Raw genomic sequence first — 67,500 nt, 5'->3', positions numbered from 1 at the left:
TGAAATATGTTGAAAAAGTCAAAACTTTACATGGGGTGTACTTACTTTTTCACGTGACTGTATGTATGTATGTATATATATATATACTATATATATAACAGACAATTTCCAAGTGTGATCTAAAAGTTTTAACCAGAAATGAGGCACATGCTGGAATGTTCTAGTGGCACAAAGCACAATGAATGATAAATCTGCATGAAGAAAAATACAATTAGTGTGCCAAGCACAACCAACCTGTACATCGGGTTGTTGATTTCCCTGCTCATGATGACTGCCTCAAAGAGAGGCCCCTCACGAACCACAAACTCTATCATCCGGTGGATGAGGCAGAGCAAAGGCCTGTATCATTGGTGGACGAGCGGGTGGAAAGGGGCGTGATGACAATTTTAATACCAATCGCGATTTTTATCAAGAAACGTGTTTGCAAATCTGTCTAAAACTATTCAAATTATAAAGTTTCTATTTTCATGCCTTTCTGAACCTTGTAGAAGTGGTTTTAGAAAACTGCGCTCAGATGCAAGGAAAGCACGGTTTATCTTTAACAATCCGAAATCAGCATGTCATTATAAATAACTAAAGTTTAACAAACTTCCGTTACTCCTTTCTAAGCATGATAAACCCATCTTCCTGATCATGATAACGAATGCAGGCCCAATTTGATCAGATAGATTCCAGTGCGAGGGTGGAGGTATATTCCCTTAAAACTAGGACAGCTTGGGCTGAGAAGTCGTGCTTTCAAACCAAAAATGCAATTTTGTACTGGAGAATGAGGCATTACTTACTAGAGCATGGTGAACCACCCTCAAGGACTAACAATGACCTCTAAGAAAAAGCAAGATGTAGAACTTGCAGACTAATGAAAGACCAAGACACTGATGTATTATTGGGCCCCAAAAATGTAGCTGACAGCCAAAAATCATTTTATTGCCTGGCACTGACTCACTGACTGGGTGCCAGATAAATAGTCCAGAGGGGGGTGCAGAGTGTCAGGTTAAAACAAAGGCCCGGCCAAGCCCAATTCAAACCGCGTTACATGGTAGTTGAGGGTGCGAGTGCATCGTGGTGTTCAGGGATAGATCTTCGTTCGGTGTGGCTTGGCAGTCTTTTGCCGTCTCTCTCTTTCGCAGCAGATCCTCGCTGCTCCTCTGACGATTCCCTCCAAAGGATCTCCATCACAGCTAGCCCCCAAATCGAACAGACTCTGTCTTTTCCCTCTCATAACATAGATCTCCAATATATTTGGAACTTAAATTTTTTAAACTCAGATGAACCCCACAATTTGAATCCCGTTGCCCTCAATGGGCTGGAAACAGAGAAACAAAATTAATTTGATAAATGTAGTGCAGATTTTGATGTTGTGCAAGTTTAATAACAGCGTTAGAAATTGTAGGAACATTTGTGAAGATGATGAATAAAAGCTACTGCACTTTATTTTCAGGCGTTGAAGTTAAATTAACGGTTTAAAAAAATGAACTGTACCAAACAGAGGACGCACCACACAACAAAGCAAAATGCTTTATCCACTAGGGCCCTATAGTCACGAAGGCGATGTCATATTGTCAAAGCGTGTGCACCAAGTAAAAGTTTCCTCTACAACCAAAGCAAATTCCGAGAGAATGTGCTCGACACCGGTGATTCAAGTGAAGTCAAATCGTTTCACATTCAAAAATTTTGCTTGGGCTACAGGTATAAATAATTGGACATTAACGTTACCTCAACCAGTTTTGAGACCGAAATTAGTGAGAGTAGGGGAGGGGGGATATTGAAAAGGCATGTCTCTAAATTTTGTTTTTAAAATAGTAAAAAAGGAGCAAACAAAAACTTTTGTACAAATAAAAGTACCAATAACAGAATATTTATGAGAAATAATGCTGCGACCTAACAAATTGCACCTCAAAAGCAAAGCAAGCTTGGGTTGAGCACTGTTAATCCAATCTGGGGTCCTGGGTTAAACATGCCGCGCACGCCGCACAGTACTGTGTAAAAGTCTTGGGCCACCATGAAAATAATTTGTATTGTCACATTGGCATATTTTGATATATAAAAGGTGCTATAATCATCATGTTTTATGAAAGAAACAAAAATGAATTGTATTTTATAATATTAATGCATAGAATTTCAATATTAGGATGCATAAAGCAGCAGATATCTGAACCAGATCTGAATTCAGATCTGAACCAGATAAAGCAGCAGAGATCTGAACATAAGGTTGTCTTGTACGATTTCCTGCAATTTCTGCAGAAGTTCCATTGGGAGGTTGTTCCATTCCATGCAATATTTCCCACAAGTCACCCTTTAGATTTTGGGTGTTTTTCATTTTTCTTCTGGTCTAAATAATCTGACAGCTTCTATTATGTTGGTTGAGGTCTGGACTTTGAGAGGGGGCTATTCTTATCGTTGTAGAATTCTTGACTGGTTTTCTTGCTAAAGATGTCCTAATGACAAGAAAGGGAAGAAAAAAAGAAAAAAAGGGAAAGAAAAAAACGAGGGAAGAAAAAAAAAAAACTGGCGCCAATTTATCTTCGTTTGTGATTGAAAGAATGGTGGATTGGTTTCTGCTTATACTTGTTAGCAATAATTGTTGCTTCAATTGTCACCAAATCACCAATGCCAGCCAGCAGTGGCAATACACCCCAAACCTGAACAGAGCCTCCAACATGCTTCGCAGTTGGCTGTGGAGTGTAGACACATCCTCATGCTTCTTACCAACCCTCCTTCTGACATAGCACCTTGCCTATGTTCAAAAAATTACAAACTTTCACTCGTCACTCCAAATTACCTTTCCCCACTCATTAGCCACCCAACTCCAGATGTTCTTGGGCATATTTCAGTCTCTTGGCTTTGTTACCTTTATGCAGAAAGGGCTTTTTTTGACAGCAACTCACCCATGGAGACTACTTTAAACAAAAAAAAGAGACCTTCTCACAGTGGATGAGTCCACTTGAACTCACAGATGTGTGTGCCAGTTGTTGTGCAAGTTCAGCACTTGGCCTTCCAATCTGTCTTCTATCCTTTACTTCTCTGGTCTCATTATGCTTCTGTATCGTTGCTTGAATGCCACAACTGGAAATACCTGTTTTAAGGGATATTTGTCTGTGTGAATTATCTTCTGTTATAAAACTATTATTTAGAGTCTCATATAATTTTATATATAAGGCATGGTGTGTGTGGGTTTACATTACCTGCTGGATAGAAATTACAAATAAGTTAAAAAAAAGAAAAGTGGTGGCCTAAGACTTTTGGATTGTTTGGACAAGAAGAAAAACAAAAAACAATCAAAATGTAAAGATTAATTATATGGGAAACATTGCAGAATGCATGGAACAACCCCCCAATGGAATTTGTTCTGAAATTGCAGGAAATTATTCCAAAAGAGAGATCTGCTGTTTTGCCTGAAAAAGATTATCACACCAGATATTGAAATATCATCCATTATTATAAAATACAATTAATTTTTTTTCTTTAATAAAACCTGATCATTTTTACACCTTTTATTAATGAACATATGGTAATTTGACAATAACAATATTTTTTATGTGACCCAAGACTTGTGCATGGTATAGTCAGTCCTGTGTATCATTAGCGTTTGTCAATTGGCCACTGATGTCCTTGCCAACAATGCAAAAATACACCGATTCCTGTCAATGTGTTCTTCATACACATGTTTTCGGTACGACAACTCCACAATGACGCTTAGATCACTTCCAAAAAATAACAATAATAATAGCCAAAAAAAAAAAGTGAGAACGACAACAAATAAAGTTGTGAAAAACAAAAATCAAGGGTCCAACAATTTTCTCCGTTTCCAAAACTCATTGAAGGAAAAAAAAAAATTAACATGTAACATAGGACAACAGATCAAGTGATTTGCAAAAGGAAAGGAGAAGTGGGCAGGGGAATGTGGTACCTTTCAGTTGGGATAACCACTTTGACTACGGCTTCCGACAGAGTCTGTTCGTAACGTAGATTTGGATAACGAAAGATAGACAATGTAAGTGGGTGGAATGCGACCACGAGTCAACAAGATCATAATTATCATAAGCACAATTCGGATATCAAAGCATTTGATATTAACATGCAGTTTACATTTAGCATTGTTAAAGATAAACACAGCTTTAAGCGTCTGATACGTTAGGTGAACAACCTTAGGATTCTCACAGATCAAGCCATTTCAATGAGGCATAGATCTCATAGATCATGTCTCTTCAAGCTAAGCAATGTTAAAGATAAACATGAGGAACAAACAAAATGCAAAATTTGGAAATGTTTCATTTAATCAACAGCAAAAGGTGCCAATCTTTTAATAAATACATACAGGTGCATTCTAACAAAAATCAACCTGATTCACGATTCACTTTGCAGTTCGTGACTCCAAACCTCAAAGAAGCACAGTTTAGCCACTTGTTCCGAATATGTCAGGAAATTACTAAAAGGTTCAGAGGAGCATTTTTCTCCTGTTCGATAGAGGGTTTATGCGGGCTGACAGGATGGCCTAGAGGTATGCACACTCACCTCTCACCCCTAAGCTGTCTAGCTTGAGTTCAAATCCCGAACCAGCTATAAACTGTCATCCCAGTCTTTCACAGGCAGGGTGATTCATCGATGTGTGCTCTGTCCCTCGGTTGGACGTGAAACTGGGCGTTCCGTCTGCCGGCATTAGTTGGTGAACGTTAAAGATCCCACAGTGTGCTTCGCAGTAGAGTTGGTGAGCTAGCGCTGGTACCATGGTCAAATTACAAATTCCTATCCTAACCTACAGAGGGCACCGATTCAGCGGCATAACCGCACCCTCATTCAATGATGCTACCCCACAGCCTTGTGCTGTATACGAAAGAAGAAGAGGGTTACATGCATTAAAACTAGGCCAAAGTTGCAAAGGGTAGCCCCTCAAAGGCATCGACGATCTTGATCAATCAATAAAAGAGTCAATTTCCAAATTCCCCACCATTACTTTACCTAGTCACGTTGCACGAGTTCCAAGTTGTGGTCTCATAAATTACAAAATTATAATTTGCCATCTGTGCCCGAGATTAACGAGAATGGAAATACGAGGCAACCAGCCGTGGAACTTCAGCAATCAAGCGCTATTCCATCGATTTGCTAAATGCAGTAAAAATACAAAATTAAAATTTTCGGTAATAAATTGAAGAAATAGTGCTAAAGTGTTTTGCTGAGTTGTATTGCTTTGTCCCACAATAAGAGACTTGTTGGTTGGAAGCCATTTGATGTTTGGAGTTTGAAGGGCAGGGCATCGTGGAAAGTTAAGACATCGTATGAAAACAGAATATAATAATCAGAGATAAAGTAAAAATGAAGAGTAAAGCAAAAGACATAACAAATGGTTTGATTTGGGGAACTATGGGGATCACACCTTGGATAGCAAATTATGATTGAAATTTATTATTATTATTAATAATAATAATAATAATGACACAGACATCGCGAAAGTCACCTTGTGAAATTCATCCTCATTTATTGGAGGTGGGGGCAAAGGAGCTTGGGGGTTTCTGAGACGATTGCGGGGTTGTGCATTGAAAGGCAGGCCAGATGGAGGGGGTGGCATTGTGAGCTCCAGCATGACTGGAGGGATGTACACTGGGTGTGGGGGGAGTGGGATGGCCTTGCCCCAGCCCAGCCGCATCTCAAATCCCATTATCTCTTTACCTGCACAGACAGTAAAAGCAGAAAAATCTAACCGTGCTGGAGAGACAAGTTCATAGTTACAGCGGTTCAACCATACACCATCCTGGACAGCGTCAGATCAATCTCATCAGCGTGTATATTATGGCAACAAATAAATAAATTATAACAGTGGCAATTGATGCACAAAGAGGGTAACAGGATGTAACTGGAACGGCACTCGGTAGAGCAAATACCTCCGCCAGGCTGAACAGTTTACATTTTTATCCCTCCGATAGGTCAGATCTGAATCAGAACCCAAATCAAAATCGAGTTGGCTTGTTCACCCAACTCATCCACCAAGTTTTGTCAGAAGTTGTCCACCACTTTTTGAAATATGATGCAACATATCGTTTTTGGTCCAACCGTGACGTTTGGTCACATTTGGTAGGTGAAGAATCACTTTTAAAAATTTTTTTCAAAATCTCATATCCAGATCTGGATTCTGACCTTCACCAAAATCAAATTGATTCATCCTCAACACACACCCAACCTGTCCACCAAGTTTTGTCTGATTCTTTCCACCACTTTTTGAGATATCGTGCTCTATATTATTTTGCCCCATTTCTCAATGGTGATGAATCACTTTAAAATTCTCAGATCTAGATCCGGATCTTCATCAAAATTTAATCTTTTAATCCGTGTCACATACCCAACCTCCACCAAATTTCGGCCGAATCCATCCACAACTTTTTTGAGATATCCTGTTCATAAACAAACAGCCAAACAAGGTGTGTAAACATAACCTTCATCCACCTTTGGTGGCAGAGGTAATTAATAGGGAAGTGCTAGGCAACAGTGAGTAGGAGCAAGTGATTTATGAAAACGTATGAGCGCACAAATCTGACCGTTGAGGAACTTCAGAGCGCGTTCAGCATCCTTTCGGTTCATAAAAGCAACAAAACCACAGTGCCTGTCACGCACTTTCTCTTCATCCTTCCGGGGCCACATTATCTTTACACTGGCCAGTGGGCCAAACTTTCCGAACTCCTGACACAGCATCTCTTCATTCATCTACAATCGGAGACAATAGGAGGGGAAGAGGGATGGGTGGGGAGGAGGGGAGGGGATACAGAAGAGGAGATGCATTCATGACAAGGTTACTTGGAAACATGAAAATAGGTTTGTCTCATACAACCATATCCTCATCCATAACTCAATTGAATGCAAGTTTCTTTTCTGCAAAGGTATTTAAAGATATACACTACCGGTCAGAAGTTTTAGAACACCTCAATTTTATCAGTTTTTATTGAAACTAGGACGTGCCCGTACGTGGGTGCCCGTTCCTTGCCAAAAAAAAAAAAAAAAATGTCTTCGCCCATGCATGCATGGGCGTGCCCATGGGCGTGCCCGTAAGTGCGTGATGTGACCGTACAATGAATGTATCGTCCCGACGGCGCAGCTCGGATGGCGCTGCAGTTAATCGGGCCTGTATCGGCAGAGTTATTATAAACGTGTACTACAATCGATCGTACCTTACAGCGTCTGCTCGCCACGTTCAGCATCAGTACGTCGTCACTATGACTATCCGTAAGCCCGGAAGTGACGTCCTCATTTGACTGTCCGGAAGGTCGCATATCGCAGTTACGATGAATCGCAAATTAGTTTTAATTAGTTTTAAAACATAGTTTAACGCCAACATAGCGCCAACATAGTTTGCCAACGTGAAATAAATGAATACGCTCTCAAATGTGCCGTCGGAGGCAGAGTCTGTTCGCCACGTTCGGCACACGTGATAGCTCGCTGCTCTCTGATTGGTTGAATCGTTTTTTGGACATAGCTCGGTAACTACTTCTCCGATTAATATGAAACCTTGAAAAGGCACATCCTCAGGTCCCCAGCAATATACCTGGCAAGTTTCAAGTATATCGGACCCGTGGTTGTCGAGAAACAGCGGTCACAGACAAACACACACACACACACACACACACACACACACACACACACACACACACACACACACAGACACACACACACACAGAGATTACTGGAATTATAGATAGATTTACGCAGTTTAATGTCCAGTGAATAACTTGAAATGGCACAAATGTAAGCAGTAAACTGCTCGAGGTTAACAAAAAAGTTGAGGTTAGCAAAAACGGGAAAATAATGTAAATTGCACAGTTATATTGTAAAAAAAGGCCTTCTTCAGGGAACAAGTAATGGGTTAACAAGTTACAACTGCGCTGCAGCAATGTAAGTAAATTAAGCCTTGAAAGTTCATGCAAACAATTCCTACAGGTGTCCCAACCTCTGCTGATTAGTTGATTACACACCCCCTGTCTGTATAAAAGCAGTATTGGAACAGACTGTTATTACACCCTCTGAAGCATTATTTGGACAATATTGCACTGCAGGAAGTAGTATATTGGAAACTGGAGGAAACTCTTACAGGAAGAGGTCTGGCAGACCCAAAGCCACAACAGAATCAGAAGACAAGTTTCTGAGAATCAACAGCTTGCGTGATAGGCGGCTCACAGGACAGCTTCAAGCACAGCTTAACACTGGTCGAAGTAAGCAAGTCTCAGTTTCAACTGTGAAGAGAAGACTTCGAGCTGCAGGTTTGACAGGTCGAGTGGCAGTAAGAAAGCCATTGCTAAGATGGCAAAATAAGAAAAAGAGGCTTGCCTGGGCCATGAAGCACTATCAGTGGACGATTGAAGACTGGAAGAAGGTCTTATGGACCGATTAATCAAAATTTGAAATCTTTGGTTCATCGCGCAGGGTTTATGTATGCCGCCGAGTAGGCGAAAGGATGGTTCCTCAGTGTGTGACACCAACTGTCAAACATGGAGGAGGAAGCGTGATGGTCTGGGGCTCTTTTGCTGGATCCAGAGTCGACGACTTGCACAGAGTGACTGGCACCCTGAACCAAAAGGGATACCACAACATTTTGCAGCGCGATGCAATACCCTCTGGTATACGCCATCAGGGGTTCATCCTCCAGCAAGATAATGACCCTAAACACACCTCCACTTCCAGGCTATGTCAAAACTACCTTCGAGGAAAAGAACAAGATGGTAGGCTTCAAATCATGGAATGGCCAGCACAGTCTCCAGACTTAAACCCCATCAAGCCGGTTTGGGATGAAATGGACAGAAGGGTGAAAGCAAAGCAACCTACAAGTGCAACACATTTGTGGCAACTGCTGCAACAGTGTTGGGAAGAACTTCCCAAACAATATTTGATTTACATTGTAGAAAGAATGCCACGAGTGTGTTCGGCGGTTATGTCTGCAAAAGGTGGCTACTTTGCCGAGTCAAAAATTAAAGTTACATTTTGTTGAACAAAATGATTCTATGATTTCTTTTTTATCTGCAATTGTTTATTTGTTCTATGCTTAATTTCAGATTACAGAGACCATTTAACTGCGTAAATTTCAATAAAAACTGGAAAAATTGAGGTGTTCTAAAACTTTTGACCGGTAGTGTATATCAGCGGTACTCTGCCGTACTCCCAGCCAATGATTCAACCCAGCAAGATTGTGCTGTACACGATAGAGAGAGAAACCGTCTAAACTTGTCACCTTGCAATTTCACCTCTTTGGACCATTCAAGGAACATCTGGGTAGTAGTCCAGGACCTGACTAACATATGTATGCAAATAATTTAGGAGAGGATAACTCAACTGTTATAGGCTAATATCACCCCCAGGAACAACCTGGGATGTGTGCCAAAATCTCTATCCGGGGCGAAAAGCCCGAAAATGACCACGCCCTTTTTCATAGGAAGTGCTATTTCCGACATAGCTCTATCTTCTATATCGTTGGAGCTACAGATTTTCTGAGGTGCTTAAAATGTTCAGAATAGCCATGTTTAGGAGGTCATATATTTCCAAATGGGTTTTCTACGAGAAAATGACTAAAAAGCCCGAAAATCTTCGGTGGATAGTCAATCGCTTCTCCAAAAGAGCGACACATGAGAGTGACTATGTCCCAGGATTTACAGCCGTGAGAAGTGCAACCGTCAAATGCAACTTTCATCCTACCACAACAATTCTTACCCCCATCCTTCCCTATCCAGCTACAACATACGATGCAATCCTCACCACGACGATTAACTTTCAGGATGCACTGAAACAGAAGAGTGATACCTACGGTGGGTTGTGGGCCGACGAAGGTGTGTACCGTATTGCCAAAGAAATCCAGCTCATGAAACCAGAACAGTTTAACAACATATTCCTTGGTCTAGGTGGGTTTCATATGGAGAAGATTGTATTGGCCTGTCTTGGTACATACCTGGAGCCCTCTGGAATTTTTGCTGTTCTAGTTGAGACAGAGTGCTATGGTACTGATGTCATCAAGACCGTGATCTCCGGTTCCCACTATTCCAGGGCCCGCACTGCCCATTCAATGATACACGAGGTCCTCACATCTATGATGTTAGAAGCATTCCTCTCCAAATACCCTGAGAGACGAACGGAACTAGAGGCACTGCAGGTCAACTGTCAGTCTAAAGAGCTCACGGGCGAAGAATTGAACACCACAAAGGAGTGCGCTGACACCATCCAAGCAGCCTTTCAAGTCTACCTTAAGGAAAGGGCATCGCTGTCTCAGTCATTTGATTACTGGAACACATGATCTCATGCTGGAGTAGCTCCTCAACAGTGAACCCCCGGTGACGCCCATACTCAATAAACATGAGAGCTTTGATTGTCTCATCTTTGATGTCTGCTTTGGGAGCCAAATTTAAGGTGGTCTTAGGGGATGTAAACTTGATTTTGCTAATAGTTGAGTGTATCGATATCGACCTATTTCTGAGTTGACTATCCACCGAAAATTTTCGGGCTTTTTAGTCATTTTCTCGTAGAAAACCCATTTGGAAATATATGACCTCCTAAACATGGCTATTCTGAACATTTTAAGCACCTCAGAAAATCTGTAGCTCCAACGGTATAGAAGATAGAGCTATGTCGGAAATAGCACTTCCTATGAAAAAGGGCGTGGTCATTTTTAAAAGGGCGTGGTCATTTTCGGGCTTTTCGCCCCGGATAGAGATTTTGGCACACATCCCAGGTTGTTCCTGGGGTGATATTAGCCTATAACAGTTGAGTTATCCTCTCCTAAATTATTTGCATACATATGTTAGTCAGGTCCTAGACTATAGCATCTAATTTATGTGTGGGCGAGATGTGAAAGCACATGTGTACGAAAAGCGTGTGTACCCGTCTCAAAGATTTCTAATCAGACGGGGTCAAGGCACACCATTGATTGGATAAATGTGTATTTGTGCTGGGCGATCATCACGAAGGGACGATAATCGTGCTTTACATTCACTATCATGATAATGATGGAAATTAATTATCACGATAGCTACTGCACATGCGCAGTAGGGGAAACGCACCTTGAATCCAGATATTGACAGTGTATTGGCTGCTTTGAGCAGTTAATGTGTTAGGTTTCTCTCAAAAGATTTACCCGTGTTAAATGCAGCTCCATAAAATAAAGCAGGTGATATAATATGGAATGTATATTCTTCAAGATATAATTTAAATTGTATATCGTTAAACAATAAACATCAAAACAACTAACTACTCAAGGTGCCAAAACTGCTGCGGGTGTCGAGAATAGAAATCGCCGATCCGTTTGAGTTTGCTTTGTGCATGAAGTTTAGCACTCAAGACAACGTCATGTCAAAGATCGAGAATATGTGTACTCTGTGTGTGGAGTTTTGCATTGAGGACAAGGACAAGCAGGTAATCTCGTTCTTCTCTACTCTCACCATTCTCATTGGACCCAATGAGTGGGAAACATGGTGACGTGCGTTTCCTTCATTTATTTGTAATACATTTTTGGCACACCATGGAATTGCTTGGCATTTATTATTCGCCAAGTTCAACATCAAAGTTGTTGTTCTTTAACGGCCACTATTATCCCATCTTGTGGGGTCGGCTGAGGGAAGCTTGACCAAAGTCATTCACGAACCGGCTGGCCAGGCCTGATATTCCCTTAGTTAGGGCAGGAATTTGGCGATGGTGCCGGTGATACTCACCTACTCTTTGTGAAGGACACCATGGGATCTTTAACGTCCACCAACCCATACTGGCAGACGGGACTCGGTTTAAAATCCATCCAAGGGACGGCACACACATTGATGAATCACCTGCCTGTGAAACACCAAACTGTTTATAGTTGGGTCAGGATTCAAACCCAGGCTAGACAGCTTAGAGGCGAGTGTGTGTACCTCGAGGGCATTATGTCAGCCCGCGAAGTTCAACATCAAAGGCGTAATTTTAAATGCCCGAAGAGTGAAAATAGTCATATTTGACTTTCTTCACAAATGGTGTGTTCTATTAGGGAGCCGCTTGCTCGGTGTGTTCCGTTAGTGAGCCGCTTGCTTGGTGTGTTCCATTAGCGAGCCGCTTGCTATCACTTGCCAAGCCAGGCGTTCTGTATCAACCACTTTACAAACTGCTCGTCCACTCACTCAGCAAAGGAGCAAAGTGATTTCGTCCAGGTAAAAAGAGGTTTGACTTTAAACAAATTGCCACAGAATTATGAAATAAAGAGTACGAACACACGTAACTCTATGGCTATTCAATTTTTTTATGTGGATTGTTGTTGTATGCTAAATGGTTCTCAAGGCACTAATTACATTATTAGCCCCCATTAGACTTGGTCTGCAACTGGGGTTATGAATTTGGTCTCAAGCGTCTGCAACCATATCTCGGAGATGTATGGACCGATGTTGTTCATACTTGGCACAAAGACAACACATGAGTAAACATATACAGAAAATTTTATTTCGCCATCAGACCAAAGATGGCCATGGCCATGATGGCCAAAGATGGCCATGATGACTGTCAGCCTTTAACTCCGTGCAGCAAGATTACTAAAACAACAGGGGCAATGACATTTTATGTCTTTTTCTTCTTGTTTGTATTATCGTATTATCACGATAATCATGATAATGAGGTCCATTATTGTGATATAGGTTTTTCCATTATCGCCCAGGCCTAATGTGTATACATAGCAAGGAATGCATTGAGAAATAGGTGCAGCTTCACTGTGCAAAATTAAAAATAAAATGTCTATCAACCTCACACTACCCTCATATTTCCACCATGCATGGATTTTGTGGGGAAAAAAAAACAAAGCAGTGCAAATTCCCAGATCACTTCCAACATCATGGAAGGAGTCTGGTCCAAGCAAGACTGAGAGGATGGATACAATGGCGGTAATTTCTGCCTTGAAAATAGCGACAATAACAGGTATCTCACAACACTGTCCCGAGAAAGATGGTGATGGTGACACCGAGATGGATAAGAGTGCCGGAAGCACAAGTTAGTTTGGTGGAATGGATGTACAAGGGAACAAAGGGAAGAGCTTTGGTTGGTCCTGGGATGTCGGAGGAGCTCAGTGTGAACATCGGTTTGAGGGAGGGAAGCACTCTCAGCCCACTACTATTTATCATGGTGATGGAGCTGGTAAGCAGAAAGGTAAACATGAGGGGAAATATGGGGAGGATGTTGTATGCGGACGATCAGGTCGTTGTGGTGGAGAGTGGGCGGGAGATACAGGAAATACTGAGGGAGTGGAAGGATGCATTTGGGAAACAGTGGGCTGAAGATAAGTATGGAGATGACGTGGGTCAGGCAGCAGAGAAAATAAATGAATATCAGGTTGGAGGGGAAGGAGATCAGACAAAGAAATAGGTTTGAGTATCTGTGGGGGAACAGTGACTGGGGATGGTATGTCAGAAGCAGAGGTACAGAGGAGGATTCAGGTGGGTGTGAATACGTGAAGGAGGGTGGAGGGAGTAATGGCAGACAGAAAGATACCAAGGAAATTGAAAGGGAAGGTTCGTATGTAACGCCGGCCTACCTTTACGGTATGAAAACCATGGCACTGACAAAGACAACAACAGAGGCTGCAGGTTTGCGAGAACAACTGGGTCAGGAGGATTGCGCGAGTGAAGAGGGTGGATAGAACGAGGATGGATGAATTGAGGGAGGAGATTGGTGTGCAGATGAGATTGACGGGGAGATTGGTGAAATACCAGCTGAGATGGGCTGGACACGATGCGGATGGGGAAAGAGAATAGCAAAGAGAGGATAGGTTGAAGGAGCAAAGTAGGAGGAAAAGAGGTAGATGGCGGTTGAGATGGAAGGATTGTGTGAGGAGGGCATCAGTAAGGTGGGCGTGATTGGAGAGTGGAGAGAGTTGGCTGTGGACAGAGGGAGGTGGAGGAGTTGTATGGTCAAGGAAGGACAGAAGCTTGGTACCATTGGACCTCACCCATTATGAAGGGAGAGTGGAGGAGAAGAAGAAGATGTTAATCAGAAATTTCTGGCATGCATGCTCATGATCACTCACCATTTTTGCTTGGTCTATATAGTTGCTGTATTCAGACCAAATGATTGATCCGAATAGAGCAACTATCATTCCCCTACAAATTTCCCATACTTAGGTGTTGAAGATTTCAAGGAGACGACTTACCTTTGGGTTGATGTTTCCAAGATACAGATTGGTTGTAGATGGGTCACCAGTGTCATAAGAACCAGTGGTGTAGTCTTCCAAACCTAAAACATACCATCAGAACAGGACAGGAAAACATGGAAATCGTTCAAATTCAAACTTGAAGTAGAACGCCAAGATGCATTACGATAAGTAAAGTAAAAAATACCAATAAAATGCACATATCAAGCATCTGGGGGGGGGGGGGTTGAAAAAATATGGAGTGCAGTGGTGCAGGTGAACTTTAGAGGCCATCTGCATCATGCACAGGTGGGTTTTCAGAAGTATTCAGACTACTGCAAGTTAAATGTCCTTCTTTTCAAGCTCACTGGCAAAGTCACATATTTTGCAATGGCACCCTCAAGTTTACTTTTACCCATGGGAGAGACAAGCTAAGGTTAATTCCGAAACTCACGAGATCGGCGATTGAGCTGCTGTTCCAACTCGGTTGAAAGTGGTTCAAAGCGGCTGGGACGGTATGACCCGTCTTGTAACATCTTTTTTAACCGATGCCTGCCTTCACGCTCCTCCTGGATCCTACAGGACCAAACCAAACAATTTAGAACAGCAGCATGACATTAACGCAACTGAAAAGCACCAAATATAATCTGTTAGATGAGATTACATTGACATTTTGAAAATGTCACCGGCAAGGGTCCGAATGACAACTTGTGCTACCACTTACAATTTCAATTCTTCTTTAAACAACTCCAAGTTGCTCTTCTTCTTTTCTTTTTCGCCCTTCCGGAGCGGCTGAAAGGAGAGAGTTTGTGGAAACAAATTGAGATCCACCCCAGAGGGGTGATGCTGGGACTCGACCTGTGTGCTGAAGAATTACAAAAATGATTATATAGAGGAATAAACGAATAACACAACATACAGGTTTCTTGATTTCTGGAACCGGAGAGGTGGCTTGCTCTGGACGGGCCACTTTGTTCTCAGTGACCCGACAGCTTGGTCTATATAGCCGGCCATGCCTAGACTCATCCTTATCATCTGGACAGCATAAAAGCACAAGCATGCACATAGACATCAATACTTGCCAAGCTAAATGTATATTGGGCCGGAAGGTGAGTAGGGTAGGTGAGGGTGAAAGTCAACACAAATATTTTAAACTGTACACTCACCTTTACCAGGATTGACAACACCACCACGGACAAAAGTCTTCAGTCCAGCAGCACCTCCACCTTCAAAAGAGGCGAGGAACTCCTCATACACCTCTGCAGCCTTTACCTCATCATCCTACAAGAATCAGGATGTGATCATGCGAAAAAACAAAAATGACTGGACAATCTAGTTCAACCCTCACAGCACCACAATTCCAACACCAGCATACAATAGTTCTGGTAATATTCTGACTGGGATGACGTGTGCGGATTATTGAAAGCAGAATCGCGGTCAAGGAAATATCTGCCCATTCGCTCAAAACATGGATTTTTACCTCCGGCACCGAAGGAGGTTATGTTTTCACCCCTGTCTGTCTGTCTGTCTGTTTACAAGATATCTCAAAAGGTTGTGGACGGATTTGGACAAACTTTGGCGGAGAGGTAGCGTGTGTGACAAGGACGAAATGATTCGATTTTGGTGAAGATCCGGATTCAGATCCGGCTACTAGAATTTTTTAAAGTGATTCTTCACCACTGAGAGATAGGGCCAAAAACGATACATAGCAGGATATCTCAAAAAGTTGCGGACGGATTTGGACGAACCTTGGTGGACCGGTTGTGTGTGTGACAAGGAAGAATAGATTCAATTATGTTGAAGATTTGAATCTGGATCTGGATCAGAGAACTTTAAAAATGATTCTTCACCATTGAGAGATAGGGCTAAAACCAATACATAGCACGAAATCTCAAAAAGTTATGGACGGATTTGGACGAAACTTGGTGGAGAGGTTGAGTGTGTGACAAGGACGAAATGATTAGATTTTGGTGAAGATCTGAATATGGATTCGGATACGAGAATTATTTAATATTTAAGTGATTCTTCACCATTGAGAGATCGGGCGAAAAGCGATTATATAACAAGATATTTAAAAAAGTTATGGAGGAGTTGGTGAGGTGACAAGAACAAGCCGATTCGATTTTGGTTCAGGTCCGAATCCAAATCCGGCCCATCACTGGGATACAAAACATAAACTGTTCAGCCTGGTGGAGGTATGCACTTTACCGAGTGCCGTTCGAGTTACTTCTTTTTTATGTGTCGTGTGAATGTGTGACAATCAGTCCAATAGGGTCTCGTGGAAACGCAAATCAAGGGAAGGATGAGTTGGAGATGCAGATGCAACAAAGTCACGAAAGAGCAAATGACCATTTTCTGAAAGAAAAGAAAAGAAAAGAAATTTTTTTTTGTACAAATGGAGAATGCATACCCCACCCCTCTATTATTCTGCTCCTCGATGAGCCTGAACATCTGCACACAATTAAAAACCCACTCAATACGAGAAACGTATAAGTTGAGTTTTGAATCAGGAAATCAAATCAGAGTGCAAAGACAGAGTGAAACAGATTTGTGTAATGTGGGAATTTTGATGAACGCAAGTAAAAATTCCATACCAAGCCCTTAGTACAAATAAATTAATTTGCATACAGGTGTGCATCATCAGACTCAGCACCTCCGTCCAATTCGGGACAATGCCAAAGCATCACTCTGGGAACACCGAGGTTGACAGGACACACTACACTAAGTGTCCAGGACGTGTTAGGGAAAACGATGCAAAATATTCAGACAGCAGAGGACAAGATAATTACCCAAAATGCTACATCGACACCCACGCTGATCTCACAATTACCTTTTGCTTCTGCGATTTCTTCAGGGCATTCATGGTGCTCACAAAAAACTCTTTCGCCACCGACACGAAGTCTACACCACACGACAGGTCAGCACTCAATCATCCTTTTGATTCATAGTACAACTTTGCCCATATCCACGACGAGTACAGCATGCCAGTCTTTTTGGTTATCGTGGCACAGGTGGAAGCCGTAGCTCCATTAAAAAAGGTCAATTAAGTAATGTCTTTAATCAAGGTCGACAGGTAACTTAGCCAGTCCCATTGTGATTCCTACTTTGTAAAAGACCCATGCTACCTGGTTCATTTGACATGAATTCAGTGGAAGAACAGAAAATACAAATGTTTAGCGCTTCGAAGGAGCAGGCCCAGCACAGGTGGCCAGGCACAGGTAAAGTCATATTCATACAGACTATTTACATCAACATGAGTGGAGAGATAAGATCTGTTTTCATACCTTGAGAGGCTATCGATGAAATACATATTGGTGAAACACAAACTCGAATGTTAGGAGCAATGCACATTTGATGCATTCTACTAATGGCAAGTCAGGGTAACTTCCCTCAGTTTTCTGTACAAACATTTTCTCTCAAGTAGTCCCCCCCTCCCTTTCACATTTCTTCCCCTCCAATAGTACTTACAGTTACACACTTCCCCCTCCCTTTCATATCTTTCCACTCTCCCTCCTCTCCAAAATATCCCTTCCACTATTCCCTCCCCCTCATCATACCATATCCTTTCCGCCCTTACACCCCCAGGACCAAATATTGTGATATTCATGGGTTCATATGCTCCATATAGATAGCTCTCCTGCTAAAGAAATGGCAATAATCCCAAAAAGAAAAACAAATGCACATAAAATAAATCGAAAGGAAAAATCCTTCACATATAAATATACCTGTCCGGAGACGAGCGCGGAAGTAAAACCCATTATAAAGGACATGAATCTCAGAGTGAACGCGTGTTATGTATGTATGTGTATCATATGTGTGTGTATGTGTGTGTATGTGTGTGTATGTGTGTGTATGTATATATATATATATATATATATATATATATATATATATATATATATATATATATATATATATATATATATATATTACCAAACATGCTCATGAGAATACCGTTTTGACAGGTAGACCAATCTGGCACAAGCGACCAGAAAACACGCTACTGTCTATGCAACGACAAAACAAGACTTGCACAAAAGCACAAAAGGCGATGTGAATTTTGCATTACCTCAGAGGGTTCAATCACGGCCTAACCCCAGAACGAACTATCCGAGCCCAGGAGGCCTTCACATGCGCCACGGACTTCACTCGCGCAACTTTCACGGTAGTCTGCTGTACACTTAATCCACCGCCCCCCCAAGAGGGGGCCTTAAATGGGAGCAAAATAAGCCAGCTGCGCTGGATGTTCACGAAGACCTGAGAAGGCAGGGGCCTAATTTATTTAATAGGCCGACGAATAAGTTGCGCCCAGCGTGATCGAACCGACACGAAAAACATGGCGAAGTCCAAAGACGAGAATTAGATTCTCTTTCTCAATCGCATATTATTTCATAATTTAATTGTATTTGTGAGTTCAGTGTAATAATATATTTACATTGCATTCATTTATTCGTTCAAAAACGATGAAATAAAAGAAAACGTTAAATCGATATGCCATCCGTTGTACGCTTATACACCGCTCATGTAATGTTTTGCATTTTGAACAACTTCCAATTTTATGGGCGGTATTTAACTGAAAGCAACTTGTTTCCAACATATTACTATGGCCTCAAATTTCAGCAGCTCTATTTTTGAGATAAAGCTGGCTTGAAGGGAGAACTTTCTCCGAGAAAGAGCTTCGAAGGGGTGTGTTCCATTTCCAATCAATTTATAGAGCACTCGCCAAGTGGCTTGCTTCATTTTAAGCAACCATTGTTGTACTCTCCGTCGACGGTCTTAATACCAAAACTTGCATTCCTCATTTTGTTGAGAGAACAACCGAGCGGCAATAAATGAAAAACCAATCGACAAACCCTCTTCCTGACTCGAAATCGTCCCTCAGCCCGTGTGGAAGGAAAAAGATCCACAAACAACGACAACCAAACCCTCGATTACGTCACATGATTGTGCGTGGAATTCTGAGATAAAGCCGAGGTCTGATCCGCCATCTTTGCTTTAATTCATTCATTCATTAACTTATTTATTTAACGTGTCATGCTGGACGTGGGACTGACTATTCCATGGGTTCCCAATCAGGGGGCCATGGCCCACTGGTGGGCCACAGAGACTGCCCAATATTTGCCCAAATAATATAATCTTTTCACGCACAAGGCCTAAAACAAGAGTGCAATTCTGTGTGTGTGTTGGTGGTGGGTGGCCAGTGGTAGCCACCCACTATTCCCTGCATTTGTTTTTAGTCTTGTTTTTTAAAATATTTTTCCTTTTTTTTTTTCCAGAAACCCTTCTGAAATGACAAAACGAGGATATGATGAGCAATACATAAAGTTTGGATTCACATCCTTACATGATCGTGCAGAATTAAAGGGACAATGCGTCCTGTGCCCGAAAGTTCTCGGCAATCAATCTTTGCGGCCATCGAAGTTGAAGCTCCATTTGGAGAAGATTCATCCACATCATCAACATAAGAATGTGGACTTCTTCAAGCGAATGGAAGAGAACGTGAAGCGCCAACGCTGGGATCAAAGTGGAACATTATTTCAGCAAAACAAGCGTCTTACGGAGGCTTCTTATGCCCTCAGCCTCCTCATTGCGCAACAGAAGAAACCTCACACAGTCGGAGAGACTCTGATCAAGCCATGTGCTCTGAAGATGGCTAGGATTCTGCTTGGAGAAGAAGCTGAAAAAAAGTTCAATAAAACTTCTCTGTCAAATATACGGTTCAAAGGAGGATTGCTTTGTCTCGCGACATAAAAGAACAGGTGATTGCTGAAATCAAAGACGCTGCATTTGGATTGTTCTCAATTCAGTTTGACGAATCCACAGATGTTTCATCCTGTTCCCAGCTTCTTGCCTTCATTCGGTATGTGAAGGGTGGATTCCATCAAGGAAGAATTCTTATTCTGCCATTCTCTCGAAAGAAATACCAGAGCTGTGGATGTGATGGAAAAAGTAACAGAGTTCTTTGACCATGAGGAACTGAACTGGCACAATCTCTGTGGAGTGTGCACCGATGGCGCCCCAGCTATGCTCGGAGCAAAAAGTGGCTTCCAAGCGCTTGTTCGAAATCTATCTCCAGGCATCATTTCTGTTCATTGTCTGTTTCATCAGCAAGCTCTTGCTTCAAAAACCCTTCCATCTCATCTTCAGGATGTTCTTGAACAAGTCAAAATTGTGAACTACGTGAAAAGCAGTGCTTTGAATTCCCGACTGTTCAAGCAATTGTGCACAGAAATGGATTGAGACCATAAGAACCTGCTTTACTACACCAAGGTGTGTTGGCTATCAAAAGGAAATGTTGCAGCACGAACGAGTGTTTGAACTCCGAGAAGAGATGCAGAGTTTCCTACAGATGCAAGAAAAGCACAAACTTGAAGCTTCCTTCCATGAAAAGCTGTGGGTCTTTCGCCTCACATACCTTGTGGATATTTTTGATCAACTGAACAGACAATCTAAAGCTGCAAGGAAAGGGAACAACTATCATTCAGTTCATTGACACTCAGTGCATTTATACAGAAGCTTGAAAACTGGAAACGAAAGGCTGAGGAAGGGAACTTTACCATGTACGAATCTCTTTCAGAAGTCACTATTAATGGGCCGTTGGATCCTGGCGTTGCAAAGGATGTTGTGACACACCTCAGCTGTCTCCGAGAATAATTTCTGCAGTACTTTCCAAAAATTGAGAGAGAAGGACTGGCACTCATGAGGAATCCTTTTCTTGTTAAAGTCAGTGATGTCCAGGATGACCTGCAAGATGAACTGATTGAATTTCAAAACGATTCTGGATGCAGAGGTCTTTGAAGCTTCCTCTATCTTTGAGTTTTGGCCAGAAATGATGGGAAGCTACCCCAACATTGCAAAGGAATGCCTTCGGAAACTCCTGCCCTTTGCAACAACTTATCTTTGTGAATCAGGCTTCTCAATATTGGTGCAGCTGAAGACAAAGGCACCTTGAATGTGAGGCAGAACTTAATAATAATAATAATAATGCATTTATTTTATATAGCGCTTTTCAGGAAGCCCAAAGACGCTTTGACAGAGTGCAAAACATAATGCATAGCAAAACATAAAGACAATTGCAAAAAAAGAAGAATCAATAGGGAAATATTCAAAGCACAAAGGAGGGAGAAGGAGAGGAGATAGTCAGGGGTTAGATGCTGTGGGTTAAATGTTGAATGCAGTGTTGAACAGGTGGGTCTTGAGTGATGTTTTGAATGTGGTGAGTGAGGAGGAGTCTCTGATGGTGTGAGGTAGCGAGTTCCAGAGGGTGGGAGCAGCGATGGAGAAGGCCCTGTCCCCCCAGGATCTAAATTTGGTCCGGATGGGGGGGGTCAGGAGGTTGGTACCAGCAGAGCGGAGGTTGTGGGTGGGAGTGTGTCTGGAGAGGAGGTCAGCCAGGTAGGATGGGGCCAGGTTATGGAGGGCTTTGTAGGTCAAGAGGAGGATTTTGTACTGGATTCTCTGGGAGATGGGGAGCCAGTGAAGCTTGTAAAGGACGGGGGTGATGTGGTCACAGGTCCGGGAATGGGTGAGTAGACGGGCAGCGGAGTTCTGAATGTATTGGAGTTTATTGGTGATTGTTGAGGGTGAACCATAAAGGAGGCTATTGCAGTAGTCCAGACGGGAAGTGATGAAGGCGTGGATGAGGGTTTCTGCAGCCACGGAGGAGAGGGATGGACGGAGACGGGCGATGTTTTTCAGGTGAAAGAAGGCTGTCTTTGTGATCTGTTTAGTGTATTTGTCGAAGGAGAGGGTTTGGTCAAAGATGACGCCAAGATTCCGGATGTGAGGGGAGGTGGATACTGGGAAACCGTCGATGTTGAGGGCAAAGTTATGGGTGGACTTGGTGAGCGTTTTTGGGCCAATGATGATTATTTTAGATTTATCACAGTTAAGTTTGAGGAAGTTGATTTGAAGCCAGGATTTTATTTCAGTGATGCAGTTTGTCAGGATAGAGTGGGTGGCGGTGGAGATGGACTTGGTGGAGATGAAAAGCTGGATGTCATCGGCGAAGCAGTGGAATTGGAGACCATGACGGCGGATTAAGTGACCGAGGGGGGACAGGTAAAGGATGAAGAGGAGGGGGCCAAGAACTGAACCTTGGGGGACACCTTGGGGGAGGGGAGCAGTGGGGGATTTGCAGTTATTGATGGAGATGAACTGACGTCTGTCAGAGAGGTATGATTTAATCCAAGAGAGGGCAGTGCCGGTAATGTTAAAGGTGGTTTCAAGTCGGGTGAGGAGGATGGTGTGATCGATGGTGTCAAAGGCGGCGCTGAGGTCGAGGAGGATGAGAATGTTGAGGTTGCCAGCGTCAGAGGAGAGGAGAAGGTCGTTGGTGATTTTGAGGAGAGCAGTTTCAGTACTGTGGTTGGAGCGGAATCCGGATTGGAATGTTTCATACAGGTTATTGGCAGAGAGGTGATGTTTGAGTTGAGTGGCTACAGCGCGTTCCAAAACCTTTGACAGAAAGGGTAGGTTGGAGATGGGTCTGAAGTTATTTAGGGTGTCAGGGTTTAGTCCAGGTTTTTTCAGAATGGGGGTAACAGCAGCAATTTTGAGGGATGGTGGGACGATGCCTGTAGACAGGGAGGAGTTTATTGTTGCAATGATAAGTGGAGAGAGAGCAGGAAGGGAGGCCTTGACAAAGCTGGAGGGGATGGGGTCAAGAGTGCAGGTGGCAGTTTTCATTCCGATGAGGAGTTCAGAGAGGTCAGTAGGGGAGACTGGGGAGAATTGAGACAGGGGATGGCAGGATAAGGGGGGGCAGGTGGTTTGAGGGGGAGCGGGTGCGGCGGTGGTCAAGCTGTTGTAGATGTTTTCAATTTTGCGTTGGAAGAATGAAAGGAAGGAGATGCAGTTGTCTATTGTGAATGACTGGGTGGTGGTGTTCAGGGGGCTGAGGAGTTTGTTTATTGTAGAGAAGAGTGCTTTTGGGTTTCCGGAGCCAGAGTGGATAATTTGAGAGTAGTAGGCGGAGCGGGCACGGGAGAGGGCATCTTTATAGTGTTGTATGTGGTCCTTGTAGGCCTGGGAGTGAACTGTGAGACCTGTTTTATTGCGGAGTCTTTCAAGTTGGCGAGCACGAGTTTTCATCAGGCGGAGTTCAGGGGTAAACCAGGGAGCAGAATGGGTGAAAGAAACTGTTTTGGTTTTTATAGGCGCAAGTTGGTCAAGGCAGGAGGAGAGAGTGTGGTTGTAGTAGTCAGTGAGGTCAGAAGGGGTGTGGAGGTCAACGAAGGGAGAAGTGGACATTTTTTCAGAGAGGGTCGATGAGAATGAGGCAGGTGAAAGAGCGTTTAGCTTACGGAAGTTGATAGTGCGATAATGCCTTGGTGCTGGGGTGGGGATGTTGATGGTCAGAGTGATGGCTAGGTGGTCAGAGAGAGTGAGGTCGGAGCCAGAGAGATGGTGCAAAATTAGTCCAGTAGAGCAGACAAGGTCCAAAATGTGACCACGGTTATGGGTAGGAAAGTTGACATGTTGAGTGAGGTTAAAGCAGGTGAGTAAATCAGTGAAGTCAGTGGTTAGCGTGGAGTCAGTGGAGTCCATGTGGATATTGAAATCACCAAGGAGGAGGATTGAGGGGGAGAGGGAACATAGCTGGGTCAGAAAGTAGGAGAAGTCAGACAGGAATGATGGGTGTGGTTTGGGAGGGCGGTAGACAACAGCCATGACTGACTGTGTGTGACCAGAGAGTTTAAAAGCCAGGTGTTCAAATGATGGAGCAGATGAGATGGAGATGAGGTTGGTCTTGATGTCTTGTCGGTGAATAACGGCAATTCCACCACCTTGGCCCTCCGAGCGTGGTTTATTGATGTAAGAATATCCATTGGGTGTGGTGAGGTTGAGCGTGTAGTAGTCCAGTGGTTGTTGCCAGGTCTCAGTGAGACAGAGAAAGTCCAGTTTATTTTCCAGGATGTAGTCGTTCAGGATGAGGCATTTGTTGTTGAGGGACCGGGTATTGAACAGGGTGAGCTTGATGTTGTTTTGTACGGCGGGTATGAATCCAGGTGATTTGGCCAGGGTTCGCAGACAGGAGGTGCGATTTTGTGCGTTGTTGTGACCAGGTGTGTTGGGACGATGAGTGGGAGTGCGCTGAGCCGACCAGAGGATGGGGATGGAGTGACCTGATTGTAAATAAACAAACTTACGACCGGAGCCACGGTGAATGTACCTGGGTCGACGCAGGAGTTCATTCGATTTGATTGCAGAGATGCATGATGGGGTGGAGCGGGTTTTAAGCAGGAGAAGCCTTGCGGCGGAGTACCGCAGAGCCATGCCAGCAGGAGCGAAGGGACGAACGAGCACGAGGCCAAGGGTGAGGAGGCGAAACAATCGACACAACCCACGGGAGTGGGCCCGAGGAAACAGCGAAGGAGCCGAGCAGGTGAAGCCAGGAGCAGAGCCGGGACCATGCAGAGGGCAGACAGGAGCGAAGAGACGAGCACGAGGCCAAGGTTGAGGAGGCAAAGCGGCAAATGCAGCGGCAAACGACCGCCGCCGCTAATCAAGATCACGGCGGCAAACCGCCACCACCGCCGCTGCAAACAATGGGTGGCACAACCCACGAGAGTGAGCCCGAGGAAACAGCGAAGGAGCCGAGCAGGTGAAGCCAGGAGCAGCAGAGCAGAGCCGGGACCGTGCAGAGAGCAGACTCAATGGCCAAAAATCCGCCACGACCACCAGGAAAGCAAGACACGGACAATGGTCCAGTCAGTCAGAGAAGCGGCGAGCAAGTGACGCCAGCGTCCTCTCACGACCGGACCGGAAACGGAAAACTACGGAAACGGTAAATACTCTAAATTGAATTAAGTTGTGGTTCTTATTGACATTTCTTTGATTTCAAAAAATTGCTATGATCCCCACTGGGCCATGACATGTTAGGTCAAAAGCCAGTTAGGCCACATTGCAAAAAAAAGTTGGGAAACACTGTCACTATTCAGTCCCCTATATACAGATCCTGGTGGAGTAGTAGGTACATCATCTCCATAATGTGTGTATGTTCAGGGGTAGAAGCTTGATACGAGTACAGTGGAACTTAAACTCTGCTTTACTTTGTGCCAGCACAGGTACAGTCTTTCTTTTTCAAATTGCAGAATACAGTACCATGTGCTTTAACTACAGGTACAGAGAGGCTATTCCACGAGTTTATTTTACTCAGCGTGAAAATGTCCTTCCTCCTCAGTGAGGCCTGTAGAAATTGTGAAGATGATAAATACAATTCCTACTCACCACTTATTCCTACAAGGACTCACTCCAAAATATCACCACTTCATATCTTATAACAATGAGTATGAGAAAATAAAGTCCTTAAGTATTTATGTGCTAGAAATAAATATGATTGGCCATGGATATGATGATTACAAGCCTTACAAGGTTAACTCGAAAGCATCTGAAAATGCAAAGCCCGCCCGCGTCCAAACGTCTTCTTCTTCTTAAGTATGCTCAACAAAACGAAAACAGCTTTTAAAAAAATACAAAATAAAAATTGCTTTTATGCAGCCTTGACCTTCGAGCTTTAGATCTTTTTTAAAAAAAGAAGCATGTTTTGGCTTTTGATTGGTGAACCAATTCAGTGACCCGCAAATTCTTAAAATTTCACGTCTATTGGATGGAAATTGACGCTTTTATGCGTGTGTGTGTGTGTGTGTGTCCGTGTCATAATTGTTTTACCATTTGAGCTATTGTCATCAGATTTTTAACCAAACCTTTATTATGATAATACAAAGGCGGCAAATTAATAATTTTGTTGAAAGGTCAAAGGTCAGCATCACATAAAATCAATTTTCCTACAATTGACCTGAAACATCAAATTTACCATTTACGTTTTGCCATAAAATTTTCAACATAGCTTTATTATGAGAATATTGAGAAGAAAAATTAACAATGTGGTCAAAAGGTCAAAGGTCAGCATCACAAAAGTGAATTTTCGTCCAATTGACCTGAAATTTTAAGAATTTGCATATTGGATCATGGAGTTGGTTCACCAATCAAAAGCAACAAGCCAATTATTTTTTTTAGATTAAAAGGTCAAAAGTCAAGGTTGCATAAAATCAATTTTCACCCAATTGACCTGAAATTTCAGGAATTTGCATATCAGGTCACTGAATTGGTTCACTAATCAAAAGGTAGTTTATTGTATTTTTTTTAAGATCAAAAGGTCACAGGTCAAAGTTGCCTGAAATCAATTTTTGTCCAATCAACCAGAAATTTTAAGAATTTGCATATTGGGTCACACAATTGGTTCACCAATCAAAAGCTAAAAGCCGATTATTTTTTTGGGATGTAAATCTCAAAAGTCAAGGCTGCATAAAATCAATTTCATTTGTTTTGTTTTATTAAACTGTTTTCGTTCTTTTGAACTTTACAGAAGATGACTGAATACAAACGGGCACAGATGGGCTTTGTATTTTCACATGTTCTATTTTTTTCTTTATTTCGTCTTTACACTATACCATCTATTTATTACGTAAGCAAAAAATGGCAGAATTTCTCTCTTCCCTTCCGCTGTATTCTCCATACGTGAGGGGTGGCGGACTGATGTGACATGGTGCTTCATGGAGGGGAGGACGCATGTGATTTCAAAACTTTATCTCATATGCATACGTAAATCTATATCTACAAGCTTGGTATTGCCGACAGTGAAGCGACAGGTTTTATATTCTGGTCACTTTAAAAATTATATTATCTGGATCCGGATCTTCACCAAAATCTAATCAATTCGTCCTTTTTCTTCACCAAAATCGAATCGTTCGTCCACACCCAAACTGTCCATAAAATTTTGTCTGAATCCATCCATAACTGATATCTTGCTCACAGCCAAACAAACATACAGGGGTGAAAACATAACCTCCGAGAGATCGGAGCCTGAGTGAGGCCTCCAATTCAGCTGAAAAGGTTACCAATTTTGGTGATGACCACAATGACTATCAGATACTTCATTTGGAGGAACCGAACGTCTGCATCCCTTGATGCTTGTTATAATGGTGTTCCATATAAGTTGGAGTGATTATGAGTGGACGAGTAGACTATCATTGTGTCAATTAGTGAAATTCACAAACAGTGCATCATCTATAAGAGATTATGCTTGTAGGATGCAAGTGCTACAATCTTGTGTATTTTGGAATGACCTACTTTAGGGCATATATCTGGAACATCCCATTAACCAAAAATATCCATCAATGGTTGTTCTTGCAAGTGAGTGATAGAGAACAATTTGCACTTATTTTTTATCGGTGACCCGAATACTTAATCCAGCTCATTTTGGAGATGACCTACTTTGGGGTGTCTGTTTGGGACACCCCACCACCAGAAACAGCTTATGTCAGTATTGGAATGTTGCAGAGTGCATTATGAGGTAGGTTCCAATCGGTAACTCGATTAGCTGATCTAGCGCATTTCTGAGCACCCCTTAAGATGGTCTTGTCAGGGCCCTTCCAGCATTGAATATGTCTGTCAGTGGTGTCGCAGTGGTCAGGCGATTGTGTACAAACATCATGATATAGTTTCAGCAGGTAACCATTTCAGCTGATCTTGCGTAATTTTCAAAACCCATTCCAGTCCCTTTCATGGGCAGACCCACTCCTCAGAGCCCAGCCTTCAGTTCCTCATAATTGAAAATCGATTATCAAGTGGTGATCACCAAAATTGGTAACTTTTTCAGCTGAGTTGGAGGTCTCGGGCTCCTGCTCTATCCGTTTACCTTCAGTGGCGGAGGTAAGAAGACAGGATAACAATTTTGACAGTCAAGTAGTTTTCAATGTGCAGTTCTCTTCTTTCTTATGCAGCACATAACACCATTTACTAGGAGCACAGCTATTTGCTGATGTATTGCATTGCCCACTGTCGGTTGGAGTAGGAATTTGGAAATGTTGGTAAGCTTATTGGAAGGACAGTGAGATGGACATTCTCAAAACCGTATGACACTCGCTCACTCATTAATTTGCTGCAGTGTATATTTCATATTCAAATATAGATCCTAAAGTTAAAAAGTTTTCTTTGCTGTTCTCTCTTGCTCTTCTACAATCCAACTCATCATTAGTCGAGGTAAAAACGTTTTTAAAAGTTCCTTTATGACATCAATTGAACTTCATACTTTGAAATTATTTCATCGTCACATGCCTCATTCAACTATATCCAGCAAGTATTCCTTTTCTTTTCTTGTTAAACAGGAAGCAATTCAAGTACATTTTTAATGGGAAACTTTCAGGTACATAAAGAGCACATATACTATGAACAACATCAACCAGTGCTGGGCAAACGCCGCTGTTAGTTGTTACATTTAACTGTGGCTATCTCTAACGCTGTTGCAGTATGCAGGGGGTGGGCATAATTAAAGCTTGAGCATCACGTGGACCTTCGTTGACAGCATATTTGGTTATATATATATATAAAATGGGCATCATGTTTACTCAGATTGACATAAACAGTAATGTTATTCTTATACATTAACTATAACACAAAGTCTGCCAATAATGATATGTATATTTAATCCACCGGTGTTATTGGTTGTGCAATCCACTGTAGTTCTAGAATGCAAAACTCCAGAACCACGTTAGTACTACTACAACTACTACTACTACACAGTAGTATGGACACTTACAAATGTCCAGGAGAATTTCTTTCCCAGCTCTGTTACAGCCAGATTGGTAGTAAAGCAGACTGCATAGTAGCACCAAATTGAACCTGGAAACAAAATTCTGATCCATTTTCATGAAACAAAACGAAGACAAATCGGCTTTTAAACAGATGAAGACGTAAAACAGGATACCTCGTGACACCATTCAATACAGAAACGGTCTTTGACAGATCTTTCAACCAAAGGCACAATCTATAATCTGCAAAGATGAACAACTCGATGGAAAACGTAATTCAAAGCATCACTGACCTGCAACTCAGCATTTCACCTCAAATTCAAGTAGATGTTTAATTTATTTATTCAAGGTAAACAAAACATAATTGTCAGAAGAGTATAGCAATAAATATTTATTTGTATAACAGCAGATTATGTCATGGTTGGAGCAAAATCTCACAAATATATAGTCCAGGGTTCAAATCCAGGCACTCATATGGGTGCTTGTCATGGGCCGGCCCGTTTCAGACCCTTCGCCATCAAACAAGCAAATACAGTCATGACCATCTTCGGTTTCACTTCCACCAGGTCTTCCGGAAGGGCGTAGACACGTGCGCCAATCTTCCTTGCCATTGAAATTGCATACCTGCAGAACATGTGTGGTAATCGACTATTGGATTGCCCTCAACGCAAGGAAATTCAACATTATTTCAGAGGCATCTTGTTTCCTTTACAAATAGCATAGATCTAACAGTGGATGGAACATTGGAGATATGTGGTGGGTACATACTTGGCATTGTTAAGGCGATCCTCCGCAACAAGTTCTCCAGTACGGATGAGGTCATAACGAATAGAATTGGGCTGGATCACGTCAATCAAATCCAGTACAGCTGCACTGCTGGAGATAGTCTTATCCTGTATTAACAATTTCAAGATAAGGCAAGTATTGATGAATGGTCATGAAAACACTGCAAATTATTAATAAATAACAAATTTAAAATGCGATTTTTTTTATTTTGGAGAAAAAAAAACCAAATCAAGGGAGAATGTGATGGGAGAGTGAAAAGAGGATATGAATGTAGCATGAAGAGAAGAGGAAGAAGGCTTGGACAACATTGGAATAAGGAAGGGAAGTGGCATGTATGGAGCATTATTTGTGGAGCTGGAGCTTGGAAACATCTTTTATCATATATCCATATCTACTAAACAGATGGCCCCGAAAGCCACCAAACCTTGAAGCTGGTAATAGAGGTGGATTTCCCAGCCTGCAATAGTGTCTGGTTCACCCAGCTAACGATTGTTTCCTCCGTGACCTGCTGACCCTCTCCCAGCTCCTCCAACACCTTGATGGTGTACCTAGTGCGAGCATCAGAAAAGAGCAGAACAATGGACAAAAGCTCAAGTGCAACAACATAACAATGATCAAGTTAGAGACTGAGACAAAGTTGTTTTTTGTATGCCACTGTGCTGACAAATGTACTTCCGCATCAGTTGCCAGACAAGAGCGAGTGTCAGTGTGGGTTTCCCCTCTGCCAGGTCTTGCCCTCCGATGCCCACGAGAGAGAAGTTGCATTTTTTTCCCAGGTGCACTGCATAATTGCAATTCTCTAGCTGTAGGAAGGAAAAAGGATATGAAAGTGATGACGATAATGTCTAAGGTTAGGAATTTACAATTAGTATCTACAGGTGGAGAATGTCTAAATTAAAGTGAGCTACTGGTGTGGGAGGCACCTTCTTCATGTTTCCTCCAAGCTTAGGGTAGGGAGGCTTGTTAACTTTGCACCAGTCAACAGACACACCAATCCTCTCAAATAGTTGGATGATCACAAGTGCGTCGGTGAGGTCACTGCATCCCACCAGATGTTCGACAAAAGAGATTGTATGAGCAAGAGAGAGAGAAAGACGAGAAAGACTACAGAAGGTTAAAATCTGAAAAAGATGAGCAAATTTGTTGAGCAGACCTTAACTTTCTCTGCTTATGCCTTGCCCACTCTGAATACAAACAGGAAACCTACAAGCACCTGTACAAGTGATACACATGGGGATTGACACCAAGAGAATTCATCCAATTCCTGAATGTCTTTTCCTCAGCTGATCCCATGCCATCTGCATACAAGTACAAAGGGAACTGGCTGTTTAGTGATTGCCAAAGGAATTGGTCGACAATGGGTAATTAAAAAGATTTATGGATGAAAGCAGTCACTTACTCTCCATAATGCTCCAATCAACATTTTCATGATGGCCCAGAGCTGGATACTTGTTGAAAATGTTAGCAACAAACGCCAAATTGAGCTTGGCGTTACCACTGACTACATCTGCTGCCGTTACAAACTCACGGCAACAGAGATGGTCAGCCTGTTCCAGCATTCGTTCAGCACGAGACAGGTCATCTGTTTGCTGATAGAGAACCAGGAAAGTGTGTTAGTATTACATGCTGCACAATCTTCAACTAAACAAAATCAAAGTAATGAGAAGAGGTGTGTGTGTGTGGGAAGAAGGGGCATCTCTGAATGAGAAACAGGCAAGGATAGAGACAATCTTACTATAATTCACCAAATGTCCGTCTGTCTGTTTGAAGGTACCGTAAAAACTGCTGAACCGATCGCAAAGATATTTTGGGTGGGTAATCCTGGGATCTCCAGGAGTAAAATAGGCTATTTAGTTTTCCCAATTTCAGCTTTGGTCTCCAGCATTCTCAGGTTTGGACTCACGCATAACATTCGCGTTCGCATAACGTTCATTGTGACGATGTTCTCATTGTGACGATGTTGTGACGATGTATGTGTTCACGGTAGTGTTTGACGTGGCGGTGTGAACGTAATTTCGTAATGTTTTCGTTTCGTAATCCTTTAATGAACGTTTAATGCCCTTCGATGTCCGGGGCCGCACGCGCGCTACACTGGATGGGCCAGCGTGTACCTTGCCCTTTGCCGTCATGCTCGGGTAAACCACTGAGCCCCATCCGTAATGGGGACTGGGGCTTGAGACAGTGTCCCACGAACGAGGAATTCCGTGTAAGCGCGAGTCATCAGCTCGCGTTGATCAAGTCCCTGCCCTTTGTACACACCGCCCGTCGCCGCACAAACATCACAATGAAACACAATCACAATTCTAGTCAGGTTCACTATGTTCAGATTGTTAAGTTCGTTGGTTTTCTTTGGAGATTTGCAAAACTATACATTTCTGGAAAGTTTATTGTATAACTAATCGGAAAAGTGATGTTTTCATTTGCACGGAAGGTTCCATGGCGGCCATCTTGGATTTTCAAAATGGCCGCGCTAAAAATTGATATTTCTCAATAGCTCGGCTTCTAGAATACCTAGGGTCTTGACTAACAGCTAAACCTACATTTTCAGGGGCAAGGAATCCAATCGTACCAAGTAAAATGGCAAATACCCATCCCTAGACCAGTTACGGTCAGTTATGCCTTTTGTCCTACTATTTTTTCCATAGTTTGATATACATGTATCGTGTTTCCACTGTCCATTAGACCATTACACTTGTTACATCACTATTATGATGCCTGGTCCTATTATAAACTCCACACTAATCATAAGATGTGCAGTAATGTGATTGCAGTGATTGCACACTGCTGATGGGAAAGGAACCACTCATGGAACTATCACTGCAGTGTACCAGAAAGCTGATGTTCTGGGAGAGCAGATTGCACCACCTCTGATCATAGGTGAAGCACAGAGTCTATCAGTCACTCCATACCATGTGGACATGCTGCACTGTGACAAGCCAAAACCACAAGTAACCAAGAGGACAGAGGAGTTCATCATCAACAAGGTTGGAGTCTCAGGATCATATCAGCTGACACACCTGGGATGGCTGGTCCTATCAAGGATGCAAGACGGAGGACATTCGAGCAAGATTCCTGGCTGGGCAGGCTACAACTCGCTGCTATCTGTAGGCCAGTCGGTAACTCAGGCTGGAGCCTTACCACTACTCCCAGAGGTGGCACATGAGTGGTCAACACTACTGACTGTGATCATGCAAGCAAGTCAGCTGAGAAGACTGGCAGTTGGTGAGGATCATCCTACTGTCATTTCATTTGACATGGCTCTGTACGAGAAAGTGGTGCAGCTACTAGATGCCAGACCTGACTTGAAACGCACAGTTGTTCCCAGACTGGGTGAACTGCATGTCGTGATGGCTGCTCTGAGGGCTATCGGAACCTCCATGGAGAACTCAGGTATCGATGACGCCTGGATGGAGGGTGATGTCTATGGTTCTGCCACGACCAGGCAAATCCTGAAATGCACGCATTACAAGCGCGCTCTCCGTGCTCACATCTATTCATATGTAGCACTGTATGAGATGGCACTGGAGGAGTTCTTCAGAGACAATCCACAACTGAAAGACGTTTGTTTGGTTGCCACAGAAGAAGTAGAAACTGCCTGCCGTGAGGGGAACAAATCCATGAAGGCCGAATCAGTGAAACAAGCCAACTGCAACCTCCTTCAGGCCTTTACCACTGCTGATGTGGTGAAGACATTCCAGAACTGGGAGGAACAGAGATCTAAGAACGCCATGTTCAAATCCATGATGAACTACCTACACCGAGTCGAGACAATCCTGTTCTTCGTGGCAGCATCTCGGAATGGTGATCTGGTGCTGCATCTCGAAGCTGGAGAAGCACTGAGCAAGCTATTCTTTGCCTTCGACCGCATCAAGTACAAGCGGCTCTGGCCCCGCTACATCGCAGACATGTATGACCTGAGAACCAACCACCCAGACACCTGGAGGGAACCTGCAGCAGGCAACATATCAGTCACCAAGAACGAGATTCCCTTTGTATCGATTGGTGCAGACCACGCATGCGAACATATCAACAAACTGATGAAGGTTCGCTCTGGACTGATTGGCATCTCTAACAATGCCAATGCTAGACAGAGATTCTTCATGGCCACACCAGAACTATCATGCCTGTCGAGAGAATTCAAGGGTCAGTTTCATGTGGAAGCTGGGAAGGTCACAGAGCATCATGACCTGGGACCAAGTGCAGTCAAGAAGGACCATGATGCAATCGACAAAATCAAGGCTGCCATACTCAGTCATGGCAATCCATTTGCCACAGAAGGTGACCTGTTGCACAATCTGATCACACATGCCTACATCCCACAGGAGTATGTTCCATCAATCTTGAACATTGATGTCACTGGTCAGCAGCTCTATGAAGACTATGTGTCAGAGAGAATCAATGGGGACACCAGCCTCTGGGCACCAGTGAAAAAACACAACAACAAAATGTTCATGTCGGGGAACAGGAAAGCCACTGTGAAACTCCGAGACAAGACTGTAGATCTGAAAGAGACCAAGGATCTCTATGGACGGCTGATGGTCCTGGCCAGGTCAAACCGAGACATCGACCAGAAACATGCAATTGGGAACTATGAGTTCACTTTGACACCGAGAGCACTCTTCGCTCCAAATGGGGCAATGCTGCCATGTACTGACAAATCAAAGTTAATCCACCTCCTGGGGAAGTTGCCACAAGCAGAACCCCCCCCCCCCCCCCCCCCCATGATGATCAGCAGCCACTGCAAGCTGCAAGTGCTCTGCACCCAGATGCAGCAGATGCAGCAGATGTAGAAACCATGGACTTCACATCCAGTGAACCTCCTCATGCATGTCGGAAAATTGCAGTGGTGGACGGGATGGTGGTTGTGCAGAAGCTCACCAAGAAACCAGCCACCTTAGTGACAGTCAAAGATCTCAGTGACTGCTTCAATGGGAGACTGATGTCTCTAACCAGAGAATATGACGAGATTATTCTCGTGTTCGATACCTACAAGGCTGACTCCCTGAAGAGTACCACAAGGGAGAAAAGGAGGCAAGGAAAGGATCCAATCAAATATCAGGTCAGAGATGACACCAACATCAAACACATTCCAATGAGCCGGTTCCTTTCCCATGACAAAACAAAGGCTGATCTGACTGAGTACCTGGCAGCAAAAACCCTTGAGTGCAACATAGACTCGTCAAAGCTGGTCATCACATCTGCTTCAGGACGCACTAGGAGCAACAGCGAGCTCCTCTTTCAGGACAACAATCACGAAGAAGCAGACACTGATGATCCAACAGGCAGTGCTGGCATCACATCGGAACCCACGTGATGCAGAGTTGATGTTCTTCTCTCCAGACACAGACGTACTAGTGCTGGTCATAGCAAATTATGACCTCTTGCTGAGAAACATCAATTTCGATGACATCTGGAGTTGTCCAAGTAGAGCTAATATGGACAGCTCTAGGTCCCAAAAGAGCGAAGGCTTTGCCCGCCTTCCATGCATTCACGGGGGCAGACAATACTGGGAGATTCTCTAGAATAGGCAAGGCAACATGGCTGCAAGTCTACATCAAATGTCATCAAGATGTCATCAAGGCTCTGCAGATGCTAGAAGATGCCACTGAGGTGACTGAAGATATGCTCTCTACATTATCTACATTTGTATGTGCTGCATACTCACCAAAGGGCATTCACATCGAGACGATCCCAGAGCTACGATGGCATCTCTTCTGTAAGCACATGGCAGAAAGTGACAAACTTCCTCCTACCCTTGGGGCTCTCAAGCAGCACATCCTCAGAGTCCACATCCAGGCCAGAGTATGGGGTCAGGCAAGTATCCCTGAGCAGGAGTTCCTGGATCCACTGAAAAGTGGCTTCTACAAGGACACAGATGGTCAGGTCAAGCCCACCACAACTGAGGTCCTCCCAGCCCCCAAGGCCATCATCGAGATGGTTAGATGTCAATGCAAGGCAGACTGTTCATCTTCCAGATGTTCTTGCAGATCAAAGAACTTAACATGCACAGACCTTTGTCAGTGCAGCACCCAGTGCCAGAACGATGAGGACTCCCACGATGTGATGTTGTCTGATGAGAGTGATGACGATGTGTAAACGTGTTTATTGTCAGAGACGCTGTAATCGATTAGTCCCTATATAAATACTTGATCTGATGTGTTCTCCTACGCCATGATATTCAAGCTGATTTTTAGCTGAAGTCCAGGTACATAATAGCATCCAAGAGGTTGCCCTAAAATTAATGCTTGAGGTTACCTATCTATCTATAATTCCAGTAATCTCTGTGTGTTTGTTTGTACGTTTGTACGTTTGTACGTTTGTACGTTTGTTTGTTTGTTTGTCTGTGACCGCTGTTTCTCGACAACCACGGGTCCGATATACTTTTAACTTGCCAGGTATATTGCTGGGGACCCGAGGATGTGCCTTTTCAAGGTTTCATATTAATCGGACAATTACTTACCGAGCTATGTCCAAAAAACGATTCAACCAATCAGAGAGCAGCGAACTATCGCGTGTGCCGAACGTGGCGGACACACTCTGCCTCGGATGGCACATTTGAGAGCGTATTCATTTATTTCACGTTTGCAAACTATGTTGGCGCTATGTTGGCGTTAAACTATGTTTTAAAACTAATAAAAACCATTTCATGTAAATAGAGGGGGGAGGGATTGTCACTGTACTCGCACGAGCAGATGGCGGAAGTGCCTGACCGCCAAGTGAAGTCCGAGCAACTCGCGGTCGAAGGTACTGTAACGGCGTTCGGGCGGGCGAAGCTGCCGGCTAAAGAACGCCAGCGGTTGCCAAGCTCCGTTTTAAAACTAATTAAAACCCCGGGGGGATTGTCACTGTACTCGCAAGCCGTTCGCCGTTCGCTTTGGCGTTGCGAATGGACCAAAACATTTCATGGACGAAACCATTTCATGTAAAGCGTTCGCCGTTCGCTTTGGCGTTGCGAATGGACCAAAACATTTCATGGACCAAACCATTTCATGTAAATAGAGGGGGGGATATAATTTTAGATATAGATATAGTACGGGCATGCCCTAGTTCCTGAAATTCACAACTCTCCATGCAGGTTATCTTCTTTGTACTACAGAATAAAACATTCGTCAACATAATATTTGGCTCTGATTATTTTAGCTTATTTTACTTGGTACGATTGGATTCCTTGCCCCAGAAAATGTAGGTTTAGCTGTTAAAATCAAGACCCTAGGTCATCTAGAAGCCAAGATATTGAGAAATATCAATTTTTAGCGTGGCCATTTTGAAAATCCAAGATGGCCGCCATGGAACCTTCCATGCAAATGAAAACATCACTTTTCCGATTGGTTATACTATAAAGTTTCCAAAAAAGTATAGTTTTGCAAATCTCCAAGAAAAACCAACGAAAATACACAGTGAACCTGACTATTCACATATTCGTGCAATTCGAGAAAAATAACTTTTATCAGCAATGTCATCTATCCTGAAGTTCTAAGCTGAAGAAGAGGTACAAAATCATTCAATTCTTTTCCCTAAAGAAAAGCGTACAGTTGATATCACGATTTGAAACACGATGGAATAATATTTACTGACATGAACAGTGATGTGGCTTTTATTGAAATTCTAAAGATACTGTTTTGATTTTGATGATTTACATGTGATATGATTTGACAGATGTTTATATGAATCGTTTAAAATAAAAAATTTCTGCCTTCAATTTCTGATATTTTGCCTTTTCATTGCGGCTTCCCAATTGAAGCCCCGCCTGTAGGGCGGGTACCATTGCTAGTATTTAATAATAATAAATCTTTATTGTCCCATATTCAGGGAAATTATTATTTGGTGACACCGTAAGTTGACCATCATTAAAACATAAAACACAAAGGGAATAGGAAAACGAAATAAAAAGATATAAAATATAAAATAAATATAAAATAATATAAAATATGGAAGAATTTAGGAGGATTTGCTTCCACAAAACAACTAAGACAAGAGAGTTAAGGCAATGGCTCACATGAAATCCTGTGAAATCAATCTCCACACGTGGTTCTGTTACATCCGAGCCATCAGGTGCCACCTGCTTGAGCAGGTGGAAGTATGCTCGAGAGTCCTAGATGGATGAAGAATTACAGGAAGTTTAAGAATGAGTGAAAGAAAGCTTAAAGGAGGCAAAGGCAACAACAACAAAAGAATGGAACATCGATGAAGAATACGGCGATAGGAAGCAACCACCACCTGGACATCTGAGGAAAGGTTGGAGATTGGACTCCAGCCTGCATTCTCCAGGTGGTGGTTAACCCACCGCAGCAGTAGCTCTTCTGGAGAGAGCTTCATGAGTTCTTCAACTTCCTCCTGTCCATGAAGCAGGCTCAATAATGCTGGAGGGGTATGGCAAGAAAATACAAAATTTTAACTCCCCCAAAATGGCAAAAAAGGAAGGAGAATACAATGCAAATTGGTAGAGCGCACAACTCCGCCAGCCTGCACAATTTACGTTTTGTATCCCACTGTCGGGCCAGATATGGATCCAGTTCTTCACCAAAATCGAATAAATTCGGCCTTGTTACACACCCAACTTGTCCACTAAGTTCCGTCCAAATACTTCCATAATTTTTTTTAATATTGTGCTATATATCAGGTTTGGCTGTATCTCTCGATACTAGAATCTATAATATAAAAAGAGCTCGGTCTCGGAGTGAATGCGTCCGTCCACAATGGTCCTATAGGGGATTTATACGTCACAAGTATGCTCGCCATCAATTCTGATCATCTTTTTTTTTTTTAGATATCGTGCTATATATAGTTTTTGGCCCTATCTCTCTATGGTGAAGGATCACCTTAAATAAATCTAGTATCCGGATCCTGATATTCACCAAAATCAAATCACTTCATCCTTGTCACATACCCGACCTGTCTACCAAGTTTTGTCTGAATACGTTCATAACCTTTTGAGATATTGTTCTATACTGTATATCATTTTTGGCACTCTTAATGGTCAAGAATGACTTAAAATTCTAGTATCCGGATCTAGATATTCACCAATATCTAATCAATTTGTCGTCACACACCCAACATGTCCACCAAGTTTGTCTAAGTCTGTCCATAACTTTTTGAGATATCCTGCTCACAAACAAAGACAGAAAGAGAAACAGGGATGAAAACATAACCTCCGTCCACCTTCGGTGGTGGAGGTAAAAATTAGGGAATCCATGGTTCGTTACTCAATATTTCCTTCAATTACTTCCAAGTTTTGACAAAGATCATTGTGCAATTAAACATTTATAAACTCGTTGAAGAGTCAATATTCTGGGGAAAATGGCAATTCATTGCAGTATAGAAGGAAATAAGAGGATGACAGCAAAAATGATGGATAGATGATTTGAGAGGCCATTCTTCTTATTCTTTACAGAAGTGAGGCTAATGGAAGAGTAAGATAGGACTGATAGTGGGACAAAAATCAAGGGAATGAACGAACAGAGGGAAAAAAAAAAAAAAAAAAAAAAAAAAAAAGGAGTGGAGGAACCACTGAAATTAGCAAGTAAAATGTTGGAGTTAGGAAAGGTCAATTAGGGTAATACAGATCATGGGTCACAATTGGTGATGACGAGAGGCCGGACTCTGCTTGCTTGGTCATGAAAGGAAGAGCGAGACAGAAGATCCTCTGGATGGTGGTTCCATAGATGGAAGAAGCGAAGATAAAAGCCGAGGCAAAAAAGGAACAATACCTGATGTTGGAAGACCCATCAGAGATCGAGGACACTGGAGGTGCTTCATTCACACCAGTCGTAGCTAACAAGTCATAGCTAACAAGTCAATTGACAGGACACAAGAAAAATAAAATTCTGTGAAAAAAAAATATCCTCCAAAGCTTCCCACATCGATAAATCCTCACCATCATTGCGAGAAATCTCCACGTCTGCGAGCAGGCCGATCTTTATGGCCTGCCACAGAAGTCCCAGAACGAGGTGTGGTCGGCCCTCTCGAAGGTCTCCTGCACCAATATTCACGACATGGCAACCAATGGCTGATGCGGAGTTCAGCGCCAGGTTCAGGTTTTCCTGCATTGAACACAAACCATTAGGGATGGTATGAACGGAGACTAGTCTTGACCATCAAGAATAGGGATTCTCCTCCCCATTCCTGTTGGCACTGCATTAGAATAGTAGTTTTAGTCAAAGAAATGTGATTCGGTCGAGGATCAAACCCAGGAATGTACATCTGGAGAGCTGCTCATAATAAAGTTATCTTATCAATAACTTTTTTGTTGTTTGTGCTCGTTTGCATCCTTTACATCTTGAATTACTATATCTTCTTATCAAAATGCTGAAATGTTACAAAACCCAAGTACAGTCAAGGCTAGCACTACCATTGAAATATCCATTTTGAAATATCCATGCTTTCACATTTTGTTGTTACAGCATGAATCAAGGATGGATTAAACCAATAATTTTCTGTCACTGATCTACACATAAATATCCAATAATGTCAAAGTGGAAATTCTTTTATTTATTTTATTTTATTTTTTTAATTTTGTTTACAAAATAATTAAAAATGAAAAGCCAAAATGTCTTGAGTCAGAGTATTCAACCCCTTTACTATAACACTCCAAATCGAGCTCAGGTGCATCTGAAGGCACTGTATGTGGCAGTTAGCCCTTGTGCTTCCATTGCATGGATTCCAATTTGGTTCAGGATCCCAGTGGTGAAGCCACGTTTCCTCACAAATTACCAGATGAGTGATAAAGTAGGCTGGGTGCCAACCGTTGCTATCAATCATGAATGCTAAAGTTTTGGCAGACCCATCTTGCTGAGAGATTAGACAGCCCCAAGTATTCATTGATGGTATAAACCAGACTCGGTGGCATCATGGTTGCAGCATCCACTCTGAGTCTGGAAGGTCGGCATTTTAAACCCCAGTTGAGTCATACCAAAGACTTTAAATGGTGTGTGCTGCTTCTTTGCTCGACACTCAGCATTTAAAGGATAGACATAGACCACAGAAAAGAAACTCATAGGTTGGCATCCATGGGGAGGAGGAAATTCCTCTGATTGTGGAGAGAAAAGCAATGTCATAAAGATGACGTTAAAGCGCGACGTTACGCGCGCTGCTTGCGAGCAAGGAGGAAGCGGACAAGCGGTAACTTATAAGCGTCTTTATTTCAGGAGCTCACTGTAACACTGGCGCGCTCCGGGCTGCGCGCCCGGTGTATATCATGAGGCCACGCCTACCCCTCGGGCGTGGCCACCGCCCACTTGGTGCGCGGAATGATGTCACCACGCCAGTGGGCTTTTGTGTCCGCCACACGCGCCCCCCCCAGAATTCCCGCGCACCTGGAGGGCCAGTTTGCGGGGCAGACGAATGACCCGGCCGAAGCGCCCCCTGGCGATCGGCGGCGTCCGGGGTGCAGGGATGCCAGGTGGGATGCCCCTGGCTGCCCCTGGGATGGGTGCAGGACCGGGGGGCAGCGTGGCGGCGGGGCTGGGCGGTGCCGGGTTCCGCCGGCAGGGGGGCGGCCCCGACGTGGGGGTCGGGCCACTGGCGGTGGATGGTCCACGTCGGTGGGCCGGCTTGAGGCGGTCTACCGAAACGCGGTCAGGAGTACCGCCGATGTCCAGGGTGAAGTGCTTCGCCCCGGTCTCCAGCACGCGGAAAGGCCCGTCGTACGGGGGCCGCAGTGGTGTCCGGTGGGCATCGTGGCGGACGAAGACGTACTCCGCCGTGCGAAGCTCCGGGGCGACGTGCGTCGGTGGGTGCCCGTGGCATGCCGTTGGCACCGGGGCGAACCTCTGGGCGGTCTCTTGCAGAGCGGAGCGCTGCTGTGCCGCGGACCATGGTGCAGTGGAGTCGGGGAGGAACTCGCCCGGCACCCGCAGCGGTTGCCCGAAGACCAACTCCGCCGCGGATGCGCGCAGGTCCTCCTTGGGCGCCGTCCGGAGGCCCAGCAGGACCCAGGGGAGCCTGTCGACCCAGCCGCCGTCGCGGAGGGTGGCCCGGAGCGCGGCCTTAAATGAGCGGTGAAATCGCTCACACAGGCCGTTAGCCTGGGGGTGGTAGACCGTGGTTCGGTGCAGCCGGACCCCGAGCCCCTGCGCGACCGCCCCCCAGAGCTCCAAGATGAACTGGGGGCCGCGGTCGGACGAGATGTCTGAGGGGGCGCCGAACCGGGCGACCCAGGTGGCGATGAAAGCCTGCGCGACATCGGCCGCCGTTGTCGACGCCAAGGGCACGGCCTCCGTCCACCGGGTGGTGCGGTCCACCATGGTGAGGACGTAGGTGAAACCCCGCGAGGGGGACAGAGGTCCCACCAGGTCCACGTGGACGTGGTCAAACCGGCGTTCCGGCACCGTGAACGGGGCCAACGGGGCCTGGGTGTGCCGGTGCACCTTGGCGCGCTGGCACGTGAGGCACGTCCTGGCCCAGCCGCGGACGGCCTTCCGGAGGCCATGCCAGACGAACTTGTCGGCGATCAGCCTTTGGGAGGCCCTCGCGCCCAGGTGGGACAGGCCGTGGATGGCATCAAACACCTGGCGCTGCCAGCCCGCGGGCACGATGGGGCGAGGACGCCCGAGGGAGACGTCGCACAAGAGGGCCGCGCCCGCGCCGTCGAACGCCACCTCGGTGACGCGGAGGCCCGTGACGGCGGTCCGCAAGGCCTGGACGTCGGGGTCAGCGGCCTGGTCCGCTGCCATCCGGGCATAGTTGATGCCGAGGTGGACTGCGTGGGCGACGGCCCGGGAAAGGCAATCCGCCACCGGGTTGTCCTTCCCCGTGACGTGCTGGATGTCCGTCGTGTACTCGGACACGGCCGAGAGGTGACGCTGCTGCCGGGCCGACCACGGCTCGGTGACCTTGCCCATCGCGAAGATCAGCGGCTTGTGGTCGACGAAGGCAGTGAACGCCCGGCCGTCGAGCAGATGGCGGAAGTGCCTGACCGCCAAGTGAAGTCCGAGCAACTCGCGGTCGAAGGTACTGTAACGGCGTTCGGGCGGGCGAAGCTGCCGGCTAAAGAACGCCAGCGGTTGCCAAGCTCCACGCACCCATTGCTCGTGCACCGCGCCCACCGCGTAGTCCGAGGCATCGGTGGTGAGGGTGATCGGTGCATCGGGCGCCGGGTGCGCGAGCATGGTGGCGTTAGCCAAGGCGAGCTTCGCGCCCGTGAACGCCGTGTCCATCTGCTCGGTCCAGGTAACGTCGCCTTTGCCCGGCTTACCTCGGAGAGCTTCGTGCAGGGGGCGCAGGAGCTGGGCGATACGGGGCAGGAACCGATGGTAAAAGTTCACCATGCCCAGGAACTCCTGCAGCCCTCTGATCGTGCGGGGGCGCGGAAACCCCTTCACCGCCTCCACCTTGGCCGGCAGGGGGACGGCTCCGTGCCTGGTTACACGGTGCCCCAGAAAATCGATTATGGTGGCGCCGAACTGGCACTTTGCGGGATTCACAATCAGGCCATGCTGGCCCAGGCGTTTGAAGAGCGTGCGGAGGTGGCGTAGGTGCTCTTCGCGGGACGCGCTGGCGACGAGGATATCGTCCAGGTAGACGTAGACAAAATCCAAGTCACGCAGGACGCTGTCCATCAGTCGCTGGAACGCCTGAGCTGCATTCTTCAGACCGAAGGGCATGCGCAGGAACTCGAAGAGTCCGAATGGCGTGATGACCGCCGTCTTTGGGACGTCCTCCGGCCTGACGGGGACCTGATGGTAGCCGCGTATGAGGTCCACCTTCGAGAAGAAGGACATGCCCGCCAAACGGGCAGAAAAGTCCTGAATGTGGGGGACGGGGTAGCGGTCGGGAGTCGTGGCGTCATTGAGACGGCGATAGTCCCTGCACGGTCGCCATCCCCCGCCGGGCTTCGGCACGATGTGCAGCGGCGACGCCCAAGCGCTCTCTGAGCGCCGAACGATGCCGAGTCGCTCCAGGGTAGCGAACCCCGCTTTTGCCACCGCCAGCTTCGTCGGCTCGAGGCAGCGTGCCCGGGCGTAGACCGGTGGCCCGACGGTGGGGATGTGATGGGCCACCCCGTGCTTGACGGCCCCCGCCGAGAAGGTGGGCCGCGTGAGGGCCGGGAAGCCGGCGAGGAGGCGGGTGAATGCGTCCGCTGCCGGAAGCGTACAGACCAACGTGGCCGGAACCGAACCGTTCGGCAAGCCGCTTGGCAAGCCGCTCGTTGAGCTGGGCAACGCACAAGCGAGCGAGCTGAACGTCTCGGCCTGGACAAGACGTCTGCGCTTGTCGACCAGGAGCCCATTAGCGCACAGGAAGTCCGCGCCAAGCAGTGCCATGGGCACGTCGGCGGTGACGAACGTCCATCGGAAAACCTGCCCTCCGAACCGAACCCACTTGGTGCGCGGAATGTCACCACGCCAGTGGGCTTTTGTGTCCGCCACAACGTCACTGGTACCCAGAGTGCTCTGGGAAGTTCCATCACATCCTCCAATCTCAGCGACTGTGTTTGTGTGAAAGTCATGTCTGGTATCGTCTCATGTTATCTGTCTGCATGTGTGTGTGCTTTGTCACAGCTCCTCCACAAGCCTTAGAGCCTGTTTAAAGATAAAACGCTGCCTTGAGAAATTACAAGTTCCTTGGACAATTTGGTGACCTTAATGCGCTGATTAATCCATGATTAATGCCTCGACGTGGCAAGAGTTCGTGGGTCGGTCCAATATGCCAGTAATCGTGATGTGGATTCGTCTTAAAGGGACTCACGTCTACAATTAAAGTCAGCCACCAATTTGGCTACTGTAGAGTAAGAGCGCTCAACCTCGACATCTATATGCGACCACACTGAGGTTTAGGACTTCCTTGGAGATGGCACCTTATTTCGTGGTTTTAGTAAGATCCACAACTGCATGAATGAGGAAACAGATTGTACTCTGGAAACACCAATGTCAGATTAATGACAAAATTTAGTCAGATAAGGAAATGACATGGATGAGACTGAACTTTCTCTACGCTGCGTTGTACATCATGTGTACAGTACAAAACGTCACACAAGAAGTTGTGACAGAAAAGTGTTAACAGTGACTCGATTGTTCCATTGGAAGTTCACCCTATCCCAACCCCCCAAACTTCTCCAACATTTGCACACAATTAATGGCTGGACCAAAATTCATGACACACCTGCATAGTAAATGGTGTGAGCTTCTTCTTGTTTATGGCCCGTTCGTCAATGGTGTCTGGTTGTGAAAGATTAATCACCTTGCTGCAACAGTACAAGTGAAATTACAGACAGGATTATATTGCAGATAGAGGCAAAGGCACCGATATGGAACTTGATGAGAATTCACACCAACATGACATTCACAACATGCTCAATGAGAGTCGACTTACTAGATTATACAAGCAAACAGAGTCCGTATCAATTGCCATCTCTGTCCAGAGGCAGGAATGTATTTTTCTTGCGAAATTATGTTAGATCGTCAACTTATAAAAGTGCAAGCCGATAGTAGGGTCAACTATATGGCTTCTTCAAAATAGCATGCTGAAGCAGCATCAGCACAAGAGTTTCATGCCAAGTCTTGCTCAAACCGAGATCCCTCCTCATTGGCCAGCACACGACCCATTCAAGTATTGCTTCCATAACTTTCCAGCCAAAGTGCCATGTGAAGCAAACAGGCAGGTGACTAAAAACAAAACAAAATATGACAGTCCATTTCCATACCCAGTCGCACCTACCTGCTCTGCGACTGGTGTCATTTTCACCTGAAGGTGGCGAAGTTTCTAGCAAACCCCCAATTCTGATTCTGCAACTGGCCTGGGTGGCATCAACACGCAGGCTTTGCTGTTCTTGCACAACCTCTTCTGCTCTGTTCACCGTTTCATTTCCCCTTGGTCATCTTCTCTCTGTTTGGAAGTCAGCTACCATCACTGCATTACATACACGTTGCAAAAACTGATCCCATTAACTGCAGACCTATCAGCATGCTTCCAATCATCAGCAAGGTCATGGAATCCTTCATAGTAATTTATATAAAATCCGTCCTTTTCTCCAATGGACTGATCTCAGACAATTGGTTTGGATTCAGACCTGGTCACTCAACCCAGGACACATTGCTTCTATTTTCCCAACAATGGACAATGGATGAAGGCCCTCAATGTCACATCAGAGCAGTCTCTCTGGACATATTTCAAGCATTCGTTATGGTCTGGCACCCTGACTCACTCTCCACACACTCTGCCCATGGCATCCAAAATTCCAAAGCCACCTCGACACATGGATCACTGACTCCCTACACTCTCATAGCCAATACGTGGCTCTTGACAGGATACCCTCATCTCTTTTCCCTGTCGAGGCTTTTCCCTGTTGGAGTGCCCCAAGGCAGTGGTCTGGGCCCAGTCCTATTACTGATCTTCATCAATGATCTCTCTGACTCTCTGGAAAATCCTTCCTCTCTTTGCTACAACATTCCCTCATCCTTCAGATAGGTATTCAACAGCCTCTTGGACCCTCTTTGCAGATGTGGATAGAATCAGGAGCTGGTCAAACACTTGGAATGTCTTTAAATCCTGACAAATCCTACACTCTCAATCTGTCTCCCCGAAAGGACCATCTGGCAAACCATCTCATCTACTTTCTTGAGAATCCTCTTGAAGAAGTTGTTACTCAAGCATTTGGTGCCTCACCATCAGTCATGATTGTTCTAAGGCAAACCACATATCTAAGTAGGCCTCCAAAGCCAATCACCAACTAGGCATCCTCTATCTTGAAATGTTTTTCCTTGGCACACCTGAACTTTTGTATACCAACAAGGCCTTTATCTGCAACTTGATGGAGTACTACTCTCCCCTCTGGGCTGGTGTCACTGCCTCACACCGTGCCAAGTTTGACGCGTAAACCAAGGCCCTCAACATCATTGGAATCTCCCATGATGAGGCTGAATCTCTTGGTCTATCACTTTCACATCACAGACAGGTCAGTGGTCCCTCTGGCTTCTACCGCATCCTTTCTGTTCATGCACAGTCTGCCCTTTCCATGCTGTCTCCCCCAAGTTTCTGCAGGGCACATGCCATATATACCAGTAAACCTTTTCTGGTGAATCTCCCAAAATCCAAACTGATTGCTCACCTCCACCAATTAATTACTCTTTTTTTTCCCCCACCTATGGAACCAACTTCCTCAGTTTCTTCAATCTCACTATTCCTCCACCCACCCACCCCTCCTCCCCCAGAGCTTCAATACAGCCGTTTACCACCATCTCAGGTCATCCTCCATTCACAACAATTTTTTTTTTTTTTTTTTTTTTTTTTTTTACACACACCATTAACTCTCCAAAAGCCCATATCTTTCCAAGTTTCCCATTTTCCTTCCACTTCTGTGACAGAGTTTGTTGCTGTATCCATGTTGTTCATCCAGTGTCCTTTCCTAGCCCTCCTTCTTCACCATATTCCTTATCAGCTACTTTGTCTCACAATCCTGCCGATGGTGTCACCACCTCCCCACGCCTTTTTTCTGCTTTTCCCTTTCTACGTCCTGATCCGTTCTGTGTTCTAGCTCTTCCACGAGGCTTGACAAAGAAGAAGAAGAAGAAGAAGAAGAAAAAAAGAAAAAAAGAAGCTTTAACTGCAAGGTGCTTTTCCAGCAAGTCAGATTAAAGCAGTTTTCCTTTTGTTTGTGCATTTGATGAAAATCATTTAAAAGCTGACCATCCGTTTCAAAACGTAGCTGTATTGATGCTTAGTTTGCCCAAAGGTAGCATAAGATAACCTTGCAAGCGCAAGTAGTGTTGCGGTACAAGTGCATTTTTGAAGCAACAACACGAATGAAGGAAAATAAATGTGCTGACCACAATATGATACCATCCTGAACCATACGGAACAGATCATCTGAGGCAGGATTCATTGGCAGCAAATGACTGCAGTCAGGGTCATTTTCGAGCATCCTGTTGATCCAATTCACAAAAGCAACCTTCTCTTCCTCTGCAACAACAACCGAGGCAGCACCCTGTTGATTCGTGACAACTTGGCATCTTTACAACAGGGATTTCCAGGATGGAAATTAAAAAAAAAACCTAACACTGAGGTTACCAGAGTATGAATGTTGGGTTCCCGCCGTAGATACAGATGACATGCCACCAACAGCACAAAGTCCCTGTTTCTTGTTGATGGCCTGTCGGAAACTCTTACTCACTTCACTGTTCTTCAGTTCATGAAAGATCTGAGGGAGAGGAAGATTTCTTTTTCTCCAAATTCCAAAACATTATTCAAGACCAATTCTCAGCTCATGTTCAACCTGTTAGTTTTTTTTTCCAAAACACCGTCTCCTTTTGATTAGAGTCAACCTCTTCCCAAGCCTCCCCTAGTTAATTGCACAAATCCCTTTACTTCCATCTACATTTCTTGATCCTCACTCACTCCGATGAACTCATCAAAACTGATGCGGCAGTCTTTGTCCGAGTCCGCCACGGCCATGAACTGCTCCAAAATCTCCCGCACCCTGTATCCTGGTAGAGGTATACGAGCCTCCCGCAGGAGGTCCTGCAACTCATAGTCATTGATATATCCACTGCCATCGAGGTCTATCCAAGGACAAGCAGAGACAGACATTCACAGACAGATTTTAGGGTACCGAAACCAACTCATTACTTCTTCTCCTCCCTCCCCCAGGCAAAAAAAAAAAAAAAAGGTTAAATCATAGACCAGGGGTATACAAACTAGGGGGTGGGTAGGGTAAGGGGATGCTCCCATGAGTTTAAGGAAGGTTATAAGGAAACACTCAAGGACTATTCGTATATGCAACCATCCTCAAATGAAGGATGTCCTTAAGGGGAAACTTAAGGAAATATTAAAGTAAATCCTCAAATCTTTCCTTAAGGATGCTTAATGCAATGGGGTCTTTCTCCTGGAAGAATGGGGTTGGGTGGGCAGAGGTGCGGACGGGGGATAGCAACAGTAACCACAAAGCCATAAACCAACTCCTAAGACTATTCCCATTTTAAAATGCAAAGCACTCTACCATTGTCTTTCGAGCCAAAATAAATACAAATACTTTGGACCTCATCCAGCCTTTGAAAATCCAAAACCTAATCTGGCTTCAAGTAACCACAATCAGCAGTTGTAAAAGTGATTTGTGCTCCACTTGGGCCATTTAATTCAACCAGTGCTGTGAAGTTTCCAAATGAATCTTATGTCAAGTGGCACAAGGGTGAAAATGGTCAGGGTCAAAATTAAAAGGAGGGCCATTCATGAGATTAGTAGCTGAGGTGGAGGCACAAATATAAGTTAGGATATGAGTACAGGAGAGTTTGTTACAATGATATGTGATGCTCCCGTACCCCCAAAAATGCAAAAAAAACCAAAACAAGTGGCCCTAGGGATTCAGAGCATAGAAGCAAAACATACCATGGGGCGGATCGTAAAAATATATATTTGCCGGTAATCCACACCTTGCCATATTCACAGCTTATTTGTGACATTGGTAGAGTATGCACACTAGACTCTGAACTGTCTAACCCAGGTTCGGATCTCGGCCCAACTATAAACTGTCATCCTGGTGTTTCGCAGGAAGGGCCATTCATGAGCGTGTGCCATTCGTCAAATGGACATTAAAAAACTGGGTGTCTCGTCTGTCAGCATTAGTTGGACATTAAAGACCCCACAATTTCCTTTGCGAAGAGTAGGCAACCATGGAAATCTCCATGCATGGCTTGCGGACTTCCTCTCTGGTCGTAGTCAACGTGTGGTCCTGAATGGATTTCTCTCATCTCCCCTTCCTGTTCAGGCTGGAGTTCCCCAAGGCAGTGTGCTGGGCCCTGTGCTTCTTCTGGTCTTTATCAATGACCTCTCCGACTCTCTGGAAAATCCTCTCTATCTCTTTGCTGATGACTCCACTCTCTGCCGCTCCATTCCTCTTCCCTCAGATCGGCAGTCTGCAGCCTCCTCACTCTCTGAAGACCTGGACAAAATCACAGACTGGTCAAACAAGTGGAACATGTCTTTCAATCCTGACAAATCTCACACTCTTACTGGGTCTCTCCGAAAAGATCGACTGGACAACCCTCCCATCTACTTTCTCAACAATCCTCTCCAAGAAGTTCTGTCGCTCAAGCTTTTGGGTCTCACTATCTGCCATGATCTTTCTTGGGAAAACCACATTTCCAAGCTGGCCTCCAAAGCCAGTCGCCGACTGGCCATCCTCTGTCGTGCGAAGTCCTTCCTAGGCACACCTGAGCTCCTCACCATATACAAGGCTTTCATCCGCAGCTCAATGGAATACTGTTCTCCCCTATGGGCTGGTGCTCCTGCCTCGCACCTAGCTCGGCTTCACGCTGTTGAAACCAAAGCTTTCAGAATCATTGGAATCTCCCGTGATGAAGCTATCTCTGAGGGCCTTTCACTCACTCACCGCAGGCAGGTAGGTGGTCTTTGTCTTCTACCGACTCCTCTCCGGCCTTGCTCCCCCAGCTCTCTCTGTGCTCTGTCCCCCAAATATTCCTACAGGTCGCACAAGATCTGCCAGCAACCCTCTGATGGTTAAACTGCCGAAATCTCGGCTCTCTGCTCACCTTCACTCTTTCATTCCTCTTTTCTCCCGCCTCTGGAACAAACTCCCACACTCCCTTCAATCCCACTCCTCCCTCCATGTCTTTAAAACAGCTGTTCACCACCATCTCTTATCTTCCCCCATCCAAAACCTTGATCTTTTCTACCCCCACTAATTCACCCCAGATCCACCTTGTTTGAAATTCCAACTTCTTTCCTGGAAGTCCTGGCAGTGTCGATATGTTTTATACCTCTCCCACCCCCCCTTCCCATGCCTCCCCCCCCAAAGCCCTCTCCCTCCAACAGATCTCTCGATGTCTCCATGTCTCTCGGTCCCTGCTCTCAAATGTTGTGTTTGTGTCCTTCCCCCTCTCCCCATCTTGTCTACCGCTCCCGATGTTATTTGTTTTATGTGTCGGTTTGTGTGTGTGATTAATGTTCGCTCTTTCACGAGCCTCGATCTTGTATAAACCACCTTTAGTGGCCTCGATCTTGTATACAAGAAGAAAGAAAAAAAAAAGAAAAAAAATCGCCAGCAGCCAGGCCAAATTCCTCAATTCCTGCTCTGCGTTACACGGGGCACTGCATCAGCAGAATAACTGCACCCCCAGCAAAAATAACTGCACCCCCACATCCATGTGCTGCATATGAAAGAATAAGACATGGCATACATTTGGCCTGCAGTTCCCATTTGGTTATAATAGTGTACTCGAGTTGACTCTAAAAGCATTTTACATAGTTGATTGAGCAAAATGTCTCAAGCGATTTCTATTGGATTAATAAAAAAATAATTATACATGTCTCTATTGTCTCATTTGTTAATCAAAACACAATTGTCCATCAAAGGTGCCAACCATTAACATCATCATGAGTATTCCTTAAAAACAAGATTTGACTGTGCATATGAGGATACAACAGAGGGTTGGCTGTACCAATCTTTTTGAAAGCTTCCTCGAGATCTTCAAGATCATCTCGTGAAATGTGAGCTGTATTTGTCATTTGCACTGCAGGAGAGATCAAAAGGAAATCAACATACAAAGTCAAACTCATTTGGCCTAGCTTATGTATGTGGATATTGGCTTTTGCGAGTGTGTCGATATACAGTGTCGGCCTCCACAACCACCGAACTAGAACGGCAGTTTTTAGCCAAATACGAGCCTGTCGAGGATCAAATCCATGCTCGAGACCAATGGCAAGCACACACTACCACCTGAGCGTTTCCTGCCACTCCTAAAAGCAAAGGGACAAGAAAAAGGGACAAAAAGCAAAGGGACAAAAAAAAAAAAAAAAAAAAAGGGACAAGAAAACAGACTTATGGTGGTAAAAGTGCAGAAAGCAAGCCAGATACAGGGCTGCATACAGATTGGTGAGAGCACGACTCCAAGCCAACGCAGGTGAATAAAAGGACAGGTCAAAGACAAAACGATAATCAAGCTCACCTTACAACGCGGGCTTCTATCAGAAGATGAAAGCCAGTTCAGCATTACATATCGAATCATGTTACGACAAATTATCACACGACTGCATCGTGTTACCTGGAATGTACATAAAGCTGCCTTGCATCAAGGCTAGCAGAAGGACTTTGACGGGTCGATCAAACTGTACACTTTGTTGGAGTTTTTTTTATTTTCTCCTCCACCAACAATAAACGTAAAATTATTTGATCGCCCCACGAAGGCCCACCAGATTTCCCACGCACTTCAAATCGAGCCAATGCGTTCACGACTATTGGAAAGGAGTCGACGGAAACCCCAGCCTGAAGGTCACCTTCTCACAAGACTAGATGCTTTTGTAGTGAATCCCAAAGTATGCTAGTGGAAGGAATCAAGTCACCTGGCAATGCGAATCCTGCCTACAGTTCAGCTCATCAAGCCAGCCAGCGATGGGAAGGAGTTGGATGGAGGTGTGGATGAATTGTACAAGGTGGACATGTTAAGTTTGGATAGGCTCAATTTTTGATATTTTAAATTTGGACAGTAAACGGTTTTGCTGATCATAGTGCAGCCAAGTTTCCAGGATGGTACTAATCTTGTTACTCCCTGCTTAAAAGTAACATTCTGCCTTTTGTTACAGGTAGGCGAGTATGACGGCGACGTGTACATTGTGCAGCAGCTTTTTATGATAGTCGACAGTGAGCACATGGCCTGACAAGATGCCACACACAAATTAAACTAGAACGGCACTCGGTAGAGCGCAAACCTCCGCCAGGCTGAACAGTTTATGTGTTGTATCCACCGAAAAATTAAATAATTCTCGTGTCCGAATCCATATTCAGATCTTCACCAAAATCGAAACACTTCGTCCTTGTCACACACCCAACCTGTCCACCAAGTTTTGTCCCAAACCGTTCACAACTTTTTGAGATATAGTCCTAAATGTTGGTTTTAGCCCGATCACTCAATGGTGAAGAATCACTTAAAATTCTCTGATCTGGATCCGGATTCGAATCTTCACCAATATTGAATCACGTCTTCTTTGTCACATACACAACCTCTCCACCAAGTTCGTCCGAATCCGTCCACAACTTTTTGAGATATCTTGCTCACAGACAAACGGACAGACCGACAGACACACAGGTAAAAACACAACTTCCATCCACCTTTTGGTGGTGGAGGTAATATATAAAATATATAAAGTAATACATAGGGGGATGGATAGTAGGTAAAAAGGACATTTGGACCATCCTGCAAAGGAAAATGTACAATCCGGTAACAAGTATAATATACTAGGCTCTCTTCTTGACCGATGGAATGCTTTTCACCTACTCAGGGGTATAGAGCTAGGACTGGCAGAGAATGACTAATAGCAACATTACAACATCATGTCATAATAAAGAAAGGATTATTTGCAAGAAAAACGACCACTTTGCGTTTGCACTGCCCACGAGTTCGTTTCATAAATATTTTAGCCGACATAATCCCACATTGTTTGGGTAAGAAGAGAACAAAAGACTGCCAGTTTCAAAAGCCTCATGGCACAGTCTTCACCCAAAAGGGCAATTGCAGTTATTTACACAACACCAACAAACTGTGACCAAAAGGCGATTTGAAGAGATCAAACACATTGTAACGGACATGGTCTTGGAGGCAAATTGGGGATACATTAGAATAGTTATTTCAGAGTACATGTTAGAATAACTGCCTTGCAATTCCTGTAAATAATAAAATGTGTCGAGCACGTGTTTAGAAAGATCTAATCCTCTGCTCAAGTGTCTGTGTCGATGCCCTACCTCTCTCCCTACATTATTGAACCTCCCCCGTTAACTGTCCTTACATGGCATTTCTTCTCGAGTTCTGTGGTGAACATGGCTGGTACCTGCACCGGGTCCCAGCGTGTCCAAGCCTGATCCGGTCTACTAAACCCAAACAAAGACTGACACCACATGAATGAGTATCACACATGGAGCAGGTCTTCTCCATCTCTATCTTGTAAAACCTCCTTTCTCAGTCCCTTGTTTCCCCAAATGAAAGAGCTAAGGGGGTACTTGTTAAACCAGTGGTTCTGTGGATGCTTGGTTTATTATGCGTTCATTACTGTTTGCAATCGCCGCTGTGCAGCCAGGTTCTTCCTCCCCCTCCCCCATCATGTATGTATGTATATAATATATAAACACCATTGTCTCTGTGGCTGTCTGCCTGCCTTTGTTCCTTATGCACAACCACATCTTTTAAGTTACAAACTCCAAACTAGGAGTACAAATACAAGTTTTTGTGGGGGGGTAACATAAGCTTTGTGACGACGGCCTCACACAGGGGTGTGGGGGGGGGGGGGTGGGGGGCATAAATTATCTATGTAAATGTGTACTGTGCAGCGCCACCTGCTGCTGGTGGCAAAGGGTATTGATTCACGAGTTATCAAGTGACCACTATATTCGTCATGTGTGCGCGTCTGTGTGTGTCTGTGTCTGTCCACAGCATAACTACCCGATGATATCAGATCTTGATGAAACTTGGGTGTGAGGTTGATATCATGATCTAGTTGTGTCCTGCCTAGAGTGGGCGTATTGTGGGCGGAGCCACGCCAGAAAAAGATGTCTTTTTAGGGGGTAATCGATTTCAAGCTACATCTTCTCCGAGGGAGTTGGTGGAATCTGACAGGGGTTTCGATATTTGGTTAGGCCAATGTCATGTGTCTAGCCCCATGGAGCTCGATTTTTCATTTTTGCCCCAAGGTCAAGGTCACAAGGTCACAAAATTTAGAAAAGTCGATTTTTGATGGTTTTTTTTACATTGTTCGCTTCCTGATAGGGTGAAATGTCATACATGATCTTATATTATCACATACATCATGAAATACAAGTTTTCCAACAAATTTCAGAATCCTCGACCTTTGAAGGTCACAAAGGTCAGTGTCAAAGTTGTCGGAATCGAACCGAAATTTCGGTATTGTGTAGCTAACTAACCTCATAAATGATTATACATTATTTTCTATCTCATTTCAAGGTCAGTAACCTACGTTTTGACATTTCAAGGTCATAAAGGTCAAATTTTCAAAGTTGGCGGAATGGAACCGAATTTTCGAAATCGAACCGAAGAATACCGCTCCCTCGTGAACCATTGTCGTCTCCTGACTTGTTACAATTAAATTCTTTACCTGGGCAACTCTAAGGTTGAAGCACTCCTTGCATGGGTAAATTTGTCCTCCTTCCCTTCTCACCCCACCCCTCAAAATGGAGGAGCCTGTCAAAGCCCCCCTCCCCCTGAAAAGATGTATATGCAGTATTTCTCTCCACCTTCCCCTCCCTCCCCCCTCTCCCCCTCTCCCCCTCTCCCCCTCTCCCATCCCCCCTCACTCTGGCAGCAAGAGATGACGACCAACTGGTTCATCAGCGAGGCGATGGATAAGCTCTTCTAATTGTTTATAAATCCTTTCTTGTGAATGATAACCTGTGGGGTGATCAGGAGGGGGCTCCATCGTGTATAGCAAAATAGGCATATTAAGCCGTTAGGCGGGCTTTAAAGGTGGATCACTGAGAGGATCGCTCATCCAATCTTGACAGCAAGTTCGCCGTGAGATCTTTTCATATCCACGGGCAACGTCACCGTCGTTGAAGACGCGCAACTGTTATAATATTTTATACCAACATGTTGCGCGACTCATCTTCCCAGAAAAATTACACACCTGTTATCATTCCAAAAGGTGAAGGTGAGATTTAGTACTGCCAGACCACACTTGCAGTTCCGATTCAAATTCACTGTAAAGTTTTACAAATCTCATCCTGAATTACAACCTGGCTAAGAACCTATTCTCGATCCTCCATCCATGTCTCTCTGAGCCAGTGATCATTATTCCAATTCCCAAACTGGTCATTATTCCAATGCTGTGGCACTGCACTTTGGGGCAATATATTTTGACGTCTTTGAAGCTGCCACTTTGTGCATCTCATGCAGCATTTTCTTTATTAACAATTTCCATGCATGATCTTGTCTTGTCACTGTGAGTTTTCTGTTTTCATCCAATATTATTACAGTATTATTATTATTATTATTATCCCTCTTAAAACATGTGCTCTTCATTTGAATGCTTCCTTTTACTTCCTGATTATTATATATATATATATATATATATATATATATATATATATATATATATATGTGTGTGTGTGTCTTCAGAGGAAGTGGAATGTACACACCACTCAGATATATTTTCAACCTCACAGGTTTATCTTATGTTTTTAACTAGCGGATATATCCGTCAAGGACGGGTGGTACAAAGGGATTTGGTATGACGGGAGCACCAGAGAACAACCTTAACACAGAACAACTGATGGAATAGTGCCGGAAGTGCTACCCACTAGAATCCTGTGCCATCATCCAGCATGGCGAACACCGGGAAAAGGCTATTTAACTGGGCCGCATAAAATAAGTGGAGGAGTTGCAAGTAAATGGAGATGTTGAGAGCAGAATTGCAAGACTATTAATTTTGTCAACGAAGTTTGGTGATGATATGTTAAGTAGTAAGAGAGGAAATAGGACATTGACGGACAGACATGGTCCTTTTATTTACAATCGATGTCGCTCCCCTATGAGCCTAGATTTTAAAACAACATAAAGCACGTTATCTATTTGCCACTATCATGTTTTTGGTCACTTGTCAGCATTCTGGAGATCCATGTTGTTGACTAATCGGCCCCACTGGTGTTCTTGCTCAGCATGTTTTCTACAGCAGTTGCCGGCATTCCCAATGTGACTAATTTAATGAATAGTTAATATCATGTCATTCAAAGCTCGTTTTTTCCTCTTGTGAAAATTCCATCAACTTCTGTCAACAATGGCCAAATAAATATTTCAATGGACTCGGCTCCCCAATGGGCGAAGCGAGACTGTTGGAGATGACTTCCCAAGACTGAGTAGAGGCGTTTTGTGCACGCTCAGTGACCTGTGTGGTGGTGTGCTTACATTTTTTTAAATTAATTTGACCGTGTGGCTGTTTCAGCGTATAGTTTACTGGATTTTGATCATGCTGGAGGACGAGGCGACGGCTCATAATACACAGCGAGTAGTTTTAACAGAAACAAATTGTATAAATAATAGGGTTAGGGGCACAGCAAGCGAAAACGACAATATAAATGCAGAGACAACTGGACGGCAGGCTTAGGTGGACTAACAGTTTACAGCTATTCTTAAGGTTAATCTTAGCACAGGCAGACTCGATCGGGAACACCGGAAGCACAGGGGAATCGACATAAGTGTGAATGTTTGTACAGTACATGGTCTTTCCTGTGAGGATCTGGGAGGGTGGTGCAGGCTAGTCTGGAGACGTCATGGTGGTGGCACGGCTTCACACCCATTCCTGGGACGATGTCGCCCCTGGGTCTCCGCGACCCTGGCTGGCTCTCCGCATGTCCTCTGCACTGGGCTGTGTGGCTCTGCTGCTGGCAGGGCATCCTGGCTACCCTGTGCTCATTAGCTGTGTGCTCGACTCTTTCTGCTAGTCCCAGGCTAACTGTCTCTGGATGTGAGCGTTGCTGACTTTTATAGGCCTATAATCGAACGGTTGGTGCCAATAGACCAGAACACCCATAAACAAGTTTCTGCTAACAGACACCCTCAATGGCAAATCAAGGAACACATCCCCACATTATGATTCGACAGTTTAATTTAAATAATAGAGATAATAAAAATCCTAATAATATGCAGAGTTATATGAAACTAGCAGAGCCTATCAGTCACTTTGCTGAAGGACCAATTAGTCGTCCTGTTTGTCAAAATTAATTTACCCGTGAAGAGTGTACTTCAACCTCAGCGATGCCCAGGTAAAAATGGAATTGTAATACCCTCTGCCATGACCACCACCAGGTGGTGGTACACATTTACATAGCTATAGAGAATTATGCCCCCCTGATCTCCCTGTTGTAAAGTTCTCACAATTCAGCCACACCTTAAACCCTGTGAGGCCACAGCCACATAGCCTATGTTACCCCCCACACAAAGTTTTATTTGTACCCCGACTTGAGTTTGTAAATTAAAAGATGTGGCCGTGCATAAAACAGAGATTTTTTGCCTTTTATAGGTATAGATAAATACTTAACACAAAGACTACGAGGTGATAATCTCACTGGAGCCACGACAAAGGGCCAACATAAAACGTGGACTCAATGAAAAGTTAAAAAAAAAAGAAAAGAAAAAAGATTATACCCCACTATTGCCACAAATCTATATGAAGCAAAGGAAGGTCTGGGAATGGTGGAGGAATGAGCAAATAAATAAACAGAGCAGGGATAAAGGAAGGACTGAAAAATTGTTGGTGGGAATGGTGAGCACACTGATAGCACTGTGGCATTCAGGAGAGGTGGGACAAGCTCGCTTGTGAATCCGTGATTCAGGTGCTCTTAATGAAGGAAATGCTCATACCATGTTGCCATGATAGACATACAGATATATAGATCTAGGTCACCAACTCAGCATATTTGTACTCCGACAACTCCCCAACGCCCTCTCACACTGCACTTTCATAAAGTCCTGGGCTGCATAATCTGCCGCGGAATTACCAGGACCCCCACAAACCCAGAATGGGCCCACGCCGAACCAGGTGCGATGATCCAAGCTCCTGTGGTAGCATATCGATTAAAGTGGAGGTCGAGTCACACCGAGACGGTGGGGGAGAAGGGAACACCAGTTTCTCGGAAAACATGGCCTCGGACGCAAAGTTCTCCCAATGACATTGATCACATGCATGTAATTCACAAAGTACATGTGTAAACATGGCATTATGTATAATGAACAGATGTCACAAAAGTAGGGTTCCTCCTCCCTGAAGCAATCTTTGGCATATTCTGTGATTTGTCGAGGTTTGCACCAAATCAGACCTTACCAGGTTAACCCCCTTTCACGATACAAGTGCTGCAACTTCGAAGTGTCAGGTTTCCCAATCCCGAATCCTGAATATGTGAATCCCACAGACACAAACATCCATCACCCAAACGATGATTTCGCAAGTAAAAGTTCACTTTCGAGTTAATAAATAAATAGACGGTCTCGAATTCCCATTGCTTTTCAACTGCCATGCTGGACAACTAAACCACACCAGTGTGGAAATTATTATTATTATTATTAATAATAATATTAACTAGCCGAAACCCGTGGAACATCCACGGAAGGGAGGATGTGGTGTATGGATAGTGTACCATTATGGATGGCATAGGGAGCGCTCATGGGATCTTCTTCTTCCGTTAAGCTCCAATTTTTTCTCTTTAAGTTAAGTCCAATCAGTCCTCTCTGCTCGAAGTGCTCAGGCCATGCCTTCCCGCTCTCATACTTTTATTGCCGTTCGGTGTAGAAAGGGATTGACATATCGTTCGTCTGTTTCAGCTCGTAATCTTTAAGCTTCCTTACGTCTCGCCACCTGCTACACCTCTCTGAGTTACGAGGATTTATGCAATGCACCCCGAGTATCGCAACGTCACTCCATTTAACTTTATTAAAATGACGATAAAGACGTTTCATTATATATCCTAATTTCAAATGTTCAAGGGAATAAAAAGACCATTTGGTTCACACCACCCATGTTCACACCACTCGACTGTCCAATCAGCGGACGGCTTGCTTCGCCTTCGCCCAGCAGACGCCAATACGATGGCGTCGCAAGATGGCGTCGTATCGGCCGTTAATCGGATGCTTTTGGGCCCCAAAGTCGGCTAATTCAGATTTTTCGAGTATGGCTGTACGTGATAAACAAAGAGCGCGGTTCGTAGATCGTAAATCCATTAGTGCCGTGGGCATCGGGTCACTGGGTGCGGCGTAAAAGGGAGAACAAAGTCGAGTCCTTACGCTATTATTATATAGATAATAACTACTTTTTATGTCCATCTCATGAAAAAGATCTAACAATGATCAAAATAATATCTTTTGTAAAGCTGCAGCCACCTTCCCCTTGCTCCGAACTTGCTATTGCATATTTCATGGGCCAGCTCTCCCACGAATCGTATTACTAGCATGGCATCCGAGCCCGGCCAGTTACCTGCTCGTAATACCTGTCTGTGAGTCAAAGGAGAGACAGGTATCATGTAATCCCGTGCACAATGTCTGCAATCCTCGTACATGTACACATAGTTATACTACTCTACCAAGCAGCACTCGATCCCCACCAATCGATGTTAAAAAGCATCTTCAATTGAAATATTACTTATCGATCAGGAATTCGTTAACGATCAATACGAAGAAAATAATTGTGTGATGTGGTTACAAACAGCGCTGAAATATGGAAATGTATTCGATTATTTTAACGATGTAGTTATAATAGCTGATCGTATACAATTCGCTCTTTAAAAAAAAAAAGACAAACAAAACCTGACGCCGGCGATTACCTGTTGTAAAGTTCTCACAATTCAACCACACCTTAAGCTTAAAGCATTGAGAAGAGGAGAGTAAATTGCATTTTCTTTACCATGTGCTTACCACGCTTCGGAGAGCAGAGGGAAATGCCAAGCAAATAGGACAGGTGGGATGCTGCGCGTTTTCACCGTAATTTACGTGTTAAATTTGAAGCCCTTCTGAACGTGACCATCCAAAGCCTGTGGGATAGATTAGCCCAGCCCGCACTACGCATGCGCCGCACGCCGCGCAACGCGACTAAAAAGAGCCGAGTGACGTCACGTGTAACGTCGTCGCGTCACGAAGGCGCCCCGCGACGGCGTCACAACGCCGTACGTGTGAACACGCGCTCACTCCTTCGGGGAAATAGCGAGCATGTACTTCCACGTGCCTCTGCTACAAATTATATCCCCGAGCGGAGCCGTGGGAAACCGAACCGTGCCAAGTCGAGTGAAAGCAAGCCGAGCCGTGCCGAGCCGTGCCGAGCCGTGCCGAGCCGAGCATCAGATCCACCGCTGGTGCTCTTCTCAAATTTCTCAATCCCATTGAACGATCTTCATCTAAATTAATTTAGCTCCGAGTCTTTACATCCAACACAACAGCAAATGGCTTAATTCCGTAAAGGCAATTAGTTACAATTACGTGTCCCTTAATTTGGTTTCACTTATTTGCAAATTGCAAGACGAATTAACAACGTCGCCACCGTCACAATTTCCCAATCTCTAATAGTAATAATAATTATCGTGCTTCGAATATATAAAGAATCTGCAACTTCTTTCTATGTAAACTTTCCCGTTATCGAGTAAATGTGGATCAGCTGATTGGATCTCCATTAAATCGATTGTACAGTAGCGGAGCTTCCTGTATTGTAATTGTTCATCACATTCACTCACACAGCCAATGGGATCGTGAGGGTGTTTATGATGTCACTTTATGAGAAACGTGGGTAAACTGGCTCCATATAGATAAATACTTCGAGGCTGATGACAGGATGGCTAAGAATCCGAGAAAGGTACGCACACTCTAACCTGTTTACCCATGGGTGCGTTCCATTACCAAGCAGCTTGCAGAGCGTTTACCAAGCGGCTTACGTACCCAAGCAAGCACTCTAACGGAACGGTTGGCTTGGCAAGCGATAGCAAGCTGATTGGTGATGGAACACATCCCTGGGTTCAAATCCCGACCCAGCTATAAACTGTCATCTTTGTTTATCAGGCGGGTTAATTCATCCCTCGGATGGACGTTAACCTGGACGTCCCGTCTGCCAGCGTTCATTGGTGAACGTTAATGATCCCACGGTGTCCTTTGTGAAGAGTAGGCGAGCTATCGCTGGCATCATGAACAAATTACAAATCCCTGCCCTAACCAGCAGAGGGCACTGCATCAGCGGCACAACCCCACCTTCAGCTAATGATGCAGCCCCGCAGCCTTGTACTGCATGACTGCATCGTACATGCTAAAGAAGAAGAAGAATATATACCTTCTCTGTAATTTCTTTCTCACCAGTTGCACTTTGATTACTTAAAGAAACTAGAACGGCACTCAGTAGAGTCGAGCACATACCTCTGCCATGCTGAACAGTTTTTACCCTGCGCTCGCAAAACGACAGCGGGCCTAATAGGGCTGCAGATTGAGCATGAAAATGAAGGTGAAGTAGCAAACAGCTTCCTACCAGCTAATTTTGATATTTTTATAAAGTATGGGCTCTGACCACTTCACACACCAAAAATACCCAGAATTTCCTTGGGGGAACATGTTCAAGTGACGTCATCAAGATGGCCTCTATTTTAATTAAGTTTTTGTATTTTATTTTTATAATTGAGGGTCCCTGTGTCCTGATCTGTAATAAAATGATACTAGCATTTGATTTAAATATTCTATTTAATAATATTGATATTTAATAATATAAAAAAATAATATTATTAATTATATTTAATAATATTTATTAAATATTATTTTAAATATTATTTATTTAAATATATATTTAAATATTATTAAATATACCACCGTAAAAATGGCCTCTAAACGGTGGTATATTTAATAATATTTAAAAGAATATTTAAATAATATTTAAATACTACATTAATTTAAATGCATGCATTGCAAATGCATGCATGCATGCAATGCATTTAAATGCATTTAAATTAATTTAATAATTTAATTTAAATATTTAAATAATATTTAAATTAAACGCAGCTGATGCATCAAGATCAATTTCTTGGGTATTAGGGTATTCAGTTGCTGGTTGTAATTTTTCTATGTCTCTGCGAATAATACTAACTGCACGGTGAAGTATTTGGGAATCATTTTTGTAATCAGAACCATTGTTGTAAGCACATTCTCACGAACTTTTGCTGGCTTCATATTCGCTGCTGTAAGTTTTATTCCTTTCTTTTTATTCTCTGGTTCTCCACAAATGAAAGTGTTCATCCCAGGAAAAGGCTGATGTTTTTTCTCTTGACAGTAAAACTACTATATAAAGTATAAACGGTTAGGTACCACGTCAGCACCTGTACACAATGCCAAACTTTACAATTTTGGCAGCCATTTTGATGACGTCATTTAAGCCTGTCCCCCCAGAGGTATTCTGGGTATTTTTGGTTTGTGAACTTGTCAAGGCCCCTACTTTATAAAAATACCAAAAGTAGCTGGTAGGAAGCTAGTTGCCAGTTCCGCCATTTTAAAGGCACTTTTTGACAATAATCTGCAGCACTATAATCAATCGGTCGGGTAAAGTACGTGTCTGCATTTTGTTAACAGCGTACATACGTACATCAAAAACCGTTCAACAGAGGAGATTGAAACTTTACCATATGTTACCATTTGATATAGACATAAATCGCATATTACTTGGATGATGCCTGCCCCCTCAGAACTTACATGGTGAATTAAACAAAGCATAATGCCCAAGATTAAAAAAACAAAAAAACAAAAAAAAAACAGAAGAGTTAGCTCGCACCAAGTCATTCTCAAGACTGCGCGGGGTAAGTATTCTATGAATACCATCTAGTTTTTTATGATGTCGAACGCTCCAGTCCTGGACTATATAGTCATTGAGGCCAGGCCTTAAAGAAAAGGGCTGCATTGATAGAAAAGTGAAGAAAGAGAGAATAGTCTAAGAGTGCTTGAAGAAGTAAAAAAAAATCTGCTTTTTGAAAAGGGAAAGGTCATAAGTGTTTGGAAAGATATGAGAAGATAAAGAGTTCCAGAGTTTGGCAGTGGAGGAGAAGAGACAAACATCATAATAAAGCGCGGCGTTACGCGCGCTGCTTGTGAGCAAGGAGGAAGCGGACAAGCGGTAACATATAAACGTCTTTATTGTAAGAGCTCACTGTAACACTGTACCGCTCCGGGCTGGGCGCCCGGTGTATATCTTGAGGCCACGCCTACCCCTCGGGCGTGGCCACCGCACACTTGGTGCGCGGAATGATGTCACCACGCCAGTGGGCTTTTGTGTCCGCCACACGCGCCCCCCCAGAATTCCCGCGCACCTGGAGGGCCAGTTTGCGGGGCAGACGAATGACCCGGCCGAAGCGCCCCCTGGCGATCGGCGGCGTCCGGGGTGCAGGGATGCCAGGTGGGATGCCCCTGGCTGCCCCTGGGATGGGTGCAGGACCGGGGAGTGGCGTGGCAGCGGGGCTGGGCGGTGCCGGGGGTCCGCCCGCAGGAGGGCGGCCCCGACGTGGGGGTCGGGCCACTGGCGGTGGATGGTCCACATCGAGGTGGGCCGGCTTGAGGCGGTCTACCGAAACGCGGTCAGGAGTACCGCCGATGTCCAGGGTGAAGTGCTTCGCCCCGGTCTCCAGCACGCGGAAAGGCCCGTCGTACGGGGGCCGCAGTGGTGTCCGATGGGCATCATGGCGGACGAAGACGTACTCCGCCGTGCGAAGCTCCGGGGCGACGTGCGTCGGTGGGTGCCCGTGGCATGCCGTTGGCACCGGGGCGAACCTCTGGGCGGTATCTTGCAGAGCGGAGCGCTGCTGTGCCGCGGACCATGGTGCCGTGGAGTCGGGGAGGAACTCGCCCGGCACCCGCAGCAGTTGCCCGAAGACCAACTCCGCCGCGGATGCGCGCAGGTCCTCCTTGGGCGCCGTCCGGAGGCCCAGCAGGACCCAGGGGAGCCTGTCGACCCAGCCGCCGTCGCGGAGGGTGGCCCGGAGCGCGGCCTTCAATGAGCGGTGAAATCGCTCACACAGGCCGTTAGCCTGGGGGTGGTAGGCCGTGGTTCGGTGCAGCCGGACCCCGAGCCCCTGCGCAACCGCCCCCCAGAGCTCCGAGGTGAACTGGGGGCCGCGGTCGGATGAGATGTCTGAGGGGGCGCCGAACCGGGCGACCCAGGTGGCGATGAAAGCCTGCGCGACATCGGCCGCCGTTGTCGACGCCAAGGGCACGGCCTCCGGCCACCGGGTGGTGCGGTCCACCATGGTGAGGACGTAGGTGAAACCCCGCGAGGGGGGCAGAGGTCCCACCAGGTCCACGTGGACGTGGTCAAACCGGCGTTCCGGCACCGTGAACGGGGCCAACGGGGCCTGGGTGTGCCGGTGCACCTTGGCGCGCTGGCACGCGAGGCACGTCCTGACCCAGCCGCAGACGGCCTTCCGGAGGCCATGCCAGACGAACTTGTCGGCGATCAGCCTTTGGGAGGCCCTCGCGTCCGGGTGGGACAGGCCGTGGATGGCGTCAAACACCTGGCGCTGCCAGCCCGCGGGCACGATGGGGCGAGGACGCCCGAGGGAGACGTCGCACAAGAGGGCCGCGCCCGCGCCGTCGAACGGCACCTCGGTGACGCGGAGGCCCGTGACGGCGGTCCGCAAGGCCTGGACGTCGGGGTCAGCGGCCTGGTCCGCTGCCATCCGGGCATAGTCGATGCCGAGGTGGACTGCGTGGGCGACGGCCCGGGAAAGGCAATCCGCCACCGGGTTGTCCTTCCCCGCGACGTGTTGGATGTCCGTCGTGTACTCGGACACGGCCGAGAGGTGACGCTGCTGCCGGGCCGACCACGGCTCGGTGACCTTGCCCATCGCGAAGATCAGCGGCTTGTGGTCGACGAAGGCAGTGAACGCACGGCCCTCGAGCAGATGGCGGAAGTGCCTGACCGCCAAATGAAGTCCGAGCAACTCACGGTCGAAGGTACTGTAATGGCGTTCGGGCGGGCGAAGCTGCCGGCTAAAGAACGCCAGCGGTTGCCAAGCTCCACGCACCCATTGCTCGTGCACCGCGCCCACCGCGTAGTCCGAGGCATCGGTGGTGAGGGCGATCGGTGCATCGGGCGCCGGGTGCGCGAGCATGGTGGCGTTAGCCAAGGCGAGCTTCGCGCCCGTGAACGCCGTGTCCATCTGCTCGGTCCAGGTAACGTCACCTTTGCCCGGCTTACCTCGGAGAGCTTCGTGCAGGGGGCGCAGGAGCTGGACGATACGGGGCAGGAACCGATGGTAAAAGTTCACCATGCCCAGGAACTCCTGCAGCCCTCTGATCGTGCGGGGGCGCGGAAACCCCTTCACCGCCTCCACCTTGGCCGGCAGGGGGACGGCTCCGTGCCTAGTGACACGGTGCCCCAGAAAATCGATTGTGGCGGCGCCGAACCGGCACTTTGCGGGTTTCACAATCAGGCCATGCTGGCCCAGGCATTCGAAGAGGGTGCGGAGGTGGCGTAGGTGCTCTTCGCGGGACGCGCTGGCGACGAGGATATCGTCCAGGTAGACATAGACAAAATCCAAGTCGCGCAGGACGCTGTCCATCAGTCGCTGGAACGCCTGAGCCGCATTCTTCAGACCGAAGGGCATGCGCAGGAACTCGAAGAGTCCGAATGGCGTGATGACCGCCGTCTTCGGGACGTCCTCCGGCCTGACGGGGACCTGATGGTAGCCGCGTATGAGGTCCACCTTCGAGAAGAAGGACCTGCCCGCCAAACGGGCGGAAAAGTCCTGAATGTGGGGGACGGGGTAGCGGTCGGGAGTCGTGGCGTCATTGAGACGGCGATAGTCCCCGCACGGTTGCCATCTCCCGCCGGGCTTCGGCACGATGTGCAGCGGCGACGCCCAAGCGCTCTCTGAGCGCCGAACGATGCCGAGTCGCTCCAGGGTAGCGAACGCCGCTTTTGCCACCGCCAGCTTCGTCGGCTCGAGGCGGCGTGCCCGGGCGTAGACCGGTGGCCCGACGGTGGGGATGTGATGGGCCACCCCGTGTTTGACGGCCCCCGCCGAGAAGGTGGGCCGCGTGAGGGCCGGGAAGCCGGCGAGGAGGCGGGTGAATGCGTCCGCTGCCGGAAGCGTACAGACCAACGTGGCCGGAACCGAACCGTTCGGCAAGCCGCTTGGCAAGCCGCTCGTTGAGCTGGGCAACGCACAAGCGAGCGAGCTGAACGTCTCGGCCTGGACAAGACGTCTGCGCTTGACGTCGACCAGGAGCCCATTAGCGCACAGGAAGTCCGCGCCAAGCAGTGCCATGGGCACGTCGGCGGTGACGAACGTCCATCGGAAAACCTGCCCTCCAAACCGCAGAGAGAGGCAGCGTTTTCCGTACGTACGGATGGGCGTCCCGTTCGCGGCAAGCAGCGCGGGGCCCCCACCCGCGGCGTGCTTGTCTGACGTGCCGGCGGGAATGACACTCACCTGCGCTCCCGTGTCGCACAGGTAACGGCGCCCGGAGAAGGTGTCCGTTATGAACAGCAGGCTGCTCGAACGGCCGGCGCTCATCGCCACTATTGAGCGCCGGCCCGGGCGTTTCCCGACCCGTTGAAGGAGCACGGCGGATGACACCGCCGAGCTTCGTGGCCGAACTTGGCGTGGAACCAGCACCAGTTGGTGGAGCTGGAGGAGCGTGGCTGGCTCCGCCAGGCCGGTGTAGTTGGCGGGTTTCCCCGCGGTGGCGGTTTTCGCCGCGGCGGTGGGCGGGGCGTGGCGGCGTTCACGAGGTGCGTATCAGCATGCTGCGTATGCTGTAGAAGCTGATGCTGTGGAACATGCTGCTGAACATCAGCCTCGAGGGCCGTGACGGCCGCGCCGACTCTCGCCGGCGTGTCCGAAGCGGCGAAGTACCTGTCCGCCTCGGCTGCCAATGCTCGGGGTTCCGTTAGCCCGGTCCCGGCCAACGCGAGGCGAACCTGCGCTGGAAGTTGGCACCGGAAAAGCGCCCGGAATAGCGAACCGGGGGCTTCGTCGCCCAACAGTGACAGCATATGGTCCATTCGGACCGACGGGCGCGTCTCACCGAGCTCGGGGAGATCCAGGAGGCGGTCGGCCCGTGCGTCGTCCGTGAGGCCGAACGTGGCTAGGAGTAGCCGCTTGAGTGCCTCGTACTTGTGGCCGTCCGGTGGGTGGCGAAGGACGGACACAACTCGAGCGGCCGTGCCGGGCCCGAGGGAGGCGACGACGTGGCAATAGCGCGTGTCATCGCCGGTGAGGCGCCGAAGCTGAAATTGGGCTTCGGCCTGGACGAACCAGACTTCGGCCTGAGCCTCCCAAAATTCCGGAAGTTTGACGAAGTTGGCCATGGCAATGGCGTCGCGTGTGGAAGGATCGCTCCGGCAGATCCAACGTCGAGGGTCACCAGTAAAGCGCGGCGTTACGCGCGCTGCTTGTGAGCAAGGAGGAAGCGGACAAGCGGTAACATATAAACGTCTTTATTGTAAGAGCTCACTGTAACACTGTACCGCTCCGGGCTGGGCGCCCGGTGTATATCTTGAGGCCACGCCTACCCCTCGGGCGTGGCCACCGCCCACTTGGTGCGCGGAATGATGTCACCACGCCAGTGGGCT

At 45.8% G+C, this 67,500-nt stretch overlaps 2 protein-coding genes and 1 pseudogene across 3 annotated transcripts in view; 1 reads left to right on the top strand and 2 right to left on the bottom strand.

Annotated features, from left to right (window-relative positions):
- U2SURP (U2 snRNP associated SURP domain containing) overlaps positions 1–18,443 on the bottom strand; it is a 63,887-nt gene extending 45,444 nt beyond the window's left edge. Inside the window, exons 1-11 of the mRNA XM_078776607.1 lie at positions 18,165–18,443; positions 16,926–16,996; positions 15,262–15,376; positions 15,015–15,130; positions 14,820–14,887; positions 14,550–14,671; positions 14,117–14,199; positions 6,528–6,693; positions 5,453–5,664; positions 3,908–3,951; positions 235–339 (exon numbers count right to left, since the gene is read on the bottom strand). Coding sequence (XP_078632733.1) covers positions 235–339; positions 3,908–3,951; positions 5,453–5,664; positions 6,528–6,693; positions 14,117–14,199; positions 14,550–14,671; positions 14,820–14,887; positions 15,015–15,130; positions 15,262–15,376; positions 16,926–16,958 — 1,064 coding nt within the window. The 5' untranslated portion in view covers positions 16,959–16,996; positions 18,165–18,443. The remainder of the gene's footprint in view (positions 1–234; positions 340–3,907; positions 3,952–5,452; positions 5,665–6,527; positions 6,694–14,116; positions 14,200–14,549; positions 14,672–14,819; positions 14,888–15,014; positions 15,131–15,261; positions 15,377–16,925; positions 16,997–18,164) is intronic.
- A 941-nt stretch (positions 18,444–19,384) lies between these two features.
- LOC144891657 (zinc finger BED domain-containing protein 5-like) lies at positions 19,385–20,588 on the top strand (annotated as a pseudogene).
- A 7,558-nt stretch (positions 20,589–28,146) lies between these two features.
- On the bottom strand, positions 28,147–60,587 carry LOC137425374 (plastin-3). Of its 2 annotated transcripts, none has more exons than XM_068113755.2 (16): positions 59,829–60,587; positions 50,865–50,936; positions 47,806–47,969; positions 47,479–47,608; positions 47,238–47,370; positions 44,575–44,656; positions 39,350–39,515; positions 37,693–37,835; positions 37,472–37,567; positions 30,875–31,064; positions 30,689–30,773; positions 30,399–30,513; positions 30,148–30,278; positions 29,900–30,023; positions 29,458–29,582; positions 28,147–29,313 (listed from the first exon to the last, which is right to left on the bottom strand). In XM_068113755.2, the coding sequence occupies exons 2-16, from the start codon at positions 50,929–50,931 to the stop codon at positions 29,175–29,177; spliced, it is 1,890 nt and encodes a 629-aa protein (XP_067969856.1). In that variant the 5' UTR covers positions 50,932–50,936; positions 59,829–60,587; the 3' UTR covers positions 28,147–29,174. The 2 variants fall into 2 exon arrangements, with proteins under 2 accessions (XP_067969856.1, XP_067969857.1); XM_068113756.2 differs by having other exon boundaries at positions 59,818–59,981.
- Positions 60,588–67,500: the final 6,913 nt, after the last annotated feature.

Source organism: Myxine glutinosa, chromosome 4, assembly GCF_964187855.1.
Source record: "Myxine glutinosa chromosome 4, kmMyxGlut1.1, whole genome shotgun sequence".
In the NCBI taxonomy this organism is placed as follows: Eukaryota; Metazoa; Chordata; class Myxini; order Myxiniformes; family Myxinidae; genus Myxine; species Myxine glutinosa.
The sequence above is the reverse complement of the archived record's forward strand: the minus strand, read 5'-3'. Positions and strand labels throughout refer to the sequence as shown.

Excerpts from the sequence above, each read along its gene's own strand:
- LOC137425374 (XM_068113755.2), bottom strand. The coding sequence starts at position 50,931 with ATGACAAATACAGCTCACATTTCACGAGATGATCTTGAAGATCTCGAG. Across the intron at positions 39,516-44,574 it reads TCACACCATTTACTATGCAG|GAAAACCTGAACCTGGCGCT; the intron begins GTGTGTCATGAA and ends TGTTCAATGCAG. Across the intron at positions 37,568-37,692 it reads ACCTTTCCTCAGATGTCCAG|GACTCTCGAGCATACTTCCA; the intron begins GTGGTGGTTGCT and ends TCATCCATCTAG.